This window comes from Somniosus microcephalus, chromosome 14, assembly GCF_052327205.1.
Source record: "Somniosus microcephalus isolate GS21.2 chromosome 14, FLI_Smic_1.0, whole genome shotgun sequence".
Lineage (NCBI taxonomy): Eukaryota > Metazoa > Chordata > Chondrichthyes > Squaliformes > Somniosidae > Somniosus > Somniosus microcephalus.
The window spans coordinates 17,036,489-17,108,577 of NC_141000.1; positions in this window are offsets into that span (position 1 = coordinate 17,036,489).

Here is a 72,089-nt window from a genome sequence, read left to right on the forward strand (position 1 = left end):
TTTAACAGTCCCCACCTTGAGAGGGAGAAAACTCTATTTCGACCTCTCATTTTCGACCCTCTATTAACCATGCCAACCCTAGCTTATTGGTTTGAAGGTTCCAGTGTTCCAATTCTGCCCCGCCTGGGGTATCCTGTTTCTTCTATCTTTCCTGAACTTATCCCACCTGGGGTCTCCTCTACATTGCCTCTGATATTTGTCTGTCATTAATTCATTCGTACAGTTAGTCATAATTATAGATACACATTTGGCTTTTGCATCAAAGTCTTATTACATATATCAAATATACTATCATTACAAGTTGGAGAACTACCAGAGCGTGTGAAATAATACAAACCTAAGGGTGTGCTATTATATAAAGCCCAATATCCCACCAGTGTGAATCGTCCCCTATGCTGTCAATTTCAATACCTATTCTCGAGTTGTCTTGCTCCAAAACATAAAATTGCTTTAGGGTGGAGTTCAGTCGCATCACAAGCTCACTGAAGTCCTCAGACAACAGGAGAATGTCGTACCTGAATTGTGCCACATAACTGTGCAGCTCATACTGGATCGTATTGGCTTTTCCCACACTCTGTTACCTACAAAACACAATTATTACAGTCACAGTTATAATTCAGTCTTACAATCATTAGCACGTCGACTAAGTACATACATTTCAAGTGACAATGATGCAGATAAAGAATACAGAAATTGTAAAGAAAGCTACAGTTTCACATCTAACCAGGACTTTTTATTCTTTCACAGTTTTCAACTGATTGATATGATACCATTTGGCCACCTTGGCCCTCCCCTTTTCCCCAGGGAATTGCACCAGATAGACTGAAGGACTGGCCGTCAATAATCGGGAAGGGGCCATTCCACTTTGGTTCGAAGCAATGTTGCTTCTTCCCATAGTTTAGTACCATTACAACATCTCACACTTGATACTCAAATGGTCGGACCTTCTTGTGAAAGTATTTTTTTGCCTGGTTTTTTGATTTCCCTGTTTGTGTAGCTACAAACATGTTAGTTTGTTCTATGTTCTCTACCAGCATTTCAAGCCATTTTTGGTTGGCAATTCCCTGTATTAAGGGTGTGGCTGAAGGGGTTAACAGATGGGCTGGCATTCGCATTAGTCGCCTGGTCATAGCCTGGTAGGGTGAGATACCCGTTGTGCTACGTAGGGTGGCTCTAATAGCCATTAGACACATTGGCAACATACTGGACCATTTGTGGGGTGATCTGCACAAAATTTGTTTAACATAGTTTTCAGAGTTCGGTTTCCTCTTTCCACCACTCCAGATGATTGTGGGTGATGGGAGATGTGACGTTTATGCGAGATACCCATTATCCGTTGTAGTTCAGTAAAAATTTGGGCGGTAAAGTGTGATCCCTGATCACTATCAACTTGAATTGGTACTCCCCACCTGCAGATCACCTCACCCAATAAAAGGCAAGCTGCTGTCAATGCGCTGTTCATTTTACATGAACAAGCCTCCATCCAGTTAGTAAATTTATCAACTATAACCGGACAATACCACAAGCCAGATGGTCCTGTAGGTAAGGGCCCTATAAAATCCATTTGAAGGGGGGTCCACGGCCCATCAGGAGGAGGGGGACTGCGCAACAGTGCCCGATTAGTGTGGGCACTTGGATTGTGCTGTAAACAGGGCAGGCAACAATTCACACTCTGAGTGACATCTGTGACACAATCAGGATACCATGCAAATTTGCGTAGCTTCTGAATGGTTACATCTGCTGAATAGTGTCCTCCTACTGGGTGTGAGTGGAGGAGATCAAAAATTTCAGGTGCCATGGATGGGTGAACACAGACAACTGGGAGATCAGATGATAGCCACCACAAGCGGGGGTTGTACATTAACGGGGGCAGCTTCTCCAGACTGATCCGGAGCCAATTGTGTGTCTGCAGCCCATGGATTGAGCTGAGGTAACGGACAGCCATTTTGATGCCATGCAACAATAACTGCATAGGGGGAGTAACTGGCCTGGAGGGAAGGGAGGTCGATGTCACCACCTTGTATACTCGAGACTGATCCTAAGGGAGAGGTAGGGGCTTGCCGGAGGTCACCGTTAATGGAGGCGGCCTTAGCAGCACGATCTGCCTGTGAGTTACCCTGGGTATGTACATCCGAAGAATGTGAGTGGGACTTCACCTTACCAACATAGAAAGGGGCTGATCATGAATTTAAAGAGTCCCAAAGGGAAGCAAAGAGGTCTGCATGGTGTAGGGGGCATCTTTTACCTGGTTTACGGTAATTCATCTTCCTTTACCTGGTTTACGGTAATTTACCTGGTCAGGCAGCCTTTTTTTCCCACTGCACTGAGACCAATACCAAACAGTGGTTTCGAATCGCTAAACCCACCCTTCCAGTTCTGACTGGAGGAACTTATAATTAATGATATATTAAAACGGACAAAATGGTCTGGATGCGAGAAAATCAAACTTTATTAACTAAAGAAAACTACACCACATGATCAAAGTAATAAAGAAACTACACCACACGATCAATGTAAAATTGCTTAACAGGGGAAGGCAGATGGCAAAAATGAGGGATAAATGGCTACAATGTAAGTCTTACAATCTTAGCAATTTCCCTTAAATTACCACCCCTCTAACTCCTTACTAGATTGCCTTGCCGAGGAGTCAGAAACCTGCTCACCTGTGGTCCAAAGAGAGAGAAGAGCTCACCTGCAGTCCAAGGAAAATAAGAGAGAGAGATGTGATGCGCTATCAATTACTCATAAAAGACTGAGAGTTAAGAGAGTAACTAAAGGCTTTTATTAACAAAAGAATGAAGGTGGCCTTGTCCGCATAGTAGGGGACCCACTGGGTGCAATAGGAGAAAAACCCTAGGCACCTCTTCAGGGCCTTGAGGCAGTGGGGCAGTGGAAGTTCCATAAGGGGACGCATCCGGTTGGGGTCGGGGCCGATGACTCCGTGTTCCACAACACAGCCAAGGATGGCGAGGCGGTTTGTGCGGAATATGCACTTCTCCTTGTTATATGTCAGGTTCAGGAGTTGGGCGGTGCGGAGGAATTTTTCAAGGTTTGCGTCATGGTCCTGCAAGTCACGGCCGCAGATGGTCACATTGTCCAGATATGGGAAAGTGGCCTGCAACGCATTTTGATCTACCATCCGGTCCATCTCCCTTTGGAAGACGGAGACCCCGTTGGTGACGCCAAAGGGAACCCTAAGGAAGTGATAGAGGCGGCCGTTTGCCTCAAAGGCAGTATACTGGCGGTCCTCAGGGCGGATAGGGAGCTGGTGGTACGCTGATTTCAGGTCAATGGTCGAGAAGACGCGGTACTGCGCGATCTGGTTGACCATATCAGCTATGCGGGGGAGTGGGTAGGCGTCCAGCAGGGTGTAGCGATTTATTGTCTGGCTGTAGTCGATGACCAGGCGCTGCTTCTCACCGGTCTTAACGACCACAACCTGGGCTCGCCAGGGGCTGGTGCTGCCCTCAATAATCCCTTCCTTCAGGAGCCGCTCCACTTCGGTTTTAATGAAAACCCTGTCCCCGGCACTGTATCGCCTGCTCTTTGTGGCGATGGGCTTACAGTCGGGGGTGAGGTTAGCAAACAGTGGGGGGGGGGGTGACTCTGAGTGTGGAGAGGTTGCACCTGGTGCGCAGCGGGCAATTTGGAAGCTGCTGGCTGCGGACTGTGAGTGGGGGTAGGGGTCCACCGTACGCCATCGTAACACTTTTAAGGTGGCACTGAAAATCTAACCCCAGCAGGACGGCAGCGCAGAGGTCGGGCAGGACCAGAAGTTTAAAATGATCGTACACAGTCCCGTCTACTACGAGTGTCACCACGCAGTAGCCGCCGATGTCCGCCGACTGGGACTCGGAGGCCATAGAAATCCGCTGGTGCGCAGGCAGGACTGGGAGACAGCAACGCCGCACCGTGTCGGGGTGGATGAAGCTCTCCGTGCTCCCAGAGTCAAAAAGGCAGATTGTATCGTGACCATTTACCTTAATGTCCATTGTGGAACTGGCCAGCTGGTGCGGTCTCGCTTGGTCCAGTGTAACGGATGCCAGCGTAGGGGTCGGTGTGTCGCTGCGGGTATCAGATGAGGCGGTGTTGGGGGCCTGCTGCGTTCCGGCTGTCGTCCAAGATGGCGGTGTCCATGATCCCCATGTGGCTGGAGGCGTCCAAAATGGCTGCTGTACCGGTGGTTCGCACATGGCCGGGGAGGCCCAAGATGGCGGCCCGCATGGCCCACACGCGGCGCTGCTGGGGTTCGGGGTGGCTTTGGCCCTGCAGATGCTAGCGTAGTGTCCCTTCTTCCCGCAGCCCGAGCAGATCGCATTTTTCACCGGGCAGCGCGCTCTGGGGTGTTTTGCCTGGCCACAGAAGTAGCATTTCTGGCCTTGGGGCACTGCTGTCTGGCCTTGGGACACTGCTGCGGTAGTTGGGCCGTTGCTGGGGTGTGGCTGGGGTGGCACGGCGCTATGAGGCGGTCCTACCGTGTCCCAGGCTGTCATTCCCCGCGGCGTCCACGGTGCAGAGGAGTAGGCATCCATGCCCCGGTAGGCTGCATCCAATGATAGCGCGAGTTCAGAGGCCTTGTTGAGGTCGAGGTCACTCTGCTCCAACAGTCGCTGTCGGGTGTAATTGGATCTGTGGCCCGCTACAAAAGCGTCCCGGATAAGTTCCTCTGTGTACACGGCGGCCTTTACATCCTTACAACCACAGGCCCGGCCAAGCACAGACAGTGCCTGAAGGTATTCCACGGTCGATTCCCCAGGTTGTTGTTTACGACTCCCCAGAAGGTGCCTGGCATACACTTCGTTCACTGGGCGCGTGTACTGGTCCTTGAGGAGCTTGATAGCGTCCTCGTCCTCGTACACTCGGTGGTTCACTTTGGAGGTCAGGACATCCAGTTTGTCCTCGTCCGATTTGATTGCTGCGGAGGCGGTCAGGAATTTTTCGAAACACTTAAGCCAGTGAGTAAACTTGGTGGATGAGTCCGCCTCCCGATGATCTAAGTCCAGGCATGCTGGTGTGAGGATCTTCTCCATTATAAAAATTTTGTTAATAAAATTGATGCGCTATCAATTACTCATAAAAGACTGAGAGTTAAGAGAGTAACTAAAGGCTTTTATTAACAAAAGAATGAAGGTCTGCCTCGAGTGGTCGACCGGTCCAGAAATACAAAGGGCTGGGGAGCAGTCACCTTTATACTAGGACTTGTGGGAGGAGTCAGCCGAGGCATGTCCAGGCATGTACACAGTGGAATACAAACAGTGGTTTACCACAAGATGCTCCTGAGAAGCTATCTTTATATTCTGTGAGCTCCTGCTGTTTTGGCGCTGAAAGGGTCTGCGTGCAAATTCGCGCCGAAAAGTTCAAATACACAAGAGAAAGGCCCTGATTGGCTGATTCAAACGGGCTATTTCCCAGTGGCCAAACTGCTTCCTTTGTCTGGAATGGGTTTCGAATAAAGCTTGGGGTGGTTTGAATGTGTCTTCATTCTGGGGCCGAAATGTTCCCGCCCACATCCGGAGTTCATCTGGCTAAAACAAAAGGGACCCAACTGCCCTATTGTCTGAGTAATGGGTGATTCAAACCCATTCAGTCCTTTTCTTAATCTAAAAAAAGTCTCTTCCGTAGTTTAGGTGTGTCTCAATTGTGTGCTGGGCTTTGAATGGAGTTGGATTACTATGTAAACAGAAACCCATTCATTGTGATCACTGAAACTGCAGTCTCAAGTGGTTTAATCCCTTATGTCAACAAGGCAGCAGTTTCCTGTAAACAAACATTGCCTCTGTAGGGAAGGGAAACTCCCTTTTTTTTGATTGACAGAATCTGACTGCCACTGCTTGATCCTCCCACTTTTCACAGACGTCCACGAGCTGCTTTCTTTTGTCCTTGGCCATGCTTTTCTGATGGCCATTTTTAAACCCCTTTGCAATTTACACAGTTCAAAACTCAAGAGTACAGTTTAAAAAAATAAAATGTGCTGTCTTAAAGTGTGCGAATTTTTCCACCAAGTTCCTCGATTCTGGTATTGTCCACGTGCTGCCCAGCTCAACGCAGCCTTTTGCAGTTCTGGGCATGTTGTAAAACATTGTCCAACCCAGAGACAATTTAAAATCACGCACAGTCTCCGTCCACGATGTGGATTAATATCTCCAGTATCTTCAGGGCTGAGGTATTTTGCGAACCCCTACATACCCCCCTTTGGATACTTCCAACTTGCTTGTAGTATCCACTTGAAGAAGTGAGCAAAATTTTCTGACCCCTGACAAACAACCATCCCCTGTATTTACCTATAGCTACCTACCACTGATCCCCTGACCCGTCTATTCCCCTTAAATCCAAGAAAAAACCGTGGTACGGTAGGCATCTACCGATACATCAACTACAAAATGTTACAACAAGGGGTCTCATACCCCTGCACCACTTGTTACATTATAACATATTACAAAATGTTGCAATCTTCGTTATACAATGTAATCAAAATGATTCCAAGCACGGAGAGGGTCCTATGCCTCTGCACCATTTGGAACTGTAAAACAAGATACAAAAATCTCCATTAAACATTTGAAACAAAATGCTGAACCATTTGAAACAAAATGCTGAAATAAACCCCGGCCATCACGTGCCAATGATGGGTCGCGAAATTCGAGTGGGTATTGCTCCTCCCACCCAGGCAGTAAATCTTCCTTCCACCCCCCTTTAATGGTCTTAAACTTTTAAAACATGCAGAATGGATTTTACAGAACAGTCTGACCTGCCAGCCCCGAGCCGTTCCCTTGTCCCTTTGTGGAGGCGGGGTACCCCTCATGTTTCACAGACCGAGACCGGAGAGTATGGGATCGCGACTCCCAGTCCCTCCCCCTCCAGTCTTCCCTCGACTGGCTGGAGAAAATGATGGGTGCCTGTGTGGCGGCTCTCACTGGCCCCACACTCAAACTTGGATCCCAGATCCGGCCACCCACTCATCCTCCCCAGCCACACTTACACTCTAACCTTGCCCGTGGGCCCCGGGTGAGTTCCTCCCTTCCCCGAACGCACCCACATGACTCTTCGGTCTCCCGCTCCCCTTTACAATCTTTCCCAGGCCATCACCACCCACTCCCAGCGAACACGTCCCTATCTGACAAGGCGCCCGTGCTTCCCCACCATGACTCCTCAATAGCGAGGTCTCCCGCAAGTGAACTTCGGTCAGGATAGTGCTGGGTTGGGGGCCGTGCCCCATCCATCTGGGGCCATCTCTTCCGCGTAGGATGAGTAGGCAAGTTCCTCCGGACCCTGTCCGGTTTCTCCCGAAGGTCGCTGCGGGGTCTCCTCCTCGATTCGTCCAGTGGCGAGGTGATCCCCAACATTCTGTATCTTCATTCATGCCCAGCTCGGGCTGGATGAACAGGGCTGCTCCTTTGTCCACTCTCCTGCAAAAAAACTTAAAAGGACATGCAGCCAGGTCTCTCACTGACCTGCTGCCTTAGGTGGAGACATGGTCGGGTCCCTCGACCTCGGACCAAAATACAAACATTTGGCACATTTATAAACTTAAACTTTAAACTTTTAGTTACATTCTAAACTTAAAATTTAAACACCCTAAAAGTAAGCTGTACAATGTAACTTAACACAAAGCTATAATACAAATGCCGCCCATCTCCGGGCGGCCAGGCTAATCTCTGGAGTCACTGTCGCAGATTACTGCTGCCTGCAGCGGAGCTGGACTGATTCCAGCTTCTGGTCCCTCGCAGCTTATGGCTGCTGATTGGGGACCTCTGCCCTTTGGCTTCTCCCTGGTACGGGAGACCGCCCTACTCCACTGTAAAGTGGGTGACCATGCTTTCTTGGGCTGGGGCACCCAAAGAGACCTTCTGAGGGGCGTCTCTGTGGGGGGAACTTTGGCTGACGGACCCTGAGCCTGGGTCACAGCCCTAGCTGGCTGGGAACCTTCTCCCCCTGGTGCAAACAGCCCGGACTGTATAATATACCTGGCAGCCTGCCGGTACTCCGGGTTTGTCTCCTTTTCCCTACCCACTCCTGTACTGGGGGCAGGTATCCCCTCACCACCCGCTGCTGATGGCTGAAAATCTTCCTCTCCAGGTCCAAAACCTGGTACCGGCTCCCCTGCAAGAGGAATTGTTATCCCTGCCTCCCCAGGGTCCCACACCATAGGGGGAACCACTCTAGAAGCGGGCTGGGAAGCTTGTCCCTTTAAACAGGTGACTGCGCCTGCGCAAACCTCCTCCCCGGAGTCCCCCGGCAGAGGCTGTGAAGCCTCTGTCTTCAAACAGGCGACTGCGCCTGCACAAACCTCCTCCCTGGAGTCCCACGGCAGAGCCTCTGTCTTCAAGCAGGTGACTGTGCCTGCGCAGGGAAACCGAGGAGGAGTCGCTGGGGTCCTGCAGGCAACAGCGCCTGCGCGTTTGATTTCTTTGAAAAGGGTAGGAAGAACCGCTGGGTCTTCCAAGCAGGCTACTGCACCTGCGCGTATAGACTGAGAAGCAGGGACATTTAAACGGCCGACTGCGCCTGCGCACGTGGCCTCACAGAGAACAGGAGCCGCTGGGGGTTCCAAGTCCGTGACTGCGCCTGCGCGAACCCAGTGTTGGGAAACCTCTCCCCTCAGGCGCGCGACTGCGTGGGAAAACTGAAGAAGAGCCACTTGGGTCACGGGCTGGGGAACTGTGCCTGCGCGAACAGGCCGTTCAAAAGACTGGGGGATTCCTGTTTCCAGACCAGCGACTGCGCATGCGCGGGCAGTCTTTTCTGTGAATGAACTGGCACCAGCCTGCAGATTTCTACTCTCAGGCTGCTGTTTCTCTGTTTCTGAGCCAAATAACTGGTTCAAATTTAAACTTTGGCCAAAACTTAGGTCCCACTGGGGCGGGGAAGTGTCCCAATTGGTGGGCCGGACAACTTTTCCCTTGAAACAAGCCACAGCACCTGTCTTTATAGCCTGTGAACTTGAACTTGTATGGTCAGATTTATACAATTTTCCTGATTTTCCCTGTGTCCCATCCCTGCCTGTAATCGCTGCCACTGGCCCTAACTCATAGGGGTCACAGAAAGTGCCTGCACGTGCACCCTCCTTGGCCAGCATATTGGCCAGTCATTGTGGGGAGGCAGAGGTGGGCGAGGGGGCTGCAGCACCACTGATGGCTGCTACCTTTCCCTGATTGGCCCTGAGGAAAGATTTTATTGACTCCATGACTGACTCGACTGTATCGGGAGGAGTTTCTGTCTCTGTCTTCTGAGTTGGGGCTACGGGGGTCCTGGCTTTATCGTCTCTCCCAGGCTTTTTACAATCCCTGCGCCAGTGGCCATCCTCCCCGCACCTGTAACAAGTGGCCTTGTTCTGGGAGGTGTGGCTCCCCTCCTGGTGCAACTCTTTCTTATATGGAGCCCCAGGTTTAACCTCGTGGACCTTACCCTTTTGCTGGGGTGTCCCACTATTCCTACCATTCCTATATGCTACCGTGAGCTGCCGGATTACAGTCTCTTCGGTTGCTAGGGGGTCTCGGGGGTCAAACCAAGCATCAGCCTTCGCTTTTATCTGGGGCAGGCAATTGAACACCAGGCAATGAAGCCATTGGGTCTGCTGCTGCTGCTTCAGTTGTGCCCTATTTTGTCCCCCTGTACACGTGCTGTTGTAGACTGGCCACAGCCTGTCTGCAAATGCCTGTGGGGTCTCCCCTTCCTTCTGCAGTGTTTTCCCTATGCGATCGACCGGGTTGCCATCGTTCGCACCCATGGTTTCCAGTATTTCCTCCTTTAGGTCCTCAAAACCCTTCTGCCCTCTCTTAGCCTCATCTGAAAGGGTCTGATAGAGCGTACTATCTACAGAGAAAAGCAACATTTTGGCTTTCTCTTTGTCATCACAGCCGTTAACACAGGCTGCCTGTTCTATCCCTTGGAAGTGCACTGAGGGGTCTCCCTTTTCGGAGAGCAGGGGAATATGTTTCACCAGGCCTCTGAGCTGTTGGGTATCATAGGCTACCAGATAGGTATGCTGAACAGCCCCTGGGTCATTATCGTTCATGGGCGGACCGTACCTCCGTTGTTGGAGGGGGTACACTGGTCCTGGTCCCCGCCTGCCTAGCGGGACATGCTGGCATTCTCCTACCACCCCATTGTCCACCCCTTCTTGCTGCCAGAGCTCCTCAAAACCCGGAGGCTGCGGTCTTGGGATCTCTAATTCCCTAGCCAGCTTTTCCCTGGGTGTTGCCTGTGGGGTTGTTTTACTTAGGTTGCCAGTAAAATCCGGCTGACCTGCCTTCAGGCTGATCAGACAAATCATCCCCTTTGCTCCTTTTAAAGCCATGTTAAGGCTTTCTATCTCTGCCCTACAGGGGCCATGATCTGCTTCCTCAAACCTTTGGTCGCAGGCCAGCTTATAAGCTGCCTTTACCTCCCTAACCTTCCCCTCCTGCTCTGTTACTTCTGAGGTGAGGCAGGCATTCTCTTCCCGCAGTCTCATCTTGTTACTCCTTGCTTCTGTAAACTGGCACTTTAGGAACTCTATCTTGTGCCTCGCATGGCTTTTGCCCTCGCTAGCTTCTTGGGTGAGGTGTGCGTTTTACTCCTGTAGCCTCATCTCACTGTGCCTAGCCTCTGTGACTTCCTGCACAAGGCGCTCTATCTCTGCCTGGCATTTTGTGACCTCTAGTGTGAGTCGTGCATTTTCTTCCTGCACCCTCATCCCACTATCTCTGGCCTCGTTCACCTCTCTTATGAGGCGTTCTCCCTCCGCCTGGCATTTTTCAAACTTGGACTCCCGATTCTTGACCTCTTTAACCTCCTCCTGCACCCTCATCTCACCCTTCTTAACCCAGCCACCTATACCATGATAGGTCAGCTTACATGCTGCCGCTAACTTCTGCAGGGCTACCCACAGACTAAAAACAAGAAAAGCAAGAACTGATGCTTTCTCTAGATTCAGACCACACATCATATTAAAAACTGCCTCCAGTCCTGCCGCAGTTGCCAATTTGTAGGGGGGCATCTTTTACCTGGTTTACGGTAATTTATCTTCCTTTACCTGGTTTACGGTAATTTACCTGGTCAGGCAGTCTTTTTTTCCCACTGCACTGAGACCAATACTAAACAGTGGTTTCAAATCGCTAAACCCACCCTTCCAGTTCTGACTGGAGGAACGTATAATTAATGATATATTAAAATGGACAAAATGGTCTGGATGTGAGAAAATCACCTTTATTAACTAAAGAAAACTACACCACATGATCAAAGTAATAAAGAAACTACACCACACGATCAATGTAAAATTGCTTAACAGGGGAACGCAGACAGCAAAAACAAGGGATAAATGGCTACAATGTAAGTCTTACAATCTTAGCAATTTCCCTTAAATTCCCACCCCCCTAACTCCTTACTAGATTGCCTTGCTGAGGAGTCAGAAACCTGCTCACCTGTGGTCCAAAGAGAGAGAAGAGCTCACCTGCAGTCTAAGGAATAAGAGAGAGAGATGCTTCTGAGAAGCTATCTTTATATTCAGTGAGCTCCTGCTGTTTTGGCGCTGAAAGGGTCTGTGTGCAAATACGCGCCGAAAAGTTCGAATACACAAGAGAAAGGCCATGATTGGCTGATTCAAACGAGCTATTTCCCAGTGGCCAAACTGCTTCCTTTGTCTGGAATGGGTTTCAAATAAAGCTTGGGGTGGTTTGAATGTGTCTTCATTCTGGGGCCAAAATTTTCCCACCCACATCCGGAGTTCATCTGGCTAAAACAAAAGGGACCCAACTGCCCTATTGCCTGAGTAATGGGTGATTCAAACCCATTCAGTCCTTTTCTTAGTCTAAAAAAAGTCTCTTCCGTAGTTTAGGTGTGTCTCAATTGTGTGCTGGGCTTTGAATGGAGTTGGATTACTATGTAAACAGAAACCTATTCATTGTCACTGAAACTGCAGTCTCAAGTGGTTTAATCCCTTATGTCAACAAGGCAGCAGTTTCCTGTAAACAAACATTGCCTCTGTAGGGAAGGGAAACTCCCTTTTATTTGATTGGCAGAATCTGACTGTCACTGCTTGATCCTTCCACTTTTCACAGACATCCACAAGCTGCTTTCTTTTGTCCTTGGCCATGCTTTTCTGACGGCCATTTTTAAACCCTTTTGCAATTTACACAGTTCAAAACTCAAGAGTACATTTTTAAAAATAAAATGTGCTGTCTTAAAGTGTGTGAATTTTTCCACCAAGTTCCTCGACTCTGGTGTTGTCCACTTGCTGCCCAGCTCAACACAGCCTTTTGCGGTCTGAGCATGTTTTAAAACATTGTCCAACCCAGAGACAATTTAAAATCATGCACAGTCTCCGTCCACGATGTGGATTAATATCTCCAGTATCTTCGGGGCTGAGGGATTTTGCGAACCCCTACATGGAGCAGGGTCTTACCATCAGTAGTACAAAAATTATTTGAGCATAGAGCGGTAAAGATAACAAAGTGTTAATAGCATAGGCACTATCTGACCAGACATTAACAGGTATGTCAGGAGTAATTTGGATCGCTGTCACCCAGGCTGCAACTTCAGCATCTTGGGCGGAGTGGGGAATGCATTTATACGTGAGTTTTCAGTCAGGCAAAACTACCGCAAATCCAACAACGAATCGATAGTAGACCGAACATAAGGTTTACTCTCAGCTGGAATGGAATACTGCTTAACAGGAGGGTGGGAGGGTCTATTAATCTCCTCATCTCCCGACATCCTACCTCAATCATGTTTGGACTTAGCAAAAACCTCTGAAAATTTATGAATTAGTGTTGACCATGGGTCTTCAGTCCTGGGAAGGGCGAAGACCTCAGGTTTTTTAATCGCATATACTGAATAGGCATCCGAGCTAGGTGTCGGTGGTCCCTCATTAAAGTGCCACCAAAGACAATTATTAGCGTAGTCGAGGACAGCACAGTACTTATGCAGCACGTCACTTCCGAGGATATCTTTCTGGTCAAGGGTGGCCGTATATACAGGAGAGGGGACATCGACAGAATTCTCATCGACGGACAGGACTATGGAGCTCAATCCCTGATTAGCTAACTCAGTAGAAGCATTAAAGCCGGAAAGGTTTAGGGCGGTGGCATGGATCCTCTGGCATGGATAAAGGATTGGCTATCTAACAGAAAGCAGAGAGTTGGGATAAATGGTTCATTCTCAGACTGGCAATCAGTAACTAGTGGTGTACCGCAGGGGTCAGTGCTGGGTCCCCAACTCTTTACAATCTATATTAACGATTTGGAGGAGGGGACCGAGTGTAACATATCAAAGTTTGCAGATGATACTAAGATGGGAGGGAAAGTAGTGAGTGAGGAGGACATAAAAAACCTGCAAGGGGACATCGACAGGCTAAGTAAGTGGGCAGAGATTTGGCAGATGGAATACAATACTGGAAAGTGTGAGGTTATGCACTTTGGCAGGAAAAATCGTAGACCAAGTTATTATCTTAATGGCAAGAAACTGGAAAGTACTGAAGTACAAAGGGATCTGGGGGTCCTGGTGCACAAAACTCAAAAGGTTAGTATGCAGGTGCAGCAAGTGATTAAGAAGGCCAATGGAATGTTGGCTTTCATTGCTAGGGGGATAGAATATAAAAATAGGGAGGTATTGCTTCAGTTGTACAAGGTATTGGTGAGACCGCACCTGGAATACTGCGTACAGTTTTGGTGTCCATACTTAAGAAAGGACATACTTGCTCTCGAGTCAGTACAAAGAAGGTTCACTCGGTTAATCCCGGGGATGAGGGGATGAACATATGAGGAGAGGTTGAGTAGATTGGGACTCTACTCATTGGAGTTCAGAAGAATGAGAGGCGATCTTATTGAAACATATAAGATTGTGAAGGGGTTGGATCGGGTGAAGGCGGGGAGGATGTTCCCGATGATGGGTGAAACTAGAACTAGGGGGCATAGTCTTAGAATAAGGGGCTGCTCTTTCAAAACTGAGATGAGGAGGAACTACTTCACTCAGAGGGTGGTAGGTCCATGGAATATGCTGCCCCAAAAAGCTGTAGAAGCTACATCATTACATAAAATTAAAACAGAAATAGACAGTTTCCTAGAAGTAAAGGGAATTAAGGGTTACGGGGAGCGGGCAGGAAATTGGACATGAGTCTAGGTTCGGATCGGTCATGGCCCTGTGGGTAGCGGAGCGGGCCCAGGGGCCGTGTAGCCTGATCCCGCTCCTATTTTGTGTGTCTAATTCTGTTAGATTCAGGAGATGGTTCTGTGATAGTGGATTGGCGGTTAGGATCAGATCAGCCATGATCTTATTGAATGGCGGAGCAGGCTCGAGGGGCCGATTGGCCTACTCCTGCTCCTATTTCTTATGTTCTTATGTTCTTATGGTGCCAGAATGGGAAAAGGCATGTAAAATAGTCACAGCAGAACCGGAATCCACAGGCATAACTTGCCGGCGGCCTCCATGATGAGTGGCCTGGACAAAGGGTCGTCCGTCCTCCCCATACCAGACAGGAGAAGACGTGGTCACCGCGGAGGCCTCTGACCGTCACTGGGGCCGTGAGTCTGAGAGCGCATCTCCACTGCGAGAAACAGCTGAAGCGTTTTGTGCCCCCTACCCCCCGACTGCTTCAAGGCCTCAACTAGCACCGAAAGGCGTTCTAGCTGCTGCTGTACAGAGTTTAAATCAGACCCATTACCTTCACAGATTGGGGGTTGGTAGCGTGGGCCATTATTCGGACGTTGACTATCGCGGCGGTCGTGAGCATAGTGTCCGGGCTTATAACAGCTATAGCAGATTATGTGCCATATGTCTCCTGACTGGGGAGGGGTTTGTGGAATCAGAGGTCCCTCCACCGCTGACACTTTGGACTCAGTAGGGTCGAGGAACGATTTAACTCAGTCCCAAGCTCGAATGCAAGCGTCCTTCAGATCAGCCCACGATGAACAGTAATACCAAGAGCGTCCCTTAAGAGTGCGTCGATGAGTGTCAGCTTAAAACCCTTGACCATTATGGTTTTTCTGGGACTGGTCGTACAAATCATACAATTGATTTGCAAAGGCCACGGGATGCTCGTTAGCCTCTTGCCGGGTGTCCCCAGCCACGCGGGTGAAATTAACTGCGTCCATGCCCAAATGGGAACAAACTGAATCCATGACATCCCACCACCCTTTACTTTTATCATAGATTTCCCATGAGAGTGATAACTTGAGTTCCCGTGACAAAACATACCCCAATCACTTGTTAGGACGTCTGGGTTCGTACCCCAGTTTATTGGCCCCAATTCTTTGGCTCTCCGCCGGGGTCAAACTTCTACTGGTAGTAATAGTTACTTCCTCATTTGGGGGCAGGTTGTAGGCTACAGAGGAGGTATCATTATTGAATTCATCATCCGAGGGTGTAGGGTCACCAAATCGAGTGGTAGTAGTGACTATATTAACCTGCTTGGTTTCTACCGGGGCAGTTTGTCTTGGATAGGGAGGCGGAGATGCAGAGGGTGAGGGACTATTTGGCAGATGGGGTAATTATTGCACTGGGCTTTCTTTGTTAGATCGTCCCAGTTAATACTGGAATCCCCTGGTTTAAGGCGACTGATGGCTGTTTCTCTCCCCAGTTTCCCCTTCAATTCCATAATTTTTAATTCGCAGTGAGTATGGTCAGTGCTCACCAGAGGGGATTCTCGAGTAATTCTCTCAAGGCCCCCCTGGCGTCTGCAAGTTGAGAGATCAGGGATTCATTTTTTATTTTTGAAGCCTTGTTATCCTCATACACCTGATAATTGCGTCTTGAGGCAAGTCGTGCTTCATCTGCCAAGGCTTGCTCTTGATGGAGAAGGGAACAAGCTGTGACGTGTCGGCCTTGACAGTCTTCTAAGTCTCTTTCAAGTTGTGCATTTTCCTCTTTCAGGAGTATAACTTGGCCTCCCAAGCGAACGGCACACAAGTGTGGACTACGTAAACCAGCCTATTTCTGGCTTCCTTAACTTTACATTTCTTTGCACCCACCTGGGATGCTATCTTGCCCCAAATCTCAGAGTAACTCTTCCCGCTCTTCTCATCACCCTGCACTATTCCAATTACTGCTTGGGCCCCCGAGCCCCCTAACTTATCCGAGAGACTATTCGCAACCTTTTCTCTAAAATACCATCCGCCATTTAGTTTTTGCTTTACAACACAATAACAAGGCCTAGTACCTTTATAGACCGAACGCATCCTCAACTTGTTTTGACCACAACAACCCTTTTGCACTCCTGCCTGACTCACCACTTTGTAGAGATTCGCGTATCTCTGGTAAACAGCATCGAGTGCAAATCAATATGGTGGATATATTGGGCTGTATTTTCCAATTGGAGGCCTCCTGCGTGCGGAGGCCTCCGATCTGGAAAAATCTACGAACTTACCTGAGGGCTCCCGGGACGCACACACTTCCGTTCCTGGGCCTCTTCAAATGCCAAGTGCGCAGGGCTCACGTATCCCAGAGGCGCAGGCAGTTCGCAAGCGTCCCTGGGATCACGTGGGCCAGGCCAGCCAATAGGAGAAGGGAATCTCCCTTCATACACTTGACAGATAGACCTGTCAAATATATGAATGGAGATCAATGAAAAAACATAGTAAAACTTTAAATACATTTTTAAAAAACCATCACCTTTTTAAAATGAGTTGAAATTACAATAAATTAAATATTTTAAACAAAAATGTAATTTTTTGAAAAAAATAATTAAAGTTTTTTAGGGGGCTAAAAATAAGCTTACCTTTTTAAAAAGTATTTTAAAATGATAAATGACTGAAAAAAATGTTTTTTAAAAACTTTTTTTCAACTCTTATCCTGGTAAAAGCAGGCCTTACGCCGGCTTTTACCAGGCATAAGAACTGTAAGGGTTTTCTGCGGGCGGAGGGTCTCCAGAAAGCGGAACTATCCGCCCGCAGAGGACCTTCTCCAGGGCAGGTGGAGGATCTGTCAAGAGGATTTTTGACAGATCGGAAATGCCGGATTTCAGCACATGCGCTGTGCATGCCTGAGACCGGCATTTCCGATGTCCCTACGGGTGTGTGCACACCTCGTACACACCCATAGGGATCGGAATATCCGGGCCATCATATTTAATCAGAGTTTAGGACAGAATATAACACACTAGCAATTCAGCAAAAACATACGACCGTGACAAGCAGCTAGTACTGGACTCGATCGAACAGATGCTGGCGTGCGTGAACAGTTCTCTGACTTGCGGCCTCTCTTCCTTTCATCTAGAACTGGTGAGCATGGGATCACTCTCGACCAGCCCAGCCTTTGCTTAGCTCTCTCCTCCACCGACTGTGTGGGCGAGCCCTCAGGGTGTTACTTTTATTCTCTTTTTAGGGGTGGGCCTGAGGCCAAATTATTGACAAGACCATTGAACCTATAGAGGCTCCCCTAAAACCTCATCACCCAATGCGGCATCAAGTTCCTTGTCTCGATTCTTGGATGAAAGCCCTCCCCTAAAGGTGTCTCATGATCTCAGCCAATTTATCTTTCTTGTTTTTGCATTTTGAAGGTTCTTCCATTGGAATTTGTGTCTTATCTCCCTGGTCACTATCCTCCCGGGTACAATTGGTACTAGGCCTGGCCTTGTCCCTTTCAATCAAGAGACCCAAGCCAGAGCTGTCTTGCTCATCCTGCCGTTATCCAAACTATCTCCCTTTAATCTAACAGACTGTTCCATTCTGAGATGGATACCTTAACTCCCCTAAATTCCTTTTATTCTATGTCTTTCAACTAATTCACTTTTAATTATCTTCACAAGCAGTTCTGCTAAACAAACTCCAAATTTTACCTTAGCATTATAATATGGTAATTAGTAATAATGGAAGAAACATGGGTTGGGCCTTCATTGGCCAAATTAAAGATACATGAACAAAGTCAAAATCCTAACTTACAAACAACAGATATAACAGGCAAGGCCTTCCGGTGGGCCCCTGTGTGGAATGTTTATGCCTCATCTAATCTAACTAACTGAAGACATTTTGTCTCAAAACCTAATACAATACAAGCTTTCAGGAAAATGAAACTTATACATTAACCCTATCTTGTCTCGAACAGAAACATACAATTATTTAAACACAGTATTATTTGCAGAGCCATATATATTTTTAGGCACCCCTAGTTTCTAACAAACAGTCTCTTATGAGGGACTTTATCAAATTCTTCTGGAAGTCCTTATAAATAACATTCATAGACATTCCCATGTCCACAACTTTAGTCACCTCTTCAAAAAATTCAATCAGGTTCATCAGGCATGACTTACCTTTCACAAATCCATGCTGGCTCTCTCTGATCAGCTGAAAATATTTAAGGTGTTTAGTCACTCTGGCCGCGATTTTATTGGAAGAGGCGGGTTGGAGTCGGGTTGCCTGGTGAGCAGGTTCCGTTCCCGCTGCCAGTATCCGCCGCTCCCAAAAAATGATTTTGGATTAAATGGGCGCTACCCGGCCCAATGAGTGGGAGCAGGTCTGCTGCTCGCCCCTGCTGACCTCATTCATTCAGTCGTTTTTAAGGGGTCCAAGTAGCCTTAGCTTCACATTTCATTTGTGCTGCTCGGGAAATCAGCCCAGGTCACCATGACTGCTGCAAGGGCAAAGGCTGCTCCTCGATTTGATGATGACTCCCTCCATTCTCTTGTGGAGGGAGTAAGAGGGCGCAGGGAGATTCTGTTCCCTCCCGATGGCTGGAGAAAGCCTCCTCAGCAGACAAAGGCAGCCTGGCTGCAAGTTGCTGCTGAGGTCAGTGCAAGGTCTTTGTGCTCACGCACCTGGGTCCAGTGCCGAAAACGGTTCAATGATCTGCTGCGCTCAGCAAAGGTGAGTATAACATCACACTTACCTTCAATCTGCTTCCCTTCTCTTCTCATCACCAGCACTCTGCATTGTCAGCCTGCTCCTTCACATCCCACCTTACCCTTACTTCCCTTGCACCCTTACATATCCCTCTCTATGTATTGAATTACTTCACCATCCGACTATGCACCCCTCACACTCGCACTCACTCTTATGCAATGACAACAACTAACAATTCACTGGGAGGCAGCTTCCTCTTGCCACCTCACTCCATCTTGGTCTCCCTCTAAGCTTCTATGTTTTGGGTTCTTCACACTCACTCCATCAATCTCGCTGAAACTCCACTTGTTCCCCTCCTTGCAGGAAAAGATAGCCCACAATAAGAGGGAGAGAGGGAGGACAGGAGGAGGGCCACCATCCCTGGCAACTTGGACAAGCGCTGAGGAGGCTGCTCACGACATCATGGGAGGTGACGAGGAGCTGGAAGTGGGTGACGGAGAGACGGGCGCAGTAGAGGAAGCTGGTGACAGAATAGATTTGCAACCCTCTCAGTTAGATTTCATGATTGACTGAAATGGCATCTGATGTTCATAGAGATGAACTTTTGATCATCTGCACAATACGATGTGTCTGCCACCTAAATATCAGAAGTGTAACTCATGCCTTTACTCCCCCACAGGACCATTGAGAGCCCCCCCATCCCCACTGTCCAAGAGGAAGAGCTGGACGATTCCTCAGAGGAACCTGCAGCCTCTGGGGGAGCAGCATCACCAGGACTCAGCGCACCCAGCAACAGCGCAGATATGCACACCTTGGCGCTCCTTCGCGACATAGAGTTTTGTCACTTGGTGTATCACAGCTCACAAGTGAACATCAGCTGAAGGTGGAGACAGCGACAGCAGTAGAGAGTCATAGTCATAGAGTCATAATGGCACAGAAGGAGGCCATTCGGTCCATCGTGTCTGTGCCGGCTCTCCGTAGAGCAATCCAGTAAATCCCATTCTCCCGCTCTATCCCCGTAGCCCTGCAAGTTTATTTCCCTCAAGTGCTTATCCAGTCTCCCCTTGAAAACATTGAGTGTCTCTGCTTCCACTACTTCCGTTGGCAGCGAGTTCCAGGTCCTCACCAATCGCTGCGTAAAAAAGTTTTTCCTCACCTCCCCCCCGTATCTCTTGCCCAAAACCTTAAATCTGTGTCCCCTAGTCCTTGTACAATCAACTAGTGGGAACAACCTTTCCCCGTCTAGCCTATCCAAACCCGTCATAATCTTGTACACCTCTATCAAATCACCCCTCAACCTCCTTTGCAATAATGAAAATCCAGCTTCTCCAACCTGTCCTTGTAGCTAAGAACCCCCATCCCCGGAACCATTCTGGTAAATCTCCTCTGCACCCTCTCAAGTGCCTTCACATCCTTGCTAAAGTGTGGTGACCAGAACTGGACGCAATACTCCAGTTGTGGCCTAACTAGCACTTTATAAAGGTTCAGCATAACTTCTCTACTTTTGTACTCAATACCTCTATTTATGAAGCCCAAGATCCCATATGCTTTGTTAACCACTCTCTCAATATGTCCTGCCACCTATGCACATTAACTCCCAGGTCCCTCTGTCCCTGCACACTCTTTAAAACTGTGCCATTAAGTGTATATTGCCTCTCCCTGTTCCTTCTGCCAAAATGCATCACCTCACACTTCTCTGTATTAAATTCCATCCGCCACTTGTCTGCCCATTCTGCTAGCCTTTCTATGTCCTGTTGCAGTTGATTGGTATCATCCTCACTGTTTGCTATACCCCCAGGTTTGGTGTCATCGGCAAATTTAGAAATTCTATTCTGTTTTCTAATATCCAGGTCATTTATATATATCAAAAAAAGCAGTGGCCCCAGCACTGACCCTTGGGGAACATCACTGTCTACCATCCTCCAGTCTGAAAAACAGCCATTTACCACAACTTGCTGTTTTCTGTCCTTAAGCCAATTCCTTATCCAAGCTGCCACTGACCCACCAAGTCCATGAGCCTCAATTTTGTTAACCAGCTTTCTTTGTGGTACTTTGTCAAACGCCTTCCTAAAATCGATGTAGACATAGACAACATCCTCATCGGAGATCGCAGGGTGCTCCTAGCTCTGCTCAGTTGCATGTAGATGCTGTGCCTCCGGGGCCATCCAGAAAGAGAGCGGTGCTGGAACTTCAGGAACAAGTGCAGGGGTCTCTGACAGGGTTTGCATCCACGGTGACTGCGAGTGTGCAGAGAATGAGGGAGCCCATCTCAAACATGAGCACTGCAGCGGTGGATGCAATGGCAAATGAACGTGCCACCATGGAAAGGATGGCAACCTCCATGGAGGAGATAACTCGCCAGACTCAACAGAGCATGGTGACTCTTCTAAATAGATGGTCTGCTATGGAGGATAGATGGGCATCTATTGAGGAGAGGCACCAGAGGTACATGGATGTCCCTGTTATGAGGACTGTCAGTACAGAGACGGGTCATCATTGCCCCACTGATGTGCAGCAAGGTTCTCTCCAGCCATTTGCTAGCAGTGAAGTGCGGATAATCCATGAGAAGGATGTTGGTGGTCAACAACAAGGAAGTGTGGGCTCCTCTCCAAGCTCTCACATGACTATGCCACTGCAGAGCCCTTGGTCAGAGCCCCAGATTCCGCACCCAACTGAGATGGCCGTCTCAGCCCCTGCACGGCTGCAGGAAGAGCAGACTGTTGCGGAGCCCTCCCTGGCTTCCAAATGCAGAGGACGCTCGCCAAAGGCATCTAAGCAGGCACAGCATAGAAGTGAGCAAGGTGCCTCTACCTCTGCTGAAGGCACAGGGGAAGCACCATGTTGAAGCACGCGTAAGAGAAAGTCAACACACAAATAGTCACAAGGGTAGTCACGTGAGTGTTTTCTTATCTTACCAAGTAAAGTTTGTCATCCTGATTGTAACTTTATTAAACAAAAGTGATGGCAAAGAATTGAAGATTTGGCCTATGTGTGCTCAGAAATGGAAGTTGCAGTGAGGGATCAGGGTGCCTTTCATGTGTAATGATGATGGTGAGAGTGATAGGAAACCACAGTTTATTGTACAGATGATGTATGGTGTGTTAAGAAGATCACCCAGACATTCATTTCCATGTGCCAGCCACATGTGGTTGATGCGTAAACTTGCATGAACCTGGCATGGATGAGTGCATCCCTTGCCTCACAGCCAGCAATGTGTTTGCGTGCTGGTGGAATTGGCACATCCGCCCCCGCAAGGCGTCCCTGATCTTCCGCCTCCTCCTCCTCCTCCTCCTCCTCCTTCTCCTCCTCATTCTCCTCCTCTGAGGAGGCTGTGCGCTGAGCCACTTGTTCCTCAGGCAGCGCTAAGCCACACTGCTGTGCGATGTTGTGCAGGGCACAGCAGACCACGATGATTCTGGAGACCCTGGCTGGTGAGTACTGTAGGGCTCCACCAGATCTGTCGAGGCATCTGAATTGCATTTTGAGCAAGCCGATGGTTTGCCCAATGATGCATCTGGTGGAAATATGGCTCACATTGTAGAGCTCCTCAGCTTCGTTTGATGGACTTCTCATCAGTGTCATTAGCCACTTTTACAGGGGATAGCCCTTGTCTCCAAGTAGCCATCCGGAAAGTTGTCTTGGCGGATTGAAGAGCTGAGGCACAGTAGACTGCCGAAGGATGAACAAGTCATGGCAACTGCCAGGGTACTTGGTGCAAACATGTATAATGTTCTTCCTGTGGTTACACAGCAGCTGGACATTAAGGGAGTGGAAGCCCTTGCGGTTGACAAATACAGCTGGGTTGTGTTGGGGGGCCACAATGGCCACGTGTGCAGTCTACGACGCCCTGCACCCTTGGGAAGCCTGCCTTATTTGCAAAGCCAACCACGCGCGTGTTTACACTTGCTTCATCCGTGGATGTAATTGTGCAACTTTTCAAAGAGGGCATCGTTAACCTGCATGATGCAGGTGTGTGCGGCCGACTGGGAGATGTCGCTGATGTCTGCTGCTGATCCCTGGAAGGAGCACAAAGCAAAGAAGTTGAGTGCGGTGGTGACTTTGTCAGCGACTACATCTCACGAAAATCATAGCCTCCTTTGGCACTGCTGCTCACTCATGTTGAGGAAGCTCATCCTCTGCCTGTAAACCCTGTGTTGGGGGTATCTCCTGCGGCGCGGTGCAGCCCTGCGGTGACGCCCTCTGCCCTGTGCAGCATCAGGTGGCTGAGGAGAAGGTTGGTGCTCCTGTTGTTGCTGGTGCTGCTGCCGTGGCTGCTCTTCCTCTGAATCTGACGACCAGGATGAGAGGATATAAATGGTTCCCATCCAGCTGGTATATATCTCAGTTGAGGAATAGAGGTTGCAAGCACTCAGTCAAAGTGGCCAGAGGATATTCCAAGGAGGTCACACTGCAGATGGATCTTAGCTTGAACACTCACAGGATCAGTAGAGTTGCAAAATGTTTGACAAAACCTCAAAGCACTGGCATCTGAAACTCAGTCATGTTGTAGGACCGCTTTTAAGCTGCTGTAGCAGCTGCCAACAATTCAGCTGCTTGCTAAACCCGGCACAATCAGCTGGCGTGTTTGTCGGACGATGGGCAACACACAGAAAATGATCCAAAATCGGAACAAGCAGTTAATATAAGATTAACAAGCTTTTAACTGCCTTAAATGCCTCTCCCACCGTTTGGTGTCGCGTCTGATCGGGACTCGCAGACCCAACACTTGGTAAAGTAGCGTGGAGGCGGGATGGTGGCAGGTTCGCAACCCGCCGTCAATCATTTAGACTTTTACTCCCGACTCGCCTCCAAACCCGTCCTCTGAGCACCGGCAAATTATCGGCCTCTATCTTTAATTATAGATTCTATTAATTTCCCAACAACAGATGTTAGGCTAACTGGTCTATAATTCCCTGCTTTTCATTTTTCACCTTTATTAAATAGTGGAGCGACATGTGTAATTTTCCAATTTAAAGGAACGGCTCCCAAATCGAGAGAACTTTGGAAGATTATAGTTAGGGCATCTGCAATGTTCTCACTGCTTCCTTTAAAATCCTGGGATGGAAACCATCTGGTCCTGGGGATTTGTCACTCTTTAGTGCCATTATTTTCTTCATTACTGTTATTTTGTTACGTTAATTTGGATGAGTCCCTGTCCCTGATTCAATATTAGTTTCCTTGGGATGTCCGGCATGCTATCCTCTTCCTCTACTGTAAATACTGATGCAAAGTAATTATTCAATATGTCCGCCATTTCCTTATTTCCATTGACAATATCACCGTGATCAGTTTTCAAGGGGTTCACATTACTCCTGACCACCCTCCTCTTCCTAATATAATTGTAAAAAATGTTTGTGTTGATTTTGATATCCCTTGTTAGTTTGTTTTCATACTCCCTTTTTGTAGCTCTTACTATCTGTTTTATCATCTTTTGTTGTTCATTGCATCTCTCCCACCTGCCAGGATTTGTGCTAGTTTTTGCATTTTTGTATGCTTTTTCTTTTAGTTTGATGTTGTCCCTTACTTCTTTAGTCGTCCATTGCTTTTTTTTTGGCAAACAGAGCTCTTGCCCCTTAGGGGTATAAACTGATTCTGTATCACATTAAATTATTTTTGAACACCTCCCACTGATCTTCTGTCATTTTACCCATTAACAGATTTGCTCAGTTTACTGTGGACAGTCTCTGCCTCATCCCGTTGAAGTTGGCCTTACCTAAATCTTGAATCTTAGTAGCTGTTTTGCGTTTCTCCCTTTCAAACACTACATTGAACTCAATCATATTTTGATCACTATTAGATAAATGTTGCCACGTTCTTTATAACCTCCTTAAAATGAGATTGATTTTTAGCATGTACCGAACATTACTTTGATCAAACAATGGACCTGGAAACCAGGTGCATGTTATGTGGGAAACAATTACAGGATCTTAAAATAAATGGGCAGAAAACCATGCAGCATACACACCCGAGTTTGTGATACCTTCTCTCAATGGGTTAAAATTTGCGCCAGGAGTATGAATGTATAAATTTTAACCTTACAGACACTTTCACCCACATTTATTGTAACCCACTGTAAACTGCTCAGTCCATGCACGTATTCAATTAACATCAATTATCTAGCCTTAAAAAAAAATGACAGGAGGACTAAATCATTTTCGTATTTATTCACTGTCCTACTTCAAAGGCTTTGTACCTTTTTGCATCTGAGGTCCCTGTCAATATTGCTTGGTACCAGGCCACTGGAAGGTGCACCAGAACAGCCTATGGAGTCTCGTACTTTCATTTTAATCTCCCTCCCTTCCTCTCTCCCTCTCTTTCTGTGAGAAAGTGCCTGCTTTGCCCCGTGTCTGGCACTTACACCCTGTCTGGCACCTGTCCCATGTCTTTCATTGATGCCAGGGCTAAGATTGGTATCCAGGCAATCGCATGTGTGAATCCATGTTCTGCCACATTGGAGCAGCAACTCATTACATCACTGTGTTATTGAACGGTTTTCAATGGCTAGAAAAGAGATAACTCAAGCTTTGAGCAGCACTAATATTAAACACCTTTTCTAAGAAAAGTTCATCAATTTACATAATAGTATCTGTTTGCTTTGAGCCCATCTTTAGTACATCCTACCTTTTATTATTGTATAGTTCCTAAAAAAACTTTATGGCTGAAACTATCCTTAGAATAGAAATCAATATCCCAAATCAATTCAATCTCTTTTAACTTCCATTCCTATTAATCAGCTTTCTAGTAGGGTAAGGTCTCCCATGCTAGTTTCATGAATAAAATGAGTAATAAAATTTGATAGGTTAGATAGAGAGCAACTATTTCTTCTGGTGGGGAAGTCCAAAACAAGGAGGCATAACCTTAAAATTCGAGCTAGGCCATTCAGGGGTTGTAAGATTTGCAAAAGTTCTACATTTCCCCGAAGGCTGTTATTAATAAACGGGACCCTGCGTGGACATTTTCAATCAAAAAGGGTACCCAAGATGGTGTCTGTGCCTCGTGGCAGAAAGCCTGTGGGATTTTAAAATGGACTCTGCAACACAGACAGCTTGTGGATCGAAACCCAAGCTGCAGGTTTCTGTGAAAAGAGACTTTGGGGGAGAAATTCAGTTGGCTGCACCACCCGTTAGTGCCTTAAGAGGGCGCTAAGTGGGTCGCAAGCCAACTGGCGCCCGGGCGCGGCACTGTCCACGCCTCCCGCTAAATTCCACGGGACGCTAGTGGTGGCGCTAGCCATTAGCGCTGCGCCGCTATCGATGATGTCATCGGTGTGCGCAGCGCCCCGCTGACGCCCCGGCCGCGATATTTGGACGCGCCCCCTGATTTACCGCCGGATGCTTTGTCTGACCTGTTCAGGGGGGCCTACCTGCTGTCGGGGAGGCGCAAATTAAAGGAGAGGTGGGGGGGCGGCCATTTTTGTTGTTGGCCGCCTGCCAGCACCTGCCTGCGCTCCCGTCCCCGGCCTCCTGAACCCCCCCACCCGTGGAGTGCCGGCTGCGTTCCAAGAGCCCGGCACTTCTCGGTGCCGGGCTCTTTTGCCTGCACTCGCGATCCTCGTGGGCCCCAGATCGTGCTGCACAAGGCCCCTCCCCTTTAAGAAGGGGAGGAAGGCCTGCAATACCGCAGCGCGACGTGCCACAGCGTGTGGCGCTGCGGCACGTTGCGCCACGATATTCAGTCGCAGCGTCCCAAGAGGGATGCGGGGCGCCTCCAGTAGTGCCGCACTTCCCTTTGAAGCGCTACCACTCAATTTCCGGCGGGCGGCCGCGAATGCTTCCGGGGCGCTACTTTTAGCGCCCTGGCGAGGCTGGCGCCCCAAACGGGGCTATACTCAATTTCTCCCCCTTTGTATTTTGAAACCAGACAGGACTCTGAATTATACATTAGACCGAATTGGAGACAAATCTAAATTCAGTTTAGGCCTATAGTTAAGGCCATCAAGCAGTCTACATATATAATCGGAAACAGATTAACAGAGCCATCGAGGCTGGACAGGCCCATCAAGGAACTTTCATGACAATACAAGTCAATTATCGGGCCGGTAGATGCGATTACCGGCCATCTAACAAACAATTAGTATGGATTGCTACCATTATTTAAAATAGCCCACCAAGATTAAGACAAAGAACTAACCTGATTTGGCGCGCAGATAAGGGTTTTCGAAAAAGGTATAATTGAAGGCCCCCGGGTAGCAATCGGTGTGCTGGTGCTGCTGCTCTTCAGCCCCTCGCCCTCATGGCTGCTGCTCTTTCCCCATCCCGCGCTTACCCCCTGGCCTTTGCCCGCGCCTTTCCCCACTCCATCTGGAATCGCCCCGGCACCGGGTCGGGCGGACACGGATAATTCAGGCCAGGCGAGGCGGGACGCGACGAGAGGAGGAGGGAAGAGCATCGGAGGGAAGGCCACCTGAAGAAGACCAACTGAAGAGACAAACTGAGGGGAGGCTTCAAATTATCGGGCCTTCAGCCTCAGCCGACCTTCGAATATCTGCACACCAACTCAAACTGTCGGCTTGGCGACAAAGAATCATCCCTGCAAGGTAAAGTACCCAAACAGAGACTTTAACTTTGGGGTACTCGAACCTGGACAACGCCCTTGCAGCGCTCGGAGGCCACATGACGACGGCAGGCTCCAGAGAGCACCAAGAGCGAACCCCGAACCCCACCGCTGTTTTGAGTCCAACAAACCTTTTGATTGGTGAGCATGAAGTTCTGACCCCTCATAGCTTAACCTAGTTAGGTATAGGAGGTGGGTTAAGGATAAGGGGATTGTTAAGATAGTTGTTTTCCCTCGATGTGCCGTGTGTTCCCCATTCCCTGTATAAGTATAGTTATTCTTTCGTGTATTTTGCCTGTAGAAGTGTACATTAGTAATTTTCCATAAGATTGTATCAGTTTTTCCTCTTCAATAAAATCTTGGTTTTTGTTTACATCCAACCACCTGTCTACTCGAGTCTTCTCTGTACCGCCGCCTTGTACCTAAGTCCGGTGTCTAGAACCCAGGGGCGTGGGAGCGAGTCGAACCGCTCACAAAACAGTCAGAGGCTGTTGAGGCTGGGTCAATTTAAATTTCAAAACTGAGATTGATAGGTTTTTGTTAGGCAAGGGTATTAAGGGTTACAGAACCAATGCGGGTAAATGGAGTTAAGATTCTGATCAGCCATGATCTAATTGAATAGCGGAACAGGCTCGAGGGGCTGACTAGCCTACTCCTGTTGCTAAGTTCCTATGAGTCAACCAATATAAGTAGCACAGAGGGGAGCAAAAGGTAATCCTAGGAAGGCCTTAATCAAGCTATGGTGCAATATGGTGCGAATGTGTAACTCACTATCACATGGAATAGTTGAGACGAATAGCATAGATGCATTTAAGGGGAAGCTAGCTAAGTACGAGGGAGAAAGATATAGGAGGATATGTTGATAGGGTGAGATGAAGTAAGGTGGGAGGAGGCTTGTGTGAGCATAAACACCAGCATAGACCTGTTGGGCCAAATGGCCCATTTCTATGCTGTAAAATTCTATGTAACCACTTTGACTTTAGCTCCCCCTGCACAGGGATTGCTAAAGACCAAAACTTATCCCGAAATGGACCCGCACATTTGACCAGACAAAATGCAGCAGACGGAGGGCTTGCAGCCCAGTAGGAAATAAGAGCAGGGTCTCCTGTCTGAATTCTGTAGCCCAATAGGTCTCTCAGAATCTGTCTGTCTATTTCTATTCATTAAGGGAAAGGAATGCCAGCACTGGGGAAAGGAGCACTTTTCTACTTCGGTACTCCGTATCAGCCCGAAACGCTCACAGGTCTGGTACGATGAGAGTCAAATGCAGAGCGAAGTGCTTGGTGCTTGGCCCCAACAACCCTCCTCAGTCCTAACCACAGGGCAGCACCAACTATTGCACTAGTCTGTCATTTCTATTTCCCAAACAGCAGAGGATTGAATGCTCTGAGGCCGTGTAATAGGAAACACTTCTCACTGTCACTCAACCTTGCCCACTAATATTAAATACATTGTCAAATAGCATAGCCCCCATGTCTGTGTTTGACATGATGCCTAACTCCAGATGCTTTTGGATTGCTATCCTATGTGCATTGGAGGTATGATATTTTAATTTAAAACAATACATTATTCCTCTCATTATAATGAGGGCAGATATAAATGATAAAAGTAGAATCTCAAACACTTCCCTAATATTTTCCACAGCAATGTTTGCAATATAAATGTTACTGTACTTGAATGAAAGCTGCATTTGAATGTGTTGACGGAGTCATTTTCTCTCAGTACATTTCCTGTGGGCAGATATTCACTTTAGCAATTATAACTTACATGCTTCACGAGATACTCAATTAGCAGGACATCATGCTGTCATGGGAGAAGCTCTCAAATGCTTGGTTACGAATTCTTGGGGGTTCACGGTTAACAAGAAAGTGCAGACTTTCTGTGTCTGATTAATTAATAAAACTGTGAAAAGCTTTATATTTGTGCTGGAGATCCGTGGAACATGATTGACTGGTTTGGTTAAAAATCAGAATTAATTTTTGTAGCTCGTGCTTTTTTTTTTAATTGAAAAGATAATTACTGCAGGATGCTATAGTCACTGACGCAAAATTAATTTTAAGCTTCATCTTTAACTAACCCTCCTGGATTATCATGTTTTCATGGATTTTCATGAGCAAATAATGAGGATGATGCCTCTGTGGCATTTTGCCAGTAAAACACAAATTAATGTGTTATGAATGTGATGTATACAGAAAATGATCATAAATGATCGGGTCAGCTGAGGTGATACAAACCAGTTGGAGATGGTCAGTGTACCTGGTCTGGACCTGGCTTTTAACAGATGGGTGGCACTGGTAAACGCTATCATTTCCCCGCCCCTCCATGAACGCTTTGCTACAAACGATACAACCACCAATCTCTCAATACAGGACTTTGCGGCCATGGAAGTTGCTTTGCCCCAACTGTTGACATTGTTAGATTAATGCACTTTGCATGGAAATGTGAGACCCCCTTCCCCTGGTCTCACTCCCGTTCCCAGTCTGCTTCTGCCAGACTTTTCCGAGCTCTGTCCTCAACCTGACCCACAATACATCTGAATTAAATTAGTTGCCTTGTTCCATTGGCCACGTATATATCCCCACTAAAGGGGGGTCATTTTCACCTTCACTGGTGGGTGGTAAACTGGCCTAGCAGATCGCCCGCTCGTTATAGAATATTATTTTCATTTCCATTGACTTTGGGTTCTATAATGGGTGGACGATTCGCTCCACCTGTTAATTGCCCAAGAGATGAAGGTGAAAATTACCCACCCAGTTGCCAACATTTAACGTGTGTATGGAGTCTACCAATGTTAATCCAGGATTGCCATCAGCCAGAATATAATGGATGAACCAGGCAGTAATCTGTTTATTCTGCCTTCTTTATTTATTCATCTTGGCTTCAATAGTTAATTGATTTATTTCTACTGTTACTTTGTTCTAGTTTATTGAAGTCTACTTCTTGTTTGAGAAAAGGGACCAGCACAAAATTAAACAACATGTACTCGAAAGACACAGTTCGGCATGTCAACATATACATTCACTGTGCCACAGAATGACAGCGCATGGCTTCATACCTTGCATTAAGCACATGGTGACTTCTCAATCTCAGCCGGGATGTGAAGAAAAGGCATAGAGCAGAGTGCTTCCTCACTGTGTTGGAGGAAAATTGTGGAGAGGGGAGGATCGCATGGAATGGCTGTTATACAGTCAACTTAAAAGTAGTATTGACAGAGGCTGGGAAGAAGCTCTCAATAGTGCCTGTTGTAGTGAACCCTATTGAGGGGAAGGCAAGACCAAAACAATGGCAAAACTATGGAATATTGAAAAAATAAAATGGCAGCAATACAGTGGAGGCAGTGTTGGAATATTAAATATTTTGTTTAAAATCGCAGTTGCAACATCTACAGTGGCTCAGTTGGTAAGTGCATCAGTCACACAGATCAGGAAAACTCCAGGTTTGATCCCAAACTTCAGTCCCCAGCTGCGTGCTGAGCTATCTGATCTCAGCTGGGAAACAACAGGAGGTACTACAATTGCCCTCCATGTTCCTGGACCAGGAGGGTAAATATCAGGTGGGATTGACATCCCTGATCGCCATCCAACACCTTTTGCTGAAAGTGAGTTTTTGTATATATTGAGGTTAAGGTTTGAAGTTCTGGCAGGAGCTGAACAGGATGGCTTGGTCTTTGTCAATGTTGAGAAGGAGAAATTTCTGACTCATTCACAACTTGATGTTGGACAAGCATTCAGACAGCACAGCAACAGTCATGGAATCAAGGGTGAAGTTGGGAGTTATCAGTACCTCAGATAAATTATAGAATGACGAATGACATAATGGGAAACATTTAAAACGGTGTTCAACAGAGTCCAACAGAGTCCAAGAAAAATATATTCCGCTAAAAAACAAGAACAAGCTAAACACTAATGAGACACCGTGGATGAATAAAGCCATAAGGGAAAAATTGAGGGTAAGGAAAGAGGCATATATTAAATACATGGACAGTGGGGGAGAGCATGATAAGGGAGAATATGAAGAGATTAGGAGAGAAGTCAAAAAAATAATTAGGAAGGCAAAGAGGAACTATGAAATTAAACTATCAAGGAACATAAAACAAAATGGTAAAATATTTTACAGGTACGTAAATAAAAAAAGGAAGGTCAGGGTGGGAATAGTACCATTAAGGGATGGCCAGGATAATACCACAGGCAGCAATAGAGAGATGGCAGGAATATTAAATAATTACTTTGCTGCGGTATTTACCAGGGAGATAGATCCATGGAGAAGACATCGGATGATGAGATTAGTAATGAGATAACTGCATTTAAAATAAAACAAGGAGACATATTAAATAAATTAATGAAACTCAAAGAGGATAAAACCCCTGGTCCGGATGGATTACATCCGTGCATTTTAAAAGAATCTAGGGAAGAGCTAGCAGAGGCATTACTATACATATTTAATAATTCATTAGAGCAAGGTGTAGTGCCAGAGGACTGGCGGAGAGCAAACATAATACCTAGAACATGTTAAGGGAACTATGAACCATTCAGCTTAACATTGGTGGTAGGAAAAGTAATGGAATCCCTACTAAAGGAGAAAATAGAAGAACATCTAGAAACCAAAAATATAATAATGAATAGTCAGCATGGATTTCAAAAGGGAAAGTCTTGCTTGACCAACCTAATTGAATTTTTTGAAGCGGTAACAGAGAGAGTAGACAAGGGTAATGTAATAGATGTAATTTATCTAGATTTTCAAAAGGCCTTCAATAAGGTACCACATAATAGACTAATGAATAAGGTCAGGGAATATGGAGTCAGGGGACAAGTAGCAGAATGGATTGCTAGCTGGCTTCAAGACAGAATGCAGAGAGATGGGGTAAAGGGTAGCTATTCCGAGTGGCAGAAGATGGGAAGTGGTATTGCACAAGGATCAGTGTTGAGATCACTGTTGTTCACAATTTATATTAACAATTTAGACTTTGGAATCAAAAACACAATTTCTAAATTTGCGGACAACACCAAATTGGGGGGAATGGAAGATATTGAGGAAGACTGCAAAAAATTACAAGAAGACATTAATAAACTTGCAAAATGGGCATATAATTGGCAAATGAAATTTAACACAGATAAATGTGAGGTATTATATTTTGATAAGAAAAATAGTGAGGTCACATATTACTTGGAAAATAAGAATCTAAATGGGGTAGAAGAGCAAAGGGATCTCGGAGTATAAATACACAAATCACTAAAAGTATTGACACAGGTTAACAAGGCCATAAAAAGGCAAACCAAGCACTAGGGTTTATTTCTAGATGGATAGATTTGAAAAGTAGTGAAGTTATGCTAAACTTACATCGAATCTTGGTTAGACCACACTTGGAGTACTGCATACAATTCTGGTCGCCATATTATAAAAAGGATATAGAAGCACTGGAGAGGGTGCAAAAAAGATCTACAAGCATGATACCAGAAATGCAAGGGTATACCTATTAGGAAAGGATGAACAGGCTGGGTCTCTTTTCTCTTGAAAAACAGGGGAATCAAGGGTTATGGGGAGCAGGCAGGAAAGTGGAGTTGAGGCCTGTTAAATCCATGAATCTTAAGGTATGGTGTTCTTCAATAAATAGACGGAGACTGCAGATCAACAATCAACAGGTGTTTACTGGATGAGGGTAGTCTAAAAATTAACAGTACAGATCCCTGCTCAGGGCTTATATACAGGTGTGGTCACTGCCGGTACTACAGTATACAGGAGCTGTAAAAGTAGTTCTCTCTTAAAGGTACATACACTACAATTCCTCCCCTTTTAGATTAACAGTACCATAACATTCAAATAATAGTTAACACTTTTAACATGCACATTAACTGAAATAGTCCATTTAGAGATTCAGTCTTTGGGGCGGCTTCCTGATCCTTTCTGGATAGCGCCTTTCTGGACTGTCTTGTTCTTGGTGCGGAGGCGATTCTGGCCCCCTGTCGTCGGTTAGTTCATCAGCTTCCGATGCTACTGTTTCTGGGGTAGATGCTACCGGTATGTTGGGTTCATCACCAGGTACGCGAGACATGGGGTTGACTCGTTCCTGTGATGCTAGAATCTGGTCAAGATGGCGTCTCACAATGTTCTCCCCAACATCTACTGTGTACATTAGTGGCCCCTGCCATGTGCATATCGTTCCTGGTTGCCATTTCTCTGTTCGGTAGTCGCAGGCCAAGACTGGTTGTCCTACATTGAAGCTCCTTGTCGGCTTCTCATTGATGTGCTGGAATTGCTTATTCTCAACATTTCTTCGTACATTTGGTCGGAGCAAATCCAGACGAGATCTCAACCTTCGGTTAAAGAACATCATGGCCGGGGTCTGGTTGGTAACTGCATGTGTCGCATTTCTGTAGGCTAACAGGAAATTGTCCACCTTATGCTGCAGTGGAATGTCGTCATCGCACATGGCCCTTACTGCCTTTTTAAAGGTTTGTACGAACCTCTCAGCCAATCCATTTGTGGCTGGATAATACGGGGCGGATGTGTAATGCCTTACCCCATTCCTTCTCATAAATTTCCGAAACTCTTCGGACACAAACTGTGGCCCATTATCAGAGCAAATCTGCTCTGGCAAGCCGTTCCTGGCAAATATGGTCCGTAGGACTGCAATCGTTTTCTCCGTAGTGGTGGAGGACATTTTGATCACCTCAGGCCATTTCGAGTGCACATCCACTGCTATTAAGAACATTGAGTCCATGAATGGACCAGCAAAATCAATATGCACCTGCTGCCATGGAGAGGAGGGCCACTCCCATGGGTGTAGAGGGGCATTTGGTGGTGCATTTTGGAGCTTCTGGCATCCTGAGCAGCTCTTTGTTAGGTCCTCGATTTGTTGATCGATCCCCAGCCACCACACATAAGCCCTAGCAAGGCTTTTCATTTTTACCCCTCCCAGATGGCCTTCGTGAAGCTCATTGAGCACTCTCTCCCTTAACTTGGGTGGAATTACCACTCGGGATCCACACATCACTGTCCCCTGGCATACTGACAGCTGTTCTCTTCTGGATGAGAATGCTGGCAACAGTGAGTCGCCATGTGTTGGCCATCCCTTCACTGTCAAATCATATAACCGAGACAGTGTCGGGTCATTTCGGGTCTCCTTCTCTATATCCGCGTTCAATTATAGACGAATAAAATATTTCGACAGGGTCCACCGCTGGCGCTTCCTCCGCAGTAGGCAGTGGCAGGCGTGATAGCCCATCAGCGTTTCCATGCTGTTTCGTGCCCTTATACTCTATTTCATATTGGTTCGACCCTAGAAAAAGGGACCATCTTTGTAGCCGTTGCGCAGTCATCACTGGAACGCCCTTCTTTGGATTAAAGATGGAGACAAGCGGTTGGTGGTCAGTCAGCAAGGTGAACTTCTGCCCGTGCAGATAGTGGTTGAACTTTTTTACTCCCCATACTAGGCTGAGGGCCTCCCTGTCAATCTGGGCGTAGTTGCACCCAGCTGAGGTTAGTGACCAAGACGCAAAGGCTACTGGCCTCTCCAACCCGACTGGGAATTTGTGCGACAGCACCGCTCCAATACCATAGGGTAATGCATCACACGCCAACCGAATTGGTAGTGCTGGGTTGAAATGAGCCCACACCTCTTTTGATGTGATCAATTGTTTGCACTTCTGGAAAGCTCGTTTACATTCGTGATTCCACTGGCTGCGATCTGCGCGTTCTCCTGTGCACCTCTCTCGTTGCCGCCGCTCGGTCCTGAACCCCGGTTGTGCTTTACCCTCTCTCTCTTTTTGTTTTCCGTCGACGCCGCTCGGTCTTCAACCCCCGGTTGCGCCCTGTACGCTTTACCCTCTCTCTTACCCCGTCGACACTGCTCGGCCTTTTCTGTGCCGTCGGTCGGCTCCAGCCACCCCTGTCCGGGAAGGGTCTGCGCTGTACCTGTTGCCAGCCTGTTGCTGGATCGTCGTGGCTGGAGAACCAAGCCTAGCTCTCAACAGCCTCCCCTGCGATGCTCACTCTCTGCCGGATGACTGGGCGGTTGCTCATGGTCGATGCCCGTGCTTTTGGCCTCGACTTTGCGAATCCCTGGGAGGAAATGCAGAGGTGCAGGTAGGTTCGAATCAACCTCGTCGCCACTGTTAAATCCGTGAATCTTAAGGTATGGTGTTCTTCAATAAATAGACGGAGACTGCAGATCAACAATCAACAGGTGTTTACTGGATGAGGGTAGTCTAAAAACTAACAGTACAGATCCCTGCTCAGGGCTTATATACAGGTGTGGTCACTGCCGGTACTTTTACTGTATACAGGAGCTGTAAAAGTAGTTCTCTCTTAAAGGTTCATACACTACAAGGCCAAGATCAGATCAGCCATGATCTTATTGAATGGCGGAGCAGGCTCGCGGGGCCGAATGGCCTACTCCAGCTCCTATTTATGTTCTTATGTTCTTAGAAGGCTGAGGGGTGACTTAATAGAGGTCTTTAAAATTATGAAAGGTTTTGATAGAGTAGATACAGAGAGAGTGTTTCCACTTGTGTGGAAGAGCAAAACTAGAGGCCATCAATATAAGATAGTCACCAAGAAATCAAATAGGGAATTCAGAAGAAACTTCTTTACCCAGAGGTTGGTGAGAATGTGGAACTCACTACCACAGGGAGTGGTTGAAGCAAATAGTATAGATGCATTTAAGGGGTGGTTAGATAAGCATATGAGGGAGAAGGGAATAGAGGGTTACGCTGATAGAGTTAGATGAGGAAAGACAGGAGGAGGCTTGAGTGGAGCATAAAGGCCGGCATGGACTGGTTGGGCCGAATGGCCTGTTCTTTGTGCTGTATATCCTATGTAATCCTATGAATTGTTGAAAATATATAAAACAACTGAGCAGGATCTGTAAGAGTCAGAGGTTAGAATCCCTCCTTGTACCTAGAAAACTTATTACACTCCATTTAAAAGTTAAGAGAGCTGATATTTGAATACTTTTTGTGATAACTACAGGAAACTTTGTGCTATCCGGAGGTGAGCTATCCGGCAATCTGGAGCCACCGGCAAAAATCAGCAGCCGTTTTTTTATTCTTTTTGTTTGTTTTTTTTGCTTTGTTTGAACAGTCAAGCTGTGCAAGGTCTGTAGCTATAGCAACAGCTTCAGCTACAGAGCTTTAGGGCCACACCCGAGTGTTTAGAAGCTGTTGCTAAGCAACAGTGTTTGTTGTCAAATACGGAGATAAGAATCTCTGTATCTCTCAACATTAACTCTGGAGAGTACGGCAGTTTTGAGGCAACGGCAGCAGCTCGGTCCCGTGGGTGCCGGATAGCACAAAGTTTCCTGTACTGTGAAGCTGTTAACAGAGGGGAGATGAGGACACTTTTATGTACAGATCTGGAATTCCCTGCCTGAAATTGTGATTGAAGCAGGTTCAATAGTAACTTTCAAAAGGGAATTAGATGTAAACTTGAAAGGAAAAATTAGCATGTCTATGCGGAAAGCGTGGGACTAATTGGATAGCTCGTTCAAAGAGCTGTCACAGGCACGATGGGCAGAATGGCCTCCTGTGCTGTATGATTTGAACTACATGCGCCTTTAAATTTATTAAACTGTATTAAAAGTCTATGGTTGTTGGAAGTTAGATATGGTAGGCTAAGACTGTGGAAAATCCATATATAATTTGTGTAAACCCAAGTGAAAAAGGGATTGGTGCCAAATACTAAAGACTGTGGTCAGGCTGAGTGAGTTAAGATCCTCAGTGCACACACTGTTGCTCTGCGAGCAGTACATTACTCCACAGTGTACGCCGAATAGATTTCAAAACCAGGATAGAGTGACTTACATTAACCGTTTGAAGATAAGCTTCAAAGTTAATATCTAAGTCAGCTCACTTCAGAAGACTGCTTTCAAAAGTCAGTGCAAATTTACCAGTTATAAGATCTGTAACAAAACATTGACCATTATGAAAATTAGAGGACAACATTCAAAGCATATAGAACCTAAAATTCCAATTTTTGGGGGGATTTGTTCCAGGGATGTGGGCGTCGCTGGCAAGGCCAGAATTTATTGCCCATCCCTAATTGCCCTTGAGAAGGTGGTGGTGAGCCACCTTCTTGAACTGCTGCAGTCCGTGTGGTGAAGGTACTCCCAGAGTGCTGTTAGGTAGGGAGTTCCAGGATTTGAACCCAACGACGATTAAGCAACGGCGATATATTTCCAAGTCAGGATGGTGTGTGACTTGGAGGGGAACTTGGAGGTGGTGGTGTTCCCATGCGCCTGCTTCTCTTGTCCTTCTAGGTGGTAGAGGTCGCGGGTTTGGGAAGTGCTGTCAGAGAAGCCTTAGCGAGTTGCTGCACTGCATCTTGTAGATGGTACACACTGCAGCCACGGTACACTGGTGATGGAGGGAGTGAATATTTAAGGTGATGATTGGGGTGCCAATCAAGCGGGCTGCTTTGTCCTGGATGATGATCCTAGTGGATATGTCCATGAAATCATCAGTACAGCAGTAAGGAAAAGGGAAATCAGGGACTGGGTCACATTATCAGGGGGATAGACTATAAATCAAAATATATCAACCTTCTTGAGTGTTATTGGAGCTGCACTCATCCAGGCAAGTGGAGAGTATGCCATCACACTCCTGACTTGTGCCTTGTAGATGGTGGAAAGGCTTTGGGGAGTCAGGAGGTGAGACACTCACCGCAGAATACCCAGCCTCTGACCTGCACTTGTTGCCACAGTATTTATGTGGCTGGTCCAGTTAAGTTTCTGGTCAATGGTGACCCCCAGGATGTTGATAGTGGGAGATTCGGCAATGGTAATGCCATTGAATGTCAAGGGGCGATGGTTAGACTCTCGCTTGTTGGAGATAGTCATTGCCTGGCACTTGTGTGGCGCAAATGTTACTTGCCACTTTCAGCCCAAGCCTGAACGTCATCCAGGTCTTGCTGCATGAGGGCGCAGAGTGCTTCATTATCTGAGGAGTTGCGAATGGAACTGAACACTGTGCAGTCATCAGCGAACATCCCCACTTCTGACCTTATGATGGAGGGAAGGTCATTGATGAAGCAGCTTAAGATGGTTGGGCCTAGGACACTGCCCTGAGGAACTCCTGCAGCGATGTCCTGGGGCTGAGATGATTGACCTCCAGCCACCGCAACTTTATGCTAGGTATGACTCCAGCCAGTGGAGAGTTTTGGGGGATAAAAATGATGCCATTTTGGGTGTAAGTCAGCTAGGCTAGAATTATACCTGTTCTAAAATACACTCTAAATTCTGGGAAGTTTGGCTTCTGGCAGAAGATGCCCACCCCAAAAGTGGTGCCCATATGGACATGACAGGACAATGAGGGTAAAAGCTGCTGTCCCAGAAAGCCTGCCAGAATTCCACCTTACCTAAGCCTATGGAAAAGAGGTTAAGTTACCTGCATAACTTGGCAAAGCAGGAAGTCTTTGACTGTCCACAAACTTTGAAACATCAGCTTTGAATAAATCAATTAGAAAATCCTTTTCTCAGTTGTGCTGCTAAGAAAGGATTCTACAAATAGCCTTGCAACAGCTTCAGGCAGGGGAATCTTTTTCTTCCCACCCTTCTATCACAGAGTCCTTACCATGGGAGTCACGAGGGGCATTCCCACATATGTCTTTGTGATGGAGGCAGAACAGGAGCAGGAGACAGAGAAATGACATAGTCACATAGAATAAGGACACACCAAAGGGGAAAACCACCAACTAGGACGTGCCCTTCCACCAGAGGCTACAGACCATACCATTCCCTCGGTGGTGACTCAGAAGAGGTTTGTTTAAGGAGACAATGGTTCAGTAAGGAGGAATAGAAGGAATTCTGTCACTGGTCACAAACTGATCTCCAAACATCGTCTTAATCAAAATAAACAAAGAACAGCATAATTTCAGAGCACTGGACTTCATTATCACAAAGTGGTTTTACTGTGCGCATGCATATTAACAGCAAGTACTTCTTTTTAACCATCCCTATCCCTGGTGCCCTGTGTTTTTCTTAAATCTATCCAGGTGCTATGCCGAGGTGATACCTGAGGGCCAGGAATGCCAGTGTTTCTTGACTGTGCTGTGGTAACATGGGCCTCTTGAGACTAAGATGGCTCTTGTTTCAGGGCCCTAGGAGGACTCTTTAGCAGGCCGTGTCACCACTGCAGGTGCATGGGTAGCCTGGCCCTGTGTGCTGACACTTACACGAGCAGGCATCCGAGGGGCTGCTGGGTATGGTACTTTGGTGGGAACTCAGAGGAACCCCTGAGGAAAAAGGCATAAAGGGTCAAAAATGTAATTTCTCCAGGGATTCCGACAGGAGACTAGGCCGACCGCCATAGAAATTCAGGGCCGTTTCGTGCAACGTATATTTTGTAATTCAGAGTGAGAAGCTGAAGAAAATCAGATTCAAATCTTTTAATCTAAAATTCCCCTTTTGGATCCTGGAGTCAAAAGTTTGGAATAAAAACAGGAAGTGCTGGAAATGTAGAACAGGTCAATTAGCACCTGAGAGAGAAAGATAGGTTAACTTTGCAGGTGAGGCCAATATTTCTCTTTCAGGCGCTGATTGACTTGCTCTGCATGTCCAACAGTTTCTTTTGTTTTTATTTCAGATGTGTGCTTTACTTTTCATCCAAAATTGGGATTTGAGAAGTGATTCCATCCTACGGGATTTCCCAAGAGATTGGGCCAGAAATTCCAGGCCAGAAGCGTGATTACCGTCGGCTTACTCACGCTTCTGGCCGTTGGAAATGCCGGCGTTCAGCATGAACAGCGCATGCGGGGAACGCCGGCATTTCCAGACCTCGAGCGCGTGCGACTGCACAGGCAGCGCTTGCGCAGTGAACTTCGTGGATTTCATTCATGAAATCCGTGAGGTTAAGTCCTTAGAAGTTACACTGAAAAAAAGCAAGTGTAAAGTGGTTCATTGGCTGCGGAGGATGATATATTTTATTGTGGAGCATTTGAAATGCAATATTTTTGTTTGGGAAAGGGAGGGAAGTTATTTTAAGAAATTTTAAGTAAGTTTTAAAGTTAAAAATTTTTTTTTTAAGGGTTTTCAGAACGGTAGGTAGAAGGAGCAATTGTGGCTGTGTGAATGGAATGTGAGAATGAGTTATGTATGTATGTCCACATATATTCCTTTACGTATATGTATGTATGTTTTATATTCCTTTACTATGAATGTATGTTTTTAATTATGATTTTCCAATAAGTTACTTTCTCTGAAAGTCATAATTAAATAATACATTCATACACATAAGTAAAGGAATATATACATAACACGCAAAGGAATATATACAGACATACATACTTTCAGAAGCTCCACGATAAGAAATATCTTCCTCCGCAGCCTCTGTAGCAACTGTACCCATGCTTTTTTCATGTGTAAGTTGTAATGACTGGACCTCACTGAAAGCATTAATGAAAGCGGCGAATTATACTGCGCACGCGCTGCATGTGCAGTCGCACGCGTTCTGCCTCTGAACCCCTTCGTTCAGAGGACAGGAAATGCCGGTTTTCCCCACATGCACTGTGCATGCTGAAAACCGGCATTTCATCCGGCCAGATGCGTAAGTACCCCGACCGTACTAGCGCATTTGGAAGGGAATTATTGGGCCAACATTTTACATGTCAATAAAATAAAAAATTTAACACTTGCACGACTTGCCCCCTCGCATCTGCGACTGAGGGTCCAAGGAGGTGCATTGCGCAAGAGGTCATCATCGGACGTATCCTCACACTGTTCCCTTTGGGGAACTGTATGAAGTGGTGGAAGGATTTATGGCCGTGATTAACGCTCATTCCGTGACCGTAACCATCTTTGAACCAGGCATTAGGGTGGTTAGTCCTATGGCGGGAGGGTTTTACGGGCTCCCACAACCCATCTGAGGGGGGGGGGGCCACCAACACCCACGGACGCAAGTATCCCGCTGGATGTCCACCCAGAATTTAAAGTTGGAGCTCCGACTCCACTTGCCGGGACTGTCTGGAGTGGGGTTCAAAACCCTACTCCTTCTGGCCCAGCGGAGGGGATGCTTACTGCTACGCAAAAGGCCCACTCCACACAAAAGGTGACACCCATACGTTTCCTGCACCTTTTCCCTCCCCGTGACTGGAGCCCTATGCTGCCATTTCACGTTGCTAATCGGATTGGGCGTTTGTCATAGCGGTAGGATCCCCGCCGCTGGGCCAGATCAGGGTAGGGTTTCGAGCCCCGCTCCAGACAGTCCCGGCAAGTGGAGTCGGAGCTCCGGCTCTAAATTCTGGGTTGACATCCAGTGGGGTATTTGCGTCCGTGGGTGTGGGTGGCCCCCCCTCCTTGTATAGCTTGTGGGAGCCCGTAAAACCCTCCCGCCATAGGACTAACCGCCCTAATGGCTGGTTCAAAGATGGTTACGGTCACGGAATGAGCGTTAATCACGGCCATAAATCCTTCCACCACTTCATACAGTTCCCCAAAGGGAACAGTGTGAAGACACGTATGACGACGACATTGCTAAATAAATAAATGGAATTAAAAAAATTCTTTTAGGGCTTTTAAAAGTCTTTAAATTGCTTTAATTCTCTTTAAAACTACTTCAGATTACTCAAAATAATGTAAACATTTTAAAAATTTTATAAAAGTTACCAAAATCTTGAAAAAACTTCCAAAAACCTATTTAAACTGCTGCTTTGCATGTAAAAAAGCAAAGCAGCTTGACAGAAACATTGGGGGCGTGTCCAGTGAAACTGAGACCTCAAGGGGCGTGTCTCACTTACACTGCACGCTCCTGGGTCCGCGCTGGCTGCACTCCTGGGCGGCGTGACGTCATACGCTGCCCGGGATTCTTGTTTCAGTTTCTGGAAGTGCAGGCGTCCCTGGAGCTGATCGGCAGGAGCGCGGGGTAAGTGCAAATACGGGGCTTGCACGCGCTGCAAGCCCCGTTCTGGAATTTCTGGCCCATTGTGAATCCCCATTGGAAAATCCAAGATCCTGGAATCAGCCCTTTGGCTTCAAATTTGTTCACATTTCTAGGTTTTGTTATCACTCTTTCTGCACTGAATAAAACCTGATAACAACTGTGTGTTCATCTAAATCTGTACCAGTCTAAACTGGGCCAATTTGGATACTTTCAGATACAGAAATGAACTTTGGAGTATGTTCCTAGCTGACCATTCATTAAGTCACTCATTGCCATAACCCAGGGCTTCCCTAACCTCTTAATATTCATCCCATTTACACGACACTGCTGGATGTTAAATGTGTGTGGTGTTCTGGAAATGTTAACATTTCAGGATTCTCCACCTCTTTCTCCTGTTTCATTGTATTGAATTACTTGTCAAAATTTCCAAAACGATTAGTTGATGGCTGGACAGGCAGTTTGCATGAAGATTAACAATTTGATGATTACACGTTGCTATCACACTGACACAATCTGACTTCATTTTGTTGAATGCTCTGCTTGATATTGATGGGGCTGACAGCAGCAGCTCTGTATTAAATAAAGAATATGCATGCATAGAGCACCTTTCACGAGCCCAGGGTGTCCCAAAGCACTTCACAGTCAATGCATGACTTTTGTACAGTCACTGTTGTAATATAGGGAAATAATATTTTATTGTAAATAAAAACAGAAAATGCTGGAAATACTCAGCAGGTCAGGCAGCATCTGTGGAGAGAGAAACAGAGTTAACGTTTCAGGTCGATGACCCTTCATCAGTACCTGAAACATTAACTCTGTTTCTCTCTCCACAGATGCTGCCTGACCTGCTGAGTGTTTCCAGCATTTTCTGCTTTTATTTCAGATTTCCAGCATCCGCAGTATTTTGCTATTGTATTAATATTTTAATGGCCCAGAAATTCGGGTCTCCACGGGTGAGTACGCACGGGGTACTCACCTGTAGGCCGAATGGAAGTGCCGGTTTCCTGCATGCACTGCGCATGCGCGGGAAACCGGCACTTCCGATCCTCTGAACAAAGGGGTTCAGAGGTCGAACGCGCACGCAGGGGAGGCTGCGCGTGCGCTTTGAACTTAGGTTTTTTTTGCAGGTTTTCCCGGGAGGGTAAGCCTGCAGGATTTACACATTTAAAAAGCAGACGTAAAGCCTGCTTTTTGCAAGGTAAGTGGTCAATTAATTAAAATTAAAACATTTTTTCCACAGGTTTATTATTTTTAAATACTTTAAAGCAAGGTAAGTTTATTTTTAGCCCCGTTAGAATATAAAATTATTTTTTTCAAAAATTTAAATTATTGTTTAAAATAGTTATTTAATGTAATTTATAGTTTATTTAAAAAGTGCGATTTAAAAAAATAATTATTTGAAGGTTTACTGCTATTTTGGGGCCCGTAGTATTTATAAGTTTTGACAGGTCTTCCTGTCAATCTTATGAATGGGCTTTTCCCTCCTCTGATTGGCTGCCCATGGCTCACGTGATCCCAGGGGACGCATCGCACTAACTACGCCCCTGGGACACGCAAGCACAGCGCGCCGGCAGCTGGGCCAGGCCCCGGATCGGAATTCCACGGGGCTCAACTGCCGGCGCGCAAGGCAAGTGCAGGTCGGGGGCTTGCACCCGCGGGAAGCCCCCAACCTGAATTTCTGGGCCATTGTCTTTGTCAAAGTATTCGTGGAATCAGTGGACCCAAATCATGCCAGAATCTTTCCTGTATATCACACTGTTCCCTGTATTTATGACTATATACATTCTGACTGAGCCCATCAAACAAAACAAGTAAACACTTGCTGTATTTTCCATCTCTTGTTCTCACTTTGTGCGAACAGGAATACGATTAGTCTCTGAAATTTATCAATCGTTTGCACTTACATTGCTTCTCTTCTCAGTCCTTTTGCATTTCTCATTTGTCCCTGCTACTGTTTTTCTTTTCTTTTCCTTTTTACAGTTTAGTGTTCCTTTACTCTCTGTCTCTCTTTTTCTGTCTTTTTTCCCCTGTTTTCCCTGTCTCATTTCATTCTATTTGTTTTCTTGCAGTCCATCCTCCGCTCCCATTTTGCCTGCTTTCTTCCTTAGTTATTATTTTTATTGTTACTATTTTTCCTTTTCTCCCTCGGAGTGCCCATGCTCAGAACCCTAAGATGATAATAATAAGCACACTGCTGTTAGAACAAAGAACAAAGGCACCATCTTACAGAGGGGAGGGAAGAAAACAAGAATAAATTAGGAATAAGAAAGTGCAACTTATCACACCAGTGAGACCAGAGTAGCAGCAATTAAATGGCTCTGTACAATTCTCAGTTTGTTTTAAACTCACATTCTAAAAGCTTGCCCCACCATTTCAGGTCAGTCAGGAAAGAACAAGAAGGTTTAATTAATGAGTGGCAGATGAGCTTTATAACACCATGAGATTAAAAGTCATCATCGCAGTGAATGTTATCGTCAGTGAGATAGTGTAAGCTAGAGTCAGAGAGAGAAATCCACTGTTGCACTCATTACTGGTGTAGGACAGAACATCCTTAAGTTATATTGCTGCTCCTGAACCCCTCTGAACACTCAGCAGGCCTGATACAACACAAAAGAATGAGTGCAGTTTGTTAATGGAGAATACCCCTGTTCGAATCTCCTGCCAAGCTGAATACACAGCTGGATTGAAAACAAACTACTTGCCAATTTTTATTGTGAAAATTTTATGAAAGGGAAGACCTTTGGGGGATCCATAGAAAAAACCCACTTGCGTAACACCTAGGATTTGCGTAATAACTATCATTTGTCCTTCGGACTTTCAGGACTGTAAAGGATCAATCCTGTCTCTACTTGTCTACTCACAGTTATAAAATCATAGGGATACAATATTCCATAGTATAATAGCATGATTCTTTTAATTAAGCGTACGAAAGATATGTAAATGAGGGAAAGCCCAAGCCACTGTTATTGTAATTGCCTGATTATTGCCCGGTGGGGTTAAGGCAGAGGAGAGGACTATAATAACTCATCCATTTGATTGCTGGTGGTTTAATGGGGAGGTTGGCATGGTATGGTGGGGAAACGTGTCTCCAATCCCTGGTGGTCTAGTGAGGAGATTGTTTTGTAGCCGACCGCCTGTCTAATTCCCGATAGTTTTGTCGGTATACAGTGCATCTTAGCACAGACAAAACCAATCCATTGGGTATTCACCAACAAGTTATATCTACCGTGAACCCAGAGTAGGCTGCAATGTGCATGTGTGCTCACTTCATTATTTACTGCAGCAACGCCAGAATCAGAGTGAAAATTTACACGGCTACAAAATTTTAAATTTAAACATACTTGGCTTTCCACCAATCAGCTCAAAATTTCAAGTGATTGGGTGAAAACCAATTGACGTATTATTATTCAAGTAAGGACAAGTGTGTGACAGATCCACAAATGTTGAGGGACTTTTCTTTATTAGAATAACTTAAAAAATATAATTTTCTAAAATGATCAGTTATGGGGCTATATATTAAACTAAAATGTTTTGAGTTTCCACTTTCCTCTCAACATGTCCGCTTGGCTCAGTGGTAGCACTCTTGCTTCTGAGTCAAAGGTTGTGGGTTGAAGTTACACTACAGGACTTGACAATTTAATCTCGGCTGATGCTTCAGTGCAGTACTGAGAGAGTGCGGCATTGCCGGACATGCTGTCATTCAAATGAGATGTTAAACCAAGTCCCTGCCTGCTTATTCAGAGAAAGTTTAAAAAAAAATCCCATGACACTATTCAAGGAAGGAGAGCGAAGTTCTCTTGGGATCCTGCCCAACATTTATCCCTCAACCAACACCACCAAAAACAGATTAACTGCTTATTTATCCCCTTGCTGTTTGTGGGATCTTGCTGTGTGCATTATGGCTGCGGCATCTGCCTACACAACAACAGTGACTACACTTCAAAAGTAAGGTGCTTTGGGATGTCCCATAGTTGTGAGAGGTGTTTACAAATGCAAGTTCTTCCTTTCTATTTTGAAAATTGAAATATATTATCGCTCTATTGGAGGGTGGGGCATCATTTCCCGAGTCTGTGCTTTTTGTGTTATGAACATTTTTTAATTTAATGTGAGAAAGATATGAATTCCACTTCAAGGGCAAAAAAATCCCCCCAAAAAGTCAATTTTTTCAGTTATTTTTTGGATTAACATTATTTCTGTAATTTCACACTTTTTTCCCTACCTTAAAACCATTCTATTTGCCTCTGTCAGGAAGGTGACTGGCACCCCCTGGGGACACCTTCATGAATAGCCCTGGAGCCGTTGGAGTGTGAAGCAGTAAAGCGAAATCTCCCTGGTCAGTTTTTCCTATTCGCACAATCCAGGGTAGATTGACACACCTACTCCTCATGGGAAGCCCAAGGTCATTCTAAAAGCTGTAGATTTAAGCGCTTCTGTTGGGTTCAAGGAGCCTATCCCTTCACATGGCTGGCCAGTAGTGTGTGGTAATCTTCTCATATTGAGTTTATGGGACAATGCAGCTATAAATCTCAGGCTGGATTAGCCGAGTGTCAACAGGGCTATTAATGGAGGCTTGCACAACGTACCATTGCAGGCTCGTAAATAATCTGCCCAATGCCATCCGAAGCCGTGCCAAATGTAGCTGGGTGAGCACTTCAAAATTAAATCATGTTCCAGACATGATAAAACAAATCAAAATGCAACTAATCCTAGTCAGCGGGTAATGGCATCCTGCAGTGTGACTGTCAGAAAGATCAGGTAATCTTCTTTCGACTGTGCATATTTCATGAGGCTGTGGTGACAGTCTCGTTGTCTCTGTCGATATTAACCCAGCTAGAGAGGGAGCCATTCAAAAAAATAAAACCCCAGAAGCTCAATTCCATGCAGCTAATTCGGAGCAGATCAAACACGAGCATGCTATGCAGCCACCAGAAATGAGATTGCGGCGTGTGGGGCACAGTCAGTCGAGCTGAATGGTGCTCACATTTGCTGCTGTGTCTGCTTTGACACCTTGTGACAGGACCACGGTGCGTCATTCCAGGGAGTATCATTTAAATTCGAACCTGTGCAATTTCGCACTCTATTAGTTCTCTCCAGGACTCAATGTGGCTGCTGAGTTGGGGAGTGAGCAGGTGGTTTATTCCCTCACGCAGGCAAAGGCAAATGAGCTTTCACTGCTCCTGGTGCGCAGTCATGTGCAAGAAACTGCAAGACATCCCTCAAAATAGACACTGACCTTTTAAGGAGGTACAACTAATAAGGGAGCCTAATCCACAGAATGAAAAGAAAACTTATGAAACGACATCATAATGTTGTTGCGTGCGTCTATCAGACACTCAGGGCAGGATTTTCATTGGGTCATGGAGGCGGGGTTGGAGGCGTGTGGGGGGTTAAAATCCTGAAATCGGGGGGCACGAACCCACCCCGCCCCCAACCCGCCTCCATGCCCGTTTCAAAGGAGGCGGGTACCTGACCCGCACTGGGACCCACCTCCCCGAGGCGGGAAGGGGATTAGTGCCAATCAACTGCCTATTAGCAGGTAGTTAACAGGCAGTTTTTAGCCTAATCCCTATTTTAATTCTTGAAGTGTGGGATTCCCGACAGCTCCAAACCACGCCAAGTTAGCAAGGCGGGCCGTCGGGCTGAAGGGCTTGGAGGGGTCGAGATGTCCGGTGTTCAGGTGAGTGATGGGTGCATGAGTGCAGAGGTAAGTGTGTTTGGTGTGTTTAAAGTGTTTAAAGAAGCTTTTATTACCTTTACAGCCTTCCTTCCTTCATCTCACCGACACAGAAAGCAGAATGGCCGGGATCTGTCAAAAATTGCAGCATTCAGCTTTCTGTTCCGGAAAGATCTCTAAATCATCCTGAGAGGAAGGAATTAACTTGGAGTACAGATTGTCAGTGTTTGACAGCTTCAAAGAGCTGTCAAATGCTGATATTTCATCTGTCAAAAGATCTTGACAGATGAAATGTCAATCTGTGATGTCACCTGTTGCCGGGTGGCCCTTAATTGGCCTGCTGAGCCCGCTGGGTGGGCTCAACAAGGTCAATCAAGTCAAAATCGCGTGGGTTGGCTACAACTCGATGGAGGTGGGACTACGACCCCGAAAGTTGTAGTCCCGCCTCCTACCCGACTCCTCAATGAAAATCCAGCCCTCTATTTCCGATCGTGCCCACCGGCCACTGCACCACCGGTCACTGCGTGCTCCCTCTCCAGGACCACCTGGGCACGGACAAGACTGCGTAAGAGGGCAGACAGCTAGAGTGACCCTTCCCATAGGCCGGACCCACCTTGGACCTATGAATTGGTGACATATCCAGGCCTGGGAGTAGGCCCAGAAGAAGGTCTTCTGCATTACACCCATCTCCCCACTCACACCGAGCGGCCAAAGATCAGTATGTTGAGGAACCAACTAGGGAACAGTCTATTTTAGACCTAGTATTGTGCAAGGAGAAAGGGTTCATTAATAACCTTGTAGTAAAGGGGCCGTTAGGGAAGAGTGACCATAATATGATGGAATTTTATATTGAGTTTGAAAGTGATTTAGTTAAGTCTGAAACTAGGGCCTTAAATCTAAACAAAGCAAACTACGTAGGTATGAGGGGCGAGTTGGCTACGGTAAATTGCGAAAATACATTAAAAGATGTGACGGTAGACAAGCAATGGCTAGCATTTAAAGAATTAATACATAATTTGCAACAAAGAAACACTCCTTTAAGGCACAAAAACCCCACAGGAAAAGTGGTCCAAGCGTGGCTAGCAAGAGAAGTTAAAGATAGTATTAGATCAAAGGAAGAGACTTATGATGTTGCCAAAAAGAGTAGTGAGCCTAGGATTGGGAAGATTTTAGCATTCAACAAAGGAGGAACAAGAAATTGATAAAGAAAGGGAAAATAGAATATGAGAGCAAACTAGCGAGAGACATAAAAACAGACTGTAAAAGCTTGTATAGGCATGTAAAAAGGAAAAGATTAGCGAAAGTAAATGTGGGTCCCTTACAGGCTAAGACAGGAGAAATTATAATGGAGAATAAGGAAATGGCAGAGAAATTAAACAAATACTTTAATGTGTATGTCTTCACAGAAGAAGATGCAAAATACTTCCCGGAAATAGTGGAGAACCAAGGCTCTAGTGAGAATGAGGAACTGAAAGAAATTAGTATTCATAAAAAAATAGTACTGGAGAAATTAGTGGGACTGAAAGCCAATAAATCCCCAGGACCTGATGGCCTATATCCTCGGGCTTTGAAAGAGGTGGCATTAGAGATAGTGGATGCATTGGTTGTCATTTTCCAAAACTCCATAGATTCTGGGATGGTTCCCGCAGATTAGAAGGTAGCAAATGTAACCCCACTATTTAAGAAAGGAGGGAGAGAGAAAATGGGGAACTACAGACCAATCAGCCTGATATCAGTAGTAAGGAAAATGCTAGAATCTATTACTAAGCACATGGTAACAGGGCACTTAGAAAATAATAATAGGATTGGGCAGAGTCAACACGGATTTATGAAAGGGAAATCATGTTTGAGAAATCTGTTTTGAATGAGTTTTTTGAGGTTGTAACTAGCAGAATAGATAAGGGGGAACCAGTGGATGTGGTGTATTTGGATTTTCAGAAGGCATTCGATAAGGTGCCACACAAGAGGTTATTAAACAAAATTAGGGCTCATGGGATTGGGGGTAATATACTAGCATGGATTGAGGATTGGTTAATGGACAGAAAACAGAGAGTAGGAATAAACCGGTCGCTTTAGGGTTGGCAGGTTGTAACTAGTGGGGAACCGTAAGGATCAGTGTTTGGGCCTCAGCTATTCACAATCTATATCAATGATTTGGATGAGGGGACCAAATATAATTTATCCAGGTTTTCTGATGATACAAAGCTGGGTGGGAATGTAAGTGATGAAGAGGATGCAAGGAGGCTTCAAGGGGATATAGACAGTCTAAGTGAGTGGGCAAGAACATGGCAAATTAAATATAACATGGAGAAATATGAAGTTATTCACTTTGACAGGAAAAATAGAAAAGCAGAGTTTTTTAACTGGTGAGAGATTGGGAAATGTTGGTGTTCAGAGGGACCTGAGTGTCCTTGTACACGAATCACTGAAAGTTAACATGCAGGTACAGCAAGCAATTAGGAAAGCAAATGGTATGTTTGTCTTTATTACAAGAGGATTTGAGTATAAGAGTAAAGACATCTTACTGCAATTATATAGGGCCCTGGTGAGACCACACCTGGAGTATTGTGTAGAGTTTTGGTCTCCTTACCTAAGGAAGGATATACTTGCCATAGAGGGAGTGCAGCGAAGGTTCACCAGACTGGTTCCTGGGATGAGGGGATTGTCCTATGAGGAGAGATTGAGTAGACTAGGCCTATATTCTCTAGAGTTTAGAAGAATGAGAGGTGATCTCATTAAACATACAAAATTCTTGCAGGGCTTGACAGGGTAGATGCAGGGAGGATGTTTCCCCTGGCTGGGGAGTCCCGAACCAGGGGTCACAGTCTCAGAATAAGGGGTCGGCCATTTAGGACTGAGATGAGGAGAAATTTCTTCACTCAGAGGATGGTGAACCTTTGGAATTCTCTACCCGAGGGCTGTGGAGGCTGTCGTTGAGTATATTCAAGACAGAGATCTATAGATTTTTGAATATTAAGGGAATCAAGGGATATGGGGATAGTGCAGGAAAGTGGAGATGAGGTAAAAGATCAGCCATGATCTTACTGAATAGCTCAAAGACTCAAGGGGTCAATTTCTGATGTTCTTATGTAAGACATAGGGCTGAAGTTCAACTAGAAATATCTCATTCCGTTAAAAAAAATGTTAATTCAGTCTTTAGTTGTGTTGGATAATGTCTCCATCTGAATTTATGAATTAGCACAAGCCAATCAAATACATTCTCTGACTACCTGAGGCTGAGCCAATCTATACATCTCAATGTATAATGGGGCCAGAATCAAACCCCATTACCTCATACACATTGTAGAATTGATCAGCACCAGTGGTAGCATCCAGTATGAAATCCGAAGTACTGCCCAAGTCAGTGTCAAATAGGAACATAGGAACAGGAGGAGGCCATTTAGCCCCTCGAGTCTGTTCCGCCATTCAATGAGATCGTGGCTGATCTGTGCCCTAACTCCATATACCACCTTTGCCCCATATCTCTTAATACATTTGGTTAACAAAAATCTATCAATCCCAGATTTAAAATTAACAATTGACTTAGCATCAACTGCCGTTTGGGGGAGAGAGTTCCAAAGTTCTACCACCCTTTGTGTGTAGAAGTGTTTCCTACCTTCACTCCTGAAAGGCCTGGCTCTAATTTTTTGATTACTCCCCCTAGTCCTAGACTCCCAAACCAACGGAAATAATTTCTCTCTATCTACCCTATCTGTTCCCCTTAATAAAATGAAAATTTCGATCAAATCACCCTGTAACCTTCTAAATTACAGGGAATACAACCCTAGTTTGTGTAACCTCACCTCGTAATTTAACCCTTGGAGTCCGGGTATCATTCTGGTAAACCTACGCTGCACTCCCTCCAAGGCCAATATATCCTTCCTAAGGTGTGGTGCCCAGAACTGCTCACAGTGCTCCAGGTGTGGTCTAACCAGGGCTTTGTATAGCTGTAGCATAACTTCTACCCCCTTGTATTCTAGTCTTCGAGATATAAAGGCCAGCATTCTTTTAGACTTTTTGATTATTTTCTGTAGCTGTCCATGACATTTTAATGATCTGTGTACCTGGACCCCCGAGTCTCTTTGGACCTCCACTGTTTCTAGCTTTTCACCATTTAGAAAGTACTCTGTTCTATCCATTTTAGGTCTAAAGTGGATGACCTCACATTTGCCTACATTGAAATACATTTGCCACCTACTTCCACCTCTGTAACATGGCCCATCTGCTACTGAAAACCTCACTCATGCCTTTCATGGAGTCATCTCCAGATTCGACTATTCCAATACTCTTCTGGCTGACCTCCCATCCTCCACTCTCCATAGCATTCAACTCAACCAAAACTCATCTGTATCCTACCCTGTTCATTCACTTACATTGGCTCCCTGTCCCACAATGTCTCAAATTTAAAATTCCCATTCTCATGTTCAAATCCCTTTATCGTCTTGACCCTCCCTATCTTTGTAACATTTCCTAGCCTACAACCTTCGGAGAATTCTGCATTCCTTCAGTTCTGGCCTCATGCATCCCACTCCCTTCATGGCATTAATGGCAACTGTGCCTTCAGCCACCTAAGCTTTGGAATTCATTCCACCTCTCTCTGCTCCTTCAAGACCCTCCCTAAAACCCACCTCTTTGACCAAGCGTTTAGTTACCCTTCCTTCCTTGGCTCAGCATCCATTTTGTCAGATTATGCTTCTTTGGAGCACCTTGGGACTCTTTTCAAAGTTACAGCTGCTAGAAAAATGAAAGTTGTTGTTTTTATTGTTGTTATTTTGAGTAAAAACCCATCAATCTAAGGCAGTTTTCCCCCCATACTCCCTTCTCATTCTTCCCTGCCCCCAGCACCACCTTCCTGTGAAATGACAAAGTTTCAATTGTCAAGTAATTTTTTTTTAACAGGTTAGAGGCAGCCACTTACTAATTTTAGGATTTAGGGTTAATGGATTCTACTGTCATGAGACATGAAGACAGCTACTTTGCCCTGGACCAGAGACAGCAGGTTAAATAAACCTTTGAATTCCACTGCTCCACATAGGCCCTGGACACAGAATTGAAACCAATTTGTAGGTTTGACTGACATTTAATTTACTGGGATAAAAGTAAGTACAACAGATAATGAGCAGCAATTAGGGCAAGAAAAATATAAAAATGGAGATCTGGAACTTCACAATCAAAAGAGTAAACAAATAATGTGTTTCAGGACAGAGACATTAAATACCTTGAAAGAAAGAAAATCCTGATGTAGACCAGCTAAATGCAATGGTCTCTGAAGCAATTAAAACAGTGCAGTAGAGTTTGATTCGGCTGTAGCAGGAGGTACAGGTGACAGCAGTAATACATAAATCTCAACAATAAGTGTTAACCACCACTGAGGTCAAACTATTCAAACACCTCATTGTGAGTGTGTGCACCTCATTATCACTCTCAGTCAGGGCACTTCTAACCAGAAGATCATCTGTTAATACGATCTTCTACTCTTTACAAGTCTAGCAACACTATCCCAACCCTCATTGAACTAAGGATGAACCATAATTCTGGTCATACTTCAGTGAAAACTGTTTAATTTGTGTGTTGTGTATCAGTGAAGGAAATTAATAGTTAGCTTTGTGGTGATGTGAAACAGTGATTTTGCATAAAAACAGAAAATGCTGGAAATACTCAGCAGGTCAGGCAGCATCTGTGGAGAGAGAAACAGAGTTAACGGGGGTGATTTTCACTCAGAAGTCGTGAAGGAGGCGGGACTACAACTTTTGGCCAATTAAGGGCCACCCGGCAACAGGTGACGTCACAGACTGAAATTTCATTTGTCAAGACATTTTGACAGATGAAAGATCAGTGTTTCACAGCTGTTTGAAGCTGTCAAACACTGACAGTCTTACTTCTAACCTGAGTCCTTCTACACAGACTCAGTTAGAAATCTCTCCGGCAAAGAAAGCTGCAGGCTGTCACTTTTGACAGTTCGCAGCCATTCTGCTTTCTGTGCCGGTTAGATGATGGACTCCTGAAACCTAGAGGAAGGAAGGCTGTAAAGGTAAGTACAGGTAATTTAAACTTCTTTACACACTTTAGACACACCAAACACACTTACCTTTGCACTCATGCACCCATCACTCACCTGAACACCGACATCTCGACCCCTCCAAGTCCTTCAACCCGACGGCCCGACTCCTCTAACTTGGCATGGTTTGGAGACGTCGGGACTCCCACACTTCAAGCTTTAAAATAGGGATTAGGCTAAAAACTGCCTGTTAACTACCTGTTAACAGGCAGTTAATTGTCACTAATCCCTTCCCACCTCGGGTCGGCGGGTCCCAGTGCAGGGCGGGTACCCGCCTCCTTTGAAACTTACATGGAGGCAGGTTGGGGGCGGGATGGTGTCGGGACCCCTGAATTCGGGACTTTAACCCCCCCGCACGCCTCCAATCCCGACTCCACGGGTCAGTTAAAATCGAGGCCAACGTTTCAGGTCGATGACCCTTCGTCACAACTGGGTTCGCCAGTTCTGACGAAGAGTCACCGACCTGAAACGTTAACTCTGTTTCTCTCTCCACAGATGCTGCCTGGCCTGCTGAGTATGTCCAGCATTTTCTGTTTTTATTCCAGATTTCCAGCATCCGCAGTATTTTGCTTTTGTGGCAGTGATTTTGCATATGTTTGAGGAGAATGCTTTTTTAAAAAGTAACTTGGACTTGTATGTTGCAAAGTTAAAATCTGGATGTTGAAGGATTAGAGCTTGGGATCATTTAGAAATGAATTCTGTTCTGGAGGTTGAATTAATTGGAATGGCTAATTATATTGCCCATCAATACAAGCAGACAAACTGTGTCTTGTACTAGGTAGGACTTTGTGTGGCAACAATCCTGCTGGTGTTGCTCTCCTGAGTGAGGGGTTAAAAGTTGGATCACCATTGGGTGAAGCACTGAGCACTAGTGAGGATGAGGACCCAGGAGTGGAAGAGAAGGAATGTCGCTTTCCTCCACGGAGGATAGAGAAATGACCAGGGCTGAGGGGCCGAGACTGCAAAAGATCTGTGATCAGGGAGCGTCAATCACAATGTGTAGGCAGTTGAGATGGTTTCCGTGTTTATTGCTGAGATGGTGGACAAATGGGAGAATTCTACTACCTGCATCAGCAAAACATTGCACAAAGTTTCTCACAACCTTGAGGCTGACAGCCCGGGGGACGTCTGTGGTAGCAAGATGCTAGAAACAGCTTCTAAGGACGTTGTTGGCTTCCAGAGTGGCAGAGCTACCATAACTGCTTTGAACAGGATACTTTTGCAGGGCTTCCAAGGCCTGGTTGTGACTATTGATGCACTGGTGAACACTGTCAGACAGGTACACTGGTGAATATTTGACTAATGTGGCAAAGACCAACTGATGGTGCCTGAAAGGATCCCGTGACTAAGAAATCCAAGGCAGTGTTGGCCTTGAATGGCACAGACCATGCTGTTCTCCTGGAGGAAGGTATACAGTGGTGGCTCCCAGGGGTCGGCTCTAGGACCACTGCTTTTCTTGATATATATTAATGACTTGGACTTGGGTGTACAATGTATTGATTTCTTTGTGGGTTCAATGACGAGACATTTATGAAAGAGAATGACTTTTAATCTAAAGCTTGTTCAACTCTTTTATACAGCTTTTACAGGAGACACGTTGTTTGTGATGCATCTAGAACGAAACTGAAACTAAACTAACTGCCTTGCTTCTCTCGGTCACATGCCCTCTGCTGGTCAGGCACAAGCAATCAATACATGCAAACATGCTATTAAGGCATCATAATCGAACAGGCAAATACCATCTCTATTTGCTGATATCATTACATCTCCTTTTCTTAAAACAAAAGTATTTTACTTTTAACTAACAACATGTTTTCTTTGTATTAATCTGCATTTTAACTGTAACACTTAATGAACTTACATTATCATTACCATGATCAAGGTTTTTTAACCTTGCTTTGTGTGTTCACATGAAATATGTCAATACACTAGAACTTGAAGAAAGAATAAGATAACATTACTTCCTTCTATAACAATAGTCCTTAAATTTGCTCAATGAGTCTCTCAGGAGGCTTCACGTGTCTTGAGGATTTTCTGATTGATTGTCCTTGAATCTGAGTTGTTGCCTCAGATGATGTGTTCTCAGCTGTGTGATCAGGTTGTTCAACAGTATCAGTCTCTTGACCTGCTGTGGCTGGTCCCATGAGAAGATCTCGACGATTTCTTCTCAGAACAGCACCCTCATCTGTCTGAATGGTGTATGATCTTGGTTGAACTTCACTCAGGACAGTTCCCTTCTGAGTCCATGTGTTTGTTTTATCTTTGAACCTTACTTGGTCACCAGTGTGGAGTTCAGGTAGGTTTTGTGTTCCTCTGTCATAGTAGTACTTTTGCTTTTCTTTCTGTTGTTCTTTGAACTTCCTCACTTTCTCCCCCTCTTTTGTTTTCAGGAGGTTCTCCGGGATGGGCAGGTTTGACCTTAGCCGACGTCCCATCAGGAGTTGGGCTGGTGACATACCACACTCGAGCGGCGTTGTGCGGTATACAAGCATGCTTTGGTAGAAGTCAGTTCCACTGTCTTTTGCCTTGTACTTCAGTCTTTTCACTGTGTTTGTGGGCTCTCCTGGGTCAACAGCTCTGGACAACGTGTCTGCTATATACCTCAGCTTACCCGGTGTGTACGCAACATTCAGTTCATCATAGACTGTCTCTCCTTCGCTTTCCACAACGAGGACTCTCTTTACCAGGTTCAGTCTCTCACAGGCTTTTAAACCTAGTATGGCTTGCACATCCTTTGGCACCACGATTAAAGCTAGCGTGTGCTCTCTGTCCTTGTGTGTCACTTTGACAATGCATCTTCCTTTCACTGGTATATCAGTACCTGAGTATCCTGTCACTTTCACTTTTATTCCATGTATCTTTGGTCTGGGTCTAATTTTCTTAAAATCAGTCTCTGATATCACATTAACTTGTGCTCCAGTATCCAATTTAAATGGAATGTGTATGTCATTCACTTTTAGTGTCAACATCCAGTCTCTTTCTTCTTTTTTGTTTTCAGACACAACATCCACATTGAACTCCTCTATCCCGCTTTCATCTACTGCATGGACCTTGCTTTGTTGCGCTTGGTTCCTACAGCAACGGGCATAATGGTTGTTTTTGTTGCATCTATTGCATGTTTTACCATATGCTGGACACTTTCTTGGTGTATGCTGTGTATCGCATCGACTACATGACTTCCGATTGTCCCTTTCATTTTTGTTCACTGGCCACGCCTCTTTTTTCACATTGGCGCTCTTTTTGTTAAACGGTTTATGTCCGTTCATTCTCACTGCATCCACGTTGCAGCTATTGTCACTGAACAGCTCCTTTGCCTGCAACTTCACAGTCTCTGTAGCCCTACACAGTGCTATGGCTTTTCCCAGGTCTAGATCTTGCTCTCTTAGCAGTCTTTCCCTTAGACCATTATCTGGAATACCACACACCAGTCTGTCTTTTATCAGCGAGTCTGTCAGTCCCCCAAATTCACCCAATTTGCTTCTGTTTCTCAGTTCAGTCACATACTGATCAATAGTCTCACCCGTTTTCTGAACACATGTGAAAAATCTGTGCCTCTCAAATGTCACGTTACGTTTAGGTATGCAGTAGGCCTCAAACTGTTCCATTATTTTATCTAGTTTCATTTTGTCTCCATTAGCAACGAATGTGAAGTTATTATACACCTCCAGCGCTTCATCATCCATGACATGTAAGAACACTGACTATTTCTTATTATCACTTTTCTCGTCAGCTCCGATTGCCGCTAAATACAACCCCACACGTTGTTTGAACCTTCTCCAATTTTCAGCCACATTACCTGTCAACTGAAGCGTCGCCGGTGGGAGTAAACCTTCCATTTTTCACTTCGTTAGCTATTCTCTAATGGTAAGTAACGATGTTCTCTTTTGGCTTGCTAATCTGTGGAGAGCTGATTTAACTTCAGATTTTTTCTCTTCATCTCTTTCAATCCCACTTCTGACACCATGTATTGATTTCTTTGTGGGTTCAATGACGAGACATTTATGAAAGAGAATGACTTTTAATCTAAAGCTTGTTCAACTCTTTTATACAGCTTTTACAGGAGACACGTTGTTTGTGATGCATCTAGAACGAAACTGAAACTAAACTAACTGCCTTGCTTCTCTCGGTCACATGCCTTCTGCTGGTCAGGCACAAGCAATCAATACATGCAAACATGCTATTAAGGCATCATAATCGAACAGGCAAATACCATCTCTATTTGCTGATATCATTACATACAAGGCACAAATTCAAAATTTGCAGATGACACAAAACTTGGAAGTATAGTGAACAGTGAGGAAACTAGTGATAGACTTCTAGAGGACATAGACAGACTGGTGGACTGGGCGGACACGTGGCAGATGAAATTTAACACAGAAAAGTATGAAGTGATACATTTTGGTAGAATGAGGAGAGGAAATATAAACTAAAGGGTACAATCCTAAAGGGGGCGCAGGAACAGAGAGACCTGGGGGTATATGTGCACAAATTGTTGAAGGTGGCAGGGCAGGTTGAGAAAGCAGTTAAAAAAGCATACGGGATCCTGGGCTTCATGAATAAAGGTGTAGAGTACAAAAGCATGGAAATTATGATGAACCTGTATAAAATACTGGTAAAGCCTCAACTAGAGTATTGTGTCCAATTCTGGGCACCACACTTTAGGAAGGATGTGAAGGCCTTAGAGAGGGTGCAGAAAAGATTTACAAGAATGATTCCAGGGATGAAGGACTTCAGTTACGTGAATAGACTGGGGAAGCTGGGGTTGTTCTCCTTAGAGCAGAGAAGATTGAGAGGAGATTTGATTGAGGTGTTCAAAATTATGAGGGGTCTCGACAGAGTAGATAAAGAGAAACAGTTCCCATTGGCGGAAGGGTCGAGAATCAGAGGACACAGATTTAAGGTGATTGGCAAAAAAAGCAAAGGCCACGTAAGAAAAACTTTTTTTACTCAGCGAGTGGTTAAGATCTGGAATGCACTGCCTGAAAGGGTGGTGGAGGCAGACTCAATCACAGCTTTCAAAAGGGAGTTGGATAAGTGCCTGAAGGAAAAACATTTGCTGGGCTATGGGGAAAGGGCGGGGGAGTGGGACTAGCTGAAGTGCTCTTGCAGAGAGCCGGCATGAGCTCGATGGGCCAAATGGCCGCCTTCCGTGCCGTAACCATTCTATGATTCTATGATTCTAAGTAGGCTCTCTATTTGCCCAATAACCTCCAGGTGGAAGCATAGCCTTCTGAGGCACTAATCTGAGGGTCAAAAAAGTATAAGACCATCTTAGTCTGTAGACCCTGGTGGCTGGGTATGAGTATGTAGGGAAGAGAAAGCTTCTTCTGTGAACTCTGACTTTCTAAGAGCCTCCAATCTAGCCTCTTCCATACTCTTGTCCTCCTTCTAATCATAGAATAAAAATAAATGGATTCCATGTGGAAATCGGTATCTCCAATGCAAAGTTGTGCTTTGAGCAAAGCTGAATGAAACTAGCAACAAAAGACCTAACTGAATCTCTAAAATACTAGAGAGACCAATATGCAGGCATAGTAACATCCATCTTCAGTAGCAACACTCAAAAATGGCCTCCTCAGTTTAGTACCTGTCACTTTGTTGTGTCTCAAGGGGTTTTATACCCTTACCTATATAACAATTAAGAAGGATTCCAGGGTGGAGAGTTTAGTTAACAGCCATTTTATTTACAATGTGCTTCTTCACTCAATGCACTACATTTCCCATAGTGCATTGCAAATCACCACTACGGTATCCCATGTGGGACAATTCTAATACACATTCAAAATACACAACATATTTCCTCCCCCTTAAAATAGAATGTCCACAAAACAGAATAACTGAAAATGACTATAACTTTGGAAGAGAGGGTAGACTGCCTCTACACTCCGCTAACCCTGGGGATTATTCTGCCCCATGCACACCGGTTAGCACTAACTGTAACTAAGGCGCTCTGGAGGCTGCCTTTCTCTTTGGGGGTAACGCCTAGTCTCAGGAGCAGGCTCTGGCTGGCTCTCCCGTGACCCTGCAGGCATGGCTTCCTCCCTCGATGGCACAAGAGTGGATGGTGCCACCATCACAGGGTCAGACGACCAGTCCCTGCTGGAGCCCCCAGCAGGTCCTTGATCCTCTGTTTCTTGGGTTACCTGTGGCGACTGTCTTGGCAGTAACTGGTCTACATGCCGTCTCCATATTCGGTCGTCTCCGGTGTGGACTCGGTATGAAATGGGGCCCGTCTTTTGAATGACTATAGCCGGGACCCACCGCTCAGAGGTGGTGTAGTTACGCGCGAGGACTTTGCCCCCCACCACAAAGTGTCATTCTTTGGACCTCTGAGCTCGTCTGCTGACTTGATCCTGCTGATTGGCATGCACCACTGCTTCTGTGGACGTTGGCCTCAGCAGGTCAAGGCGTGTCCGTAGCTGCCTTCCCATGAGTAGGTAAGCAGGAGATGCTCCAGTCGTAGCATGAGGCGTGTTTCGTTATTTCAGCAAGAAAGCATTCAAGCGCTGCTTTAGAGGAGCATTACTTCTTGCCGCTTTCAACGCGCGTTTCAGCGTTCTGACAAACCTCTCCGCCAATCCATTCGTGGATGGATGATAAGGCGTGGAGAACGTGTGCTGGATTCCATTGCTCTTGAGGAACTCCTCCATCTCCTGGGATGTGAACTGTGTTCCATTGTCGGTTACGATCTGCTCCGGCAGACCAAATCGCCCGAACATCTCTCTCAGAGTCTCGATGGTTTTCTCCGTAGTGGTAGTGGACATTACTGCAACCTCCGGCCATTTGGAATGGGAGTCCACCGCGACCAGGAACATTGCTCCTTCCACTGGTCCCGCGAAGTCCAGATGGATCCGTTGCCACGGTGTCGCCGGCCATTCCCATGGATGCAGTGGCGCTACTCTTGGCGTATCCCTGGTTGTCTCGCATGATGGGCATGATTTCGCTTCAACTTCAATTTCATGATCCAGACCGGGCCACCAGAAGTAGCTTCGTGCCAGCTCCTTCATCCGGACAATACCACAATGTCCTGAGTGCAGCTCGTTGAGGACATGTTTCCGCAGCTTTGGTGGTATGATCACTCGCATGCCCCAAAGGAGGCATCCTGACGTGACAGACAACTCCTTCCCTCTTGACAGGTAAGGTAGGAGCTCAGGTGGTGCGTCTGACACCCGTGAGCCGTCTTCTCGCATCACCCGATCCAGCACCTTGGATAGCGTAGGGTCCACTCTGGTCTCTTTCTTGACCTGCCGGGCCGTGACAGGGGCATTGCTCACCATGTCAAAGTAGAAAATCTTCTGCTCACAGCCTTCAGAGGGCACAGGCAGAGGAAGTCTTGACAATCCGTCCGCATTGCCATGTGCTGCTGACCTCCGGTATTTGATGTTGTAATTGTGAGCGCTTAACATCAGCGCCCAGCGCTGCATCCTGCACGCTGCCAGGGAGGGTATTCCTGTGTGTGGACCAAAGATCGATGTCAGAGGACGATGATTAGTCAGCAAGGTGAATTTCCTTCCGAACAAGTAGTGATGGAACTTTTTGATTCCAAAGATGATGCCCAAAGCCTCTTTTTCGATCTGTGGGTATTTCACCTCCGCCTTGCTCAGGGACCTTGATGCGAATGCAATCGGCTTCTCTTCGCCTGAGGGAAAGATGTGGGACACGACCGCGCCGACGCCATAAGGCGACGCGTCACAGGCCAGCTGAATCTGCAACGACAGGTCAAAGTGCGTCAACACTCTGGGGTCAGTCAAAGCTGCTTTGGCTTTCTTGAATGCAGCTTCGCACTCCTTTGTCCACGCCCAGGCCTTGCCCTGACACAGCAACTCATGTAATGGCTTCAACAGTGATGCCAGCTGTGGAATAAACTTTCCGTAATAGTTCAGGAGACCTAAGAATGACCGCAGCTGGCCGTCATTTGTAGGTGCTGGAGCGTCGGCAATGGCTTTCACTTTCGACGGTGCTGTGTGTAGGCCGTCCGCGTCGATGACATGGCCTAGGTACTCCACTGATGGCTTGAAAAATTCATATTTGTCCTTGCGAACACGTAAGCCATATTCTTCAAGTCTTCCCAGTGTCTTCGTCAGGTTCTGCAGATGCTTGTTGTCGTCCTTTCCTGTGACAAGGATATCATCGAGATAACATTGTACCCCTGGAATGCCGCTTAAGATCTGGTCCATAGCCCGCTGAAACAAAGCTGGTGCTGACGTTATACCAAAGGGTAGGCAGCAGTACCTGTAGAGACCCTTGTGGGTGGTGATGGTGAGGTACTTCTGTGAGTCCTCTTCTACATACATCTGCAAGTAGGCTTGGCACAGATCAATCTTGCTAAACTTCTGACCGCCTGCTAGACCCGCGAAAAGATCGTCAATGATGGGGAGGGGGTACTATTCAGCTGAGAGCACAGGATTCACTGTTACTTTGAAATCTCCACATAAGCGAACCGCGCCGTCACTCTTCATCACTGGTACCAGGACCCCTATCTTGACCAGACGCTCCAGGTCAGCCTCCACCTTTGGTCTGAGGGCATAGGGAATGTTCCTGGCCTTCAGGAATCGTGGCTGGCTGTTAGGCTTCACCTTGAGTTTGACCGTAATCCCCTTCATACTCCCCAATTCTCCGTCAAAGACAGCCGCATGCTTTGTCAACACTGCCGCTAGCCCCGCCTCTTCGACTGACACCGCATTCACTTTTTTCCAATCCAGATGAATTTTCTCCAACCATGGCCTGCCCATCAGGGATGGATAGTCACCCTTGACCACATAAACTGGCAGCATCACGGTTTGTCCATTAAGCTCCACCTTGACCTCCGTCTTACCCAGCATTGGGACTGTTTCCCCAGTGTAGGTCTTTAAGATGAGCTTGGCCGGCGTCAGTGATAGGTGGTTCAGTTTTTCTTTGAATAGCTTCTCTGAAATCAAGGAGACAGCGGCCCCCGTATCCAGCTCCATTTTAACCAGTATTCCCTCTAGTAGTGGAGTGACTCCATAGACACAGCGAGCTCCACTGCTGATTTAAGCGTCAGTTTGTCAGTCGTGAGCAAGCGCTTCTGTGTTGCTTCACATCTTAATCCACACACAAACCTATCACGGACAGTGTCATTTAGAGTTTCACCAAACTCACAATGCTCAGTTAGCTTCTTTAGCACTGCAACATATTCGGCTATGGACTCACCCTCCCCTTGGTTTTGTTTGTGAAGCCTGAACCTCTCGGCAATCAGCAGCGGCTTGGGTGCGTAATGTGTTTCCAAAACTTCCACAATCTGATCATATGTCTTAGCGCCGGGCTTATCCGGGTGCATCAAAACCCGTAACAAGCCAAATAAAATTTTTACAGTCCTTTTTCTCCACTTCGTTTCACTGTATCGTTACTCTCCCCCTTCTTATTTGTGTAACACACGAACCGCCACCTTTACGAGGTGATTGCATCAGCACTAAACTGTGGGCGCGCCATTAAGAAAAGACAGGAACTTCTTACTTTAAACATCGCCGATTCCAGTGCAAAGTGATGCGCAAGTCCGTCGTCCTCGTCGCTAGTTTTGTTGTGTCTCAAGGGGTTTTATACCCTTACCCATATAACAATTAAGAAGGACTTCGGGGTGGAGAGTTTAGTTAACGGCCATTTTATTTACAATGTGCTTCTTCACTCAATGCACTACATTTCCCATAGTGCATTGCAAATCACCACTACGGTATCCCATGTGGGACAATTCTAATACACATTCAAAATACACAACACACTTATATAGTGGTGGTAATTTGTTGGAGTGGAAAATGAGTTGGAGGGCCTAGCCACATCCCCTTAATCCCACTTACATGAGGTGAAAGAAAGATCATGGGGGAAAAATTCAGTTGCTTTGCGCCTCCCATTAACGCCCTAATAGGGCGCTAATGGGGCGCAGAGCAACTAGCGCCCGGACGTGGTGCCGCCAATGCCTCCCGCGAACTTCAGCGGGAGGTTAGCGGCAGTGGTAACTGTTAGCACCCCGTGGTGCAGCGCCGCCGGCGATTACATCATCGCCATATGCAGTGCCCCGCTCGTGCCCCGACCGCGATCTTCGGTATCGCCCCCTGACTTACCACTGGATGCTATGTCCGACGGGGTCAGGAGGGCCTACCTGCGGCCGGGGCGGCGCTAGTTAAAGGGGAGGTGGTGGGTGGCCATTTTTGTTGCTGGCTGCCTGCCAGCACCTGCCCCCGTTGCTTTCTCTGGCCTCCATGAAGCCCCCCCACGGGGTGCCGGCTGCTCTCCGTAAGCCCCGCACTCCTCTTGAGTGCCGGGCTCATTTGCCAGCGCTCCCGATCCCTGGTGGCCCAGCTGGGTGCCAGGACACGCTACACCAGGCCCCTCCCCTTTAATAAGGGGAGGAAGGCCTGCAGTACCGCGGCACGACGTACCGCGGCCCGACGTGCCGCTGCAATATTGTCTTGCAGCACCTCAAGAGGGACACGGGGCGCTTCCAGTAGCGCCCGTCCTCCCTCTCGGGGCGCTACCTGGGAAAATCGGCCGCGGGGGCGCTAATTTTTGTGGGGCGAAGTTAGCGCCCCAGAGGGGGCGTGACTCAATTTTTCCCCCCATGCATTTATATAGCGCCTTTCGCCACTTCAGGGCATCCCAAAGCACTTTACAGCCAATGAAGTGCTTTTTTCAAAAGTGTAGTCACTGTTATAATGTAGGAAACGTGACAACCAATTTGCACACAGCAAGATCCCACAAGCAGCAAAGTGATAATGACTAGATAGTCTGTTTTTTAGAGATGTTGTTTGAGGGATAAATATTGGCCAGGACGCCGGGGAGAACTCTCCTGCGCTTCTTCAAAATACATCCACCTGAGAGAGCAGATGGGGCCTCGATTTAACCTCTCATTTTGTGTCTTGATCTGCCAGTGCTGACAGAGCTGAGGGAGCACTGACCGTTGGCATGTATGAACTTCACACTCAAGCTGACTTTTTTGTTCTGTTAACATTAGCAAATGGAGGAAAACAAGCACCCCATATTTTTTCTTCCATTTCTTTTAACTGTTGTGTGCTGATTAAGTGTGTGATTGACAAAGAGTAACAGCAGAGAGAGTCAGCTTCACCAAAGTGTTTTACGAAAATGAAAATGTTCCCTCCCTCCTTTCTGTGGGAGCCTCTCCTCAATACAGAGGTTAATTGTCTGTTAAGTGTATAATTTTGCAGTCCGCCTCCCCACAGACCCATTCTCACCATTACAACTGCTGACCTGTTGCCCACTGACAATACCTCACTCGGCTCTTTGGCCCTTGGCTGCTTTTTTTTAACAATGAAATTAATATATTCATGGTCATTTTGCTAAACAAACTAGTTTTCCTACTGTAGCAATATGTGCGTGTAGTAGAGAAACCAATTTATTTATTTTTCAGAAATGGCTTGATGTTTCCTTTGAGATGTAATGCTGCATGAAGCACTTAATAGTTGTGAAAAGCATATTGGAGGAGAATTATCATTTTAAAGGTAGGCTGTGTAAAGGTCTCGCTCTGTCTTCAATAACAGTAATGACACAAAGTGCCCCAGCAGTTGTCATGGACACAGGAAGGGGAGAACAGTTGGTTTAAGTGTAAACGTCCATTCCAGGACTTGAGCATATGAAGTAGGCAGTTGGTGCCTGACCCAAGCCTCATGAACTCCATGTAGATGCTTGGGCATCTTGTGTGGCCCTTTGACCTTTTCACCTTTGAACTTGGTCAGGCGCTGCTGGCGGTTAGTCCTCACTTGTGCTGCAATCGCTCATTGGGATGAGGGAGCAGGAGGAGCCGTTTTAAGGGGGTGGGACACGGGAACAGGATCAGCACTGGGTTCAGGGAGGAGATTAGGGTTGTAGGAGTAAGACCAGGGTTCGTTGAAGAGGAGAATCAGGCCACGAGGTGTGTATAGCAGCAGTGAGAGAGGAGCAGCAAAGTAGCAAGTGCAGCTAATGGATCAGAGGTGATTGTACTCATTTAGGAGAAAGGAATTAAAATGACTTTGTCAGTGGGACCGGATGGTGCTCCATTCTTTGATACTTTACTGGCATGTTTTATTCTTTCAAAAATGCTGCTATCTACTCCACTCACACTGTCACACATATATGTTCTTTACTGGTTCTGATTTAAAACTTTAATGAGACCATTAAAAAACATTAATCAGCCTACTTGTTGCTGATGATCATGGGGATTTAATTTTTTCATAAATTGTTTATATTTATCTGTGGAAGCACTTTGAAAATTTCCAGGTGGCAGCTGGAGGGACATTCAAACCGTTATAAAACTTGAAAGTTCATGGGGTATGTCATGGGTTCCCCTGCCCCTTTAGAGGACAGCACAACATATGCAGAAAATGACAATCTCGTGTTTGTAAAGCTGCTGATTCGCAGTTGGTGACTGACATTTTTCTTTAGAAAATCAGGACCTACAGTCTCAAAGAATGGAGCACCATCCGGTCCCACTGACAAACTCATTTTAATTCCTTTCTCCTAAATGAGTAGAATCGCAAAACGATTCCCTTACTGGCATCTTTAATTCTTTCAAAAATGCTGCTATCTGCTCCACTCACACTGTCACACGTATATGTTCTTTTCAGGTTGTGATTTAAAACATTAATGAGACCATTTATCAGTCTTACATTTTTTTTCTTCAATGAGAGTGAAGCAATCTCCTGGAGAATCTCCATTCGCTGCAAAAGGTGAAGGACAGTACTTTAATCATCACTCTGACAGCAGCCAGACACGACTAACTACCAGTTATTTATCATTTTCACATTGTCATAGTAGGACAGGTTAACGTGGCTGGGTTCATTCAGAGGAAGGGGTCGTCTTTTAAAAGGTAAGTTGTTGGAAATTTGAAATAAAATTGAAATGCTTGAAATGCGCAAGTTGGTCAGCATCTGAAAGACGAACATAGATTGGGTGTGATCCTTCTTTAGAACGGGCCCTGTTTGGAAAATGCACGCAGGAGGAAACTTACAGTTGATAATGGGAGACTATAGACCGATCAAACAACAAGAGGTGAAGTTAGGTTAGGTAGGGTTGATTAAAATAAGGTTTTATTGGTACAAACATATTCGGCAACCTCATGGGTTACTCATTAACATCAGTGTTCTAGTTATATAGCAGGTCCTGAGATCTGCTGTTAAGAGCAGTGTGAGCTTCCAGTCAGGGGAGAGTAAGATTTTGTGTGTTCATACTTAGGCGTATGCATGGAGCTCTGCTCACTGGCAATGGGTAACTCATGATATTCTAATCTCCGGTAAGAGCTGACAGACTGACATCTCGTAACATTGGAAGCTCACAGTTCTAACATTTAAAAAGTGCATTGGCACCAGTTCCTGCTGCACCTGGTGTAAAGCCAAAGTGGTGTGCTTATCTGCTCCAGGTGTCCACACACCAGGTTCCAAATCTCAAACAGGCGCTAGTATGGCTGAAAAGATACTCTGATTCTTAGGTCAGTGTAATGGCCCTATAAAAGACAAATGAGATAGATAGGAGCCCAGGAATTACTGCTACTAACAGATAAACACTTAACATGATTGTGTGACATTTTTCTGTTCACTATTTTAGTGCACGCATTAATTAGCTTGTTTATTTTCAGTGGGTTAACCACTGATCTAAAACGACGATTCGAGGAACATGATACGAATGTGTTAAGTATTTTAGCTGCTGATTATCGCTGATGGTTGTTTCTAGACTCTAGACGGAATGTAATGCATTGAGCAAATACAGTCCAAAGTTCTATCCACAGGATGATCACATGACCAGGCCTCTCTCAATCGCAGTACAGCATAGTACAGTGCTAACCATCCTAAATACTACTTATCATCTTTGGCTTCTACTCTCTGCCTTGATCCAAAATGATAGCCTATTGTGGACTGCTGGTGTGCCATGTATTGGTGTAAACCAATTCTTACATGTGTTACATAGTCTCACAGTAGAGTCTCTGGGGGGAATTTTTTCTGGGAGCCAGTGAGCGCGTTTGGTGGTGGGTCGGGTGTGAAATTTTTTTTTGACAGCGGTTCAGGAACCCGCTGTCAACCTGTGGCCATGTGACTTTCCAAGATGTTGGGTCTGTCAACGCTGAACAGACCTGACACACAGTGGTGGGGGAAGCTATTTAGGATTTAGGTCATTATGAACTTGTTAAGAGCTACTTAAAAAGTATTTTGAGATCACCTTTAAATTTTACTAGGTCACCCACGGGTTCCACCCTGCTCGGGGATCACGTCAGGTAAAGAGGTCGGGAATTGTGTTACCATGAAATGATCTCTTTACTTGACAGCTGCAAATGTGCTATAAAAGCTCCAATCTCACAGCTGTTCACTTTCCAAGCTCAGAAGCTGTTGCTTACTGCATTTGGAAGACAGATTGAGTTATATGCAGGTTGCAAGTGTTTGGAGCAAACTCTCTATCCACTGTCACCTCATTGGAACAACCTCTCTCACCATTGACAGATCGCTTCTGTCATCTCAAGTTCACCTGCCATCTATTACATCAGCATTGGTGCCCTTGAAACTATCTCAACTTGGTCCTCAGAATCCCACCATGATCAGCCCCAACACTGGCAGCACCAGGCACACCAGCAGCACCAACAACAACACCAACCTTCTCCGTAATCTGCTGGTGCTGCACAGGACACAAGGCATCAGCACCCGACAACACTGCTGCCCAGGACGCCAGGGATGACCTCACCATAGCCAGATTTACTTCACTTGATGCTGTACACCCTAGCTGCCACATGATGCGCCAGGTTGGCACCACCCCACACCAACATTATAAAGCATGACCGAACCATTCTTTTCATACTCATGACCATTGTGGGGGGTACTCTTATGTCTCATCATTCACTACAACTCACTAAGCCACTTCCAAATGTGCACACAAAGCTGTCCAAGAACGCAAAGGGTTGAAAATAAAGATTTCAATGTTTGACAGCACATTAACAGAAACTTCACATGAACATTGGCTAAAACACACAATGCTTACCCTTGTGTGTTGTTAGTTGGTATGATTGGACTCGGATGAGGGTGAGTGTGAGGGGTGCCTAGTGAGATGAGGATGTGATAATGTAGATAGAGAGGGATGGGTGGAGGTGCAAGGTAAGTTGGTGTGAGTAAGGATGTGCAGGAGTAGGGTAGGGAAGGCAGAGTGATGGGGATGTGATGTGTGGCACAGCAGGATGATGTTGAGTGTGACTTTGTACTAACGTTTCATGATCTACTGAGATCATTGACAGGTTTGCTCCACTGCAGCCTGGTCCTCCTGATGACATCCCTGCTTGTGTCCTCCTGTGCAATGTGCAACCAGACTGCATTGATCTCCTGGGGAGGTCTCTTCTGCCCATTGGAAGGGAAGAGAACCTTCTTACTGTGACTCCCTCCATAAGCATATGAAGGGAGTCATGGGAGAGCCTGGGTGCAGCACCTTAATGCTGTAGAACACTGAGAGCACAACTGTCAAAATCAATTTGCACATGGTCCCTTTAAGGAAACTGGCTGATGACGCGTCATCAAGTGACATAATCAGACCCGCTTCCTTCAATTGGCCAGCAAACACGCTGGGTAGGCTTATCAAGCCCAATCATGGTAAAATCATTCTACACAGCGGGCTGGAGCCAGCAGCGAGGTCGTGACCCACCACCGACCCCAGCCGCACCAGACCCGCTGAAGTAGGGGAAATTACGTCCTCTGTGTCTCTAACCCCATCCCCACTTCATGGCTCTGAGCTGAAACCCATGGGCTCTTATTTAGAAATAACAACAGAAAATGCTGGAAATACTCAGCAGGCCAGGCAGCATCCGTGGAGAGAGAAACAGAGTTAACGTCTCAGGTCTGGGACCCTTCATCAGAACTATTTGAGGGATGCAATGGATTTCACAATTCACATTGACTGGAGCACTTTGTCCAAATAGAGTATAGAGGAAATCCTGACTACAATCCTGGTTCTCCTTATACCCTTTGGTTTCAGAGAAAGACAAAAGTAAAATTATAAGTATTTTCTCTAGTCAACCCCAGGCAGATAATAGTGTGATACTGGCTTCCTTTTAAGCCTTCTTGATTTGACAGACAGGAGATTTGAATTAGTACAGATTGTTCTCTTAATACTAGCCTAAAACCATTACAGAATGAAAGCTTTTAAATGCCTTGTTGGGGCTTTCTCCAGAGAACAGCACAGTTATTACTATTGGAAAAGAGAACTGCTTTTTTCTTGCTCACCAAGATGCTTACTTGATTTCCTTTATGTCCTGGTCTGTTCTTTTCACTACTACTGCATATTCTGTTCTCTGTTTCAAAAGTATGCCCTGGTTCTCTGTTGTATTCCTCAGAGGACAGCAGCTTTCTGTTAGATTGGCGAAACATAGCGAAATCCCATGGCACCGATGTTGTGTATTCCAGAATGATGTTGGAAGGATGAAACAGAAAGTGTCTTCGCAATCTTAGTAGACTCGACGCTAAACATGTCCAACCAATGCAGAGCAGCAAAGCAACAAGCCAATAGAGTGTTGAACTACATAGCCAAAACAGTAAAATAGGAGTAAGAGGAAGTCATGATCAAACCATACGGTGCTCTGGTCAGACCACACCTTCAATTCTGTGTCCAATTTTGGGTGTCGCAACACAAGGGAGTCAGTCAAACATTGGAGACAGTGCAGAGAACGGCCATAGAATTAGAAGCCTGATATAGGAACTGGAGAAACTTGAGCTTTTCAGCCTCGAAAGGAGGAAGAGAGATGATGCATGTTATAATTATCAGGATATCAGATAGTTAAGGGGATGGAAAGGTGAACTTGCAATATTACTTTAAATTAAACTGGAAAAAGTAGGACAAGGGTTCACAGGTTCAAACAAGGGAAAGGTAAATTTAGGACAAATATCAGAAAATTCTTCTTCACACAGAGCACGCTCAATGTTTGGATTAGACTTCATGAGCCAAACACCCTGGAGATATTTAAGAAAAAATTGGATATTGTAATAGGGACTTAAGGATCTTTCAGGATGGATGAATGGTCTTCCTCATCCGCGGCTACCTTATGATCTTAAGAATACTTCTGCATCTGCAATACATCAAGGTAGCAATATAGAACATTTCGAAAGAGCCCAGGTGTCATACCAGGGGAAGCATGGAGATGAAATGATGCTGAGCAGTACAAAAAGCCCAATAATATGATTAAAAAATATATATATACACACCACTACATGTTAAAATGTATATTCTGCTAGCTTATTTATTTGTAGGTAATAGGTAAATTATAAGTTTCATATGGTCATCACTCATGGAATACATGTAGTCCATTCTATGTGCAGGATTTTAGACTTGTCTAATTAAATTTCATCTGCATTGTTTTTCCTGCATACATAGTTTGTCTAACTCATTCTGTAATTTTTGAGCTAGCTCCTCTGATCTCACTGCCCCTCCTAGTTTGGTACCATCTACAAATTTGACCCACTTTGAATCCAGGTTATTTATGAAAATTAGAAATAGTAATGGTCCCAACACCGAGCAGCCCACGCCAACATAACTCCGCTAACAAGTACTCATTGCTTTCTACCCTCAACCAGTTTCTTATCTGTTCCCAAGGTTTACCCTGAATCTCCACAGCTTTGAGTTTAATTATTAGACTTTCATGTGGAATTTCGACAAGGGCCTTTTGGAAGTCTAGGTACAAATTTTGCAGGGCTTTCCACAGTCTATTACTCCCTCAAAGATGTTGAGCAGATTGGTCAGACACTATCTTCCCGTTCTGAATTCATGTTGCCAACTGTTTACTAGGTTATTATTGTACAGATCACTAAATTTACTCCTGATAATTGATTCCATTATTTTATATGGAAAGGAAGTGGAACTAATGGGGGAGAAATTCAGTATCGCCCCGTTTGGGACGCCATTATCGGCCGTGCGCAAAGTTTAGCGCCTGGCGCTAATTATCGCCTCCGACGGCAAACTTGGCTTTTATCGCCCCTGGAGGTGATTGGAGCGCTAAATCAGGCACTTCACACCTCTCTTAAGGTGCAAAGGCCGAGGAGCGAGGCGCTACCTCAGAGCGCTGGCGAAGCAAGGAAGGGCAAATCAAAATCAACCTGCAAAGTGCTGCTCAGTACTCAAAACTCCTTCACACAGCATTGAATCTCTCCAGAAGTCTCTCTCTCTCTCTCAGAATGCGTGGTGCAAAAATGTCACTGACAAAAAAAGGCAGGAAGCGGTCACCT